This window comes from Platalea leucorodia (genome assembly GCF_965183815.1).
Source record: "Platalea leucorodia genome assembly, chromosome: 7".
Classification (NCBI taxonomy): domain Eukaryota; kingdom Metazoa; phylum Chordata; class Aves; order Pelecaniformes; family Threskiornithidae; genus Platalea; species Platalea leucorodia.
The window spans coordinates 19,521,299-19,586,915 of NC_138829.1; the positions used below are offsets into that span (position 1 = coordinate 19,521,299).

General features: G+C 42.4%; 1 protein-coding gene across 1 annotated transcript; it reads right to left on the bottom strand.

Annotated features, from left to right (window-relative positions):
* Nucleotides 1-25,735: 25,735 nt before the first annotated feature.
* CALM1 (calmodulin 1) lies at nucleotides 25,736-37,612 on the bottom strand. Its single transcript, XM_082318814.1, has 6 exons — nucleotides 37,442-37,612; nucleotides 34,244-34,274; nucleotides 33,166-33,309; nucleotides 30,980-31,086; nucleotides 29,366-29,501; nucleotides 25,736-29,150 (listed from the first exon to the last, which is right to left on the bottom strand). Exons 1-6 carry the CDS (start codon nucleotides 37,442-37,444, stop codon nucleotides 29,122-29,124), a joined length of 450 nt encoding a protein of 149 aa, XP_082174940.1. The 5' UTR covers nucleotides 37,445-37,612; the 3' UTR covers nucleotides 25,736-29,121.
* Nucleotides 37,613-65,617: the final 28,005 nt, after the last annotated feature.

Here is a 65,617-nt window from a genome sequence, read left to right on the forward strand (position 1 = left end):
GCCTGGACTCGCCAGGAAACTGCAGAGTAAAGCAACGTACTGAATCCTTTGCAGCTTCTCACTTTTTGGATGGCATTTTTCCACATACTTATATGTTGTTTCCATCTTATTCTGGGCCTCAGGGCTGACAGAGACCCAGGCTGCTGAACAGGGCTGAGTCCAGCCCTGACCTGTGGGGCCAGGCTGGCATCACAGGTATGTATGACACCTAGAGCAATGGGTCCTGTCATGGATTACCTCAACAGACACAGCCGTGACGCAGAGAAGTGATGGTAATAACACTGTAACACATGAGTTAGAGCACCTTTTGCTTTATGTATGGGGCTCTTTCCCCAGATTTCACTGGGTTTCAGGTCAGCTCCCAAATGCAGCTCCTGCTTCCAGGCTGCCCCAGCTCTCCCAGTGGCTTTCTGCCCTCTTACAGGTGACGGTGGCGAGCACACCACTCGGAGCCCTTCCTGTTCCCAAGCCCATTTCAATGCTGCCGTGGAGGCTGCCCAGATCTGCAATGAGTTCAATTAGGTGAGATTAGGACTCCGTCTCAAGCATCATCATCCACACTGAGAGTGCCCAATATGCCTGGACTTCAATGAGTCAGCGCTGGTTTTTAATTAATGATGAATTTTCAAGGTTATTAATTAACCCTGTTAATTTCACTGTTCCATTTCTTAAAGAGAAAACCTGAGCAAAAGTTTCTGGACTCTTTCCTGCACTGGCTTTCCCATTCGCAGCAAGAAGCAGCTGCACCGTCCTTGTGGGGTTGGTTCGTGGGTTTGTGCTCTGGCTCTAACCAAGGCAGGCACACTGGTATCCGTTGCTTCAGTATTTGCCTCTTTTCTTACCTTGACAGGTTTTATGAAAGGCATTGACGGAGCATTTGCCAGCTCCTTTCATGCACTCTGACAGAGCCACTGTTTGTCACAGTGTGAGCTTCTCTTCCCACCTCTTTTCCCCTCTGATGTTTTGCTATCTGCTTGCAAAGGCAGGGGTTTTATTCTAAGCGTGCATATTATTGTCTCACTCTTGGCAAACTCCAAAGGATGTCTGTGTATCTCATCATACAACCTGACACAATATCCTTCCCAGATGGTCCAGATACTGTTCTGTTTCATTAACATGTTTCCCACTACTGCCAGAGCCCAATAGAGTTGTAGGAACAGTGGCTGGAGAGTGCAAAAGGCAGTAATGAGATTTTTTTATGTGCGCCTTTATGGTAGTGAAGAGCTTTATGTATCATCTCTCCATGCATTGTTCCAGCTCAGGCTGCTGCTGGGGAACATGTTCTGTCTGACTCCTGCATCAGCCACACTGTGTCTTGATTTCCACTTAAATCAGTCTCCTACCATTTTAACCTTGGCAGCCTTTGAAATCAGGAGGCCGCTGGAACAATAGACAGAATTTATACTGCAGTTTTCATCTTCACAGCAATTTTCAAACCAGAATGAATCAATCTTTAATGTTCCCTTATGTGGGAAATGACAAAAGACTACAAGGCTGATTTTACGGACTGGGCTCAGAAAACCTGAGGGACTTGCTGAAAGCCACAAGAAAAAATATGGCCCGAACTGTAAAAAGAACAGATGAGTTTGCGGTGCCCTGTACTACTGAATTTTCACATCCACATCGTGTTCCCAGCCAATACCTTTACACTGCTAGGCAGTTTATTTTCTGTGTCTTATATTGTATCACTAACAGCAGAACCAGGACATTCACCGCCACCTCACTGTGTCAATGATATTCATTGATGTAACATATTCTTTCAGTGGAAAGGGAAATTAATTATTGGAAGTTATAGGGCATGTGATGACCCAATGCCTGGCAATGCTGAAGGCCTTGATGGAGTGCAGACTGTCCTCAAGGCTGTACACAGGGAAAGGTCTTTGTGTAGAAAATGATTCCTCAGGTGTCGGAAACACACTCCCTCCCTCCCCCATCATGACAAAATGCTACCAAGTGGTTTCCCTGTGCTGCTGAACCTGCTGCTCCCCGCTCTCCCGTCTCTCTCCTTCTGTTAATATAGCCAAACAATTTGCAGTTTCATCACTGAACCACGACATATCCTGATTTCAGTTTAATATTAGTAGGTAGCTTTCTCATTTTGCAGACCAGGGTACATCTGCACCTTAGAGATTACTCTGGAGTTTGGATTATCCTTTCCAAACCCTGTCCACAGAATGCTTCTTTGTGGGATAATCATCTGCTTTGCTCTTTAGGAATAAAGATAGATTGGGAATAAGTGATTTATATTGCATATTACTGAGCTGAATCTGCTGTGCTGTGATAGCGGGCCTGAAAGTTTGGTTAAGCTAGTAACGTGGTAATATAAGAAATCAGACTGATAAAAAATGCTTAACAGATGTGAAGGTCTGCTGGAAGTCCTGGAAGGTAAATATGGTTTAAAGTCTAGGAAATCGTGAAGAAGCCTACTGACTGCAATCCCAGCTCTGACACCAATATGCTCCTTGAGCTTGGATAAAACAGTTGTTATGCTTTGCTGTAATTAATAAGCTTCTGAAAAATTAGTTAGTTTTTCTGTGGTTCAAAGGTGGGTTATGAGATGAAATTATTAACCAGGTAGAGTGTTCTTACAATGTAAAATGAAGGGCAGGTGATTAAAAAAAAAAAAAGTTAGCTTTCAGGTCATTGAGAATCCCTACAAAACCAAAAACGTTCCCCCCAAAGGAACCAGAGCAGGCAGAGGTTTGTAACAGAGCTTCTGTCTTTAGCTTGCACTTGGAGGCAAAAAGGACCCATATAGAAGAATGCAACAGCTTCTCCCCGACCCCCTGAGTATTCGCTGAATATTCCCAAAAGATGCGGGGTCAGGGAGAGCTGACAACGTCCAGAAACTGCAGGTGCATCTTATGTTCTGGCACAAGTGGAAACAGTCCGCAAAGCGCTCTGTCAACATGTTTTCTCCTCAACAGATGTGACCCCATATTTTAATTTGGGCAAAGGATGTAATTCTAGAAAAAGACAGGGAATTTAATAAATGCTCCAGGACAAAGCCACATAATTTGCTAGAAACTAATGAATCACATACAGTCATGCTTCCCTTTCATTCTTTTTATAAGTGCCCACACCCATGGTCCACCTCACTTCAGTTTATTAAAGATCAGAGACCCTGTTTTAACTTCAAAGGCAGGGATATTAAAAAGACCCAAAGCTGTCAGCAAATCCTAAAAGAATGGTACTGCTTTTCTCCATTTAAATTTTCACTTGCTTTTATTATTTTTCCTATTTCCCATCAAAGCCGTGGGAGGCAGTGATGCCTTTGGACTATTGCCCTATATCTTTTCATTCTGCCTTTTTCTTTCCTTTCTGGCCCATTCTGGAACAGGAGAACAATGTGGGTGGCAGAAGGGCAGCTTCCACCATTTCATTAAAACAGCATTTTTTTTTTTAATTGAAATGTCTTGCGGAGGCTCTCATTATACCTATTAATATACGACTTCACACCATTTTTAACAGCATTCGGCTATTATTATTTTAGATTCAAATCCATGCACTTTTGATTTAATACATTAAACCTATCTAAGTCCCCATGTATATATTGTTGCTAGCCAGTTGGTAGCTGAGTAATATATATCTACATCAATGATGCTTTAATGATGCATTGTTCTAATATATCATGAAAAAGATAGTGCTCGCATGATAGATTAGTGCCATACATCACTGTAGCAAGGTGTTTTTTATGATGTATTGCCCAAACAATCTCATTGGAAAGGAAGAAGAGACACATAAGAAATGGTAGGTTTTAATTTACTAAATTTTTAAAAACACTTCTGGTATTCTTAACACAATAACAGCTGACCTAGTCTGAAGTGGGAGAGACAAGATATTAAAAGAGAGGTCTGAAGCAGATATCTGAAGTGCAATCCAGTGGGTCAGAAGGCATCACACAGACTCTTAAGATACGTTCTGTATCTATTTACACCAGCAGACAGAAGGAAAAGTAAACAGAATGAAGGGGGAACCTAATTTTTTGTTTTCAAAATGGACATACGTCTGATTAGAGGGGTGGGGCTTCTTTGGCTCCAGGCAGGATGGCTTTGTGGTACAAATTCCAGCTGATTCCAGCTGCATTGAGCCATGAAACACTCCTTCGCTGGAGCTGGGGGTGGGAGGAGGTATCATTTTTGATGGGATATTTCTCTGACTTTTTTTTTTCCAGTCAAGCAATGTTGATCCACCAGAAAAGAAAAAAGTTCAACAGGAATATGGCTGTGTCGATGAGGCAAAATTTCAGGCTAAATGTTAGCTAATTAAGAAAGACTGACATTTGGGGGTAAGGCTTTTGCCAAAATCCGGCTGGCTTGATCCAACTCTACTGCTGTTTGGCTTGGCGTGACCAGCCATGCCCCAATACACATGCTTGTTTTGTAGGGAGAAAGAGGTATGGCGCTTCCAGTTATTCATCCTCTTTAACTCACAGTTGTGAGTTATGGCTCTGATAACTACTCACATATAGCAAGAGTGCATATTGGAGCAGTAAGAAAATAAAGGGGAAAAAGGAGACAAGAGTGAGTGAGCTGAGCATCGAGCTGGCAAGGACAACAGCGGAGTGAGCCATCCCTAATCATATGCCAAGTAGGACTTCTGAGAATGGTCATGACCAAAGCATTTCTTTCATCCCATGGCTGCATATACCCTAGTACTCCAAATGAAGATGTTGCAAGACAAGAAATCACATAAGCCACCTGAAAACTAAAGCTGGTGTGCAAAAAGTGTTTGTTTCTTCAACAAAAATACTGGTCCACATGAAATATGAAGTGCATTGAGTTGTCTGATCACGCTTTTCCTATATGTGTCCTTCCACTGACATGAGCTGGAACAGTGAGTGAATAATAAGGAAAAAAATAGAATTATTGGTATCAAAGAACAAAATCCCTGTTCACTGTTAATATCCAGTTATGTAGTTAATGTGTATCTAATGTAGAAAAAAAGCACTAAGTAGATATTGTACTCCAGGCAGAAAATATTAGACCTTAATTAAATGAAGTAAACATCTCATTAAATGTCTATTTTTACAACACTAATGAACATTATTGCTGAAGGGGCAAAGGAAATAAGACAATGAATAAGGGAAAATGTATTCCTTAACAATTTTGAGTAGTAAATATTTCCTGTGATCTAACAAGGTATAATAAGAAACCCTACTATATTAAAATACCTTTAAGGATGTAAGAAAACTGATCTCTGATCAACTCAGCTAGAAATTAGACCACACATTTCCGCTTGGCTTTTTAAAAACTCCTACTCTTATTATAATGCACCATTGGAGAAGATAGCGTTATTTATTTTAGGATATTTCACACTAGGAGAGCAGAAGCTCTCAACTGCAAGGCAACCTTGAAAAAGGTATAGAGAAATTTAAGCAGTAAAGACCTTGGTTTTAGAAGTTTTCTTTAGCTTCTGCTTACTCTTTTCAGGCAAAGTAGCCTACCTTTTATCCTACCTCTTCCTGCAGGTTGCATGGTGAGATTTGTACTCGTCGTGTCCCCTTTACCTGCAAAATTCAGGGCACACAGCACTTCTTCCCCAAGCCTGCCTGGCACAGTGCTGGGCCCTGAGAGGTGCTGTGTTTTCCCCATCCATCGTGGGATGAGGCTTATCCCCTCTCACACCTGGTGCCTCAGACCCCGCTGGGAGAAGGGCTGTGCTCACCACCACCCCCCAATCTCTCTCCTGTCTCTTCCTCCTTTCCTGGTTTCCCTTTCCCACGCTCCCTGCTGTTTTCGTGACATGCCACCAGACTAGGAGCTGCCAGGTGCAAAGTGTAGGTCTGGACCAGGACAGGGCTCTATCGCGGCTGCTGGGACCTTCTCTGCTACCCCATCAGCCTTCACCTTTACCCTGCTCATCTGTAGGGAACATGGCTTCTGCTGTCTGCATATTTTCCCCACGTCATACCCAGCACTCTTCTCTCTCCATGATTTTGGAGTTTCCAAGGCATCAGTGAGCTGTCTGCAAGCCTGAAGAGTCCCAGGAGCTGTGTTAATCCCAGTGCCCTGCTGCAGGCAGTCAGTTCTCCTCTCCCCAACGTGCTGCAGCACCACCAGCTTCAGCACTGGGTTTTGATCATCTGTAATACTTCTGTACAGGAGGAGGCACAGCTTTGTACGTACATCTCACATTACTCATCCATCAGAGCTCGCCTGTGTAGTTGCTGGTTATTTACAGGAGACCCTGTCTTTCTGTCATGCCCAATGTTGTTTTTCTCTGAAGCGCTGGATATAAGGCGTTGCTGGAGGCAAGATGCCTGGAGTGGGTGATCAAACCCTCTTCGCTTCTGCCCTGGAAATCAAGACCAGTCATGGCTTACGGTCCTGCGAGCCAGATGGTTAGCAGGGCTGCTGAATTCATTTCTTGGTCTTTCTGTGCATAAATCCAACAAAATGCTTTTACCTTCCTACAGCTGGCACATGTGCCTAACGATTTGATCTTTTGCATTTTAAATATTTATTCAGTATTTAATTTAAACCCCTGAGACTAATCCTGGTGTTTTAACTTCGCCCTCAACTAGTTTCACTGAATCATCTCTATCACAATTCAGTGATCTTCAACAAATTGGCTTTGTATACTAGTAGGGCACAATCCTTTTTCTATTTGTATTTTGGGGGTATTTTGGAAAGAGCTACTGGTGATTTTTTTAAGTAAGTATTACAAGGCATTAAACTGTTGTTTCTGTCTTTTAAATTATAGATGGTCTCCATAGAGACACTGAAGTTCTACATTGCTCTCTTGAATTGCCTGAAGAAGTGGCACTTAGAATTACATTCAGAACAATGCTAATTAGCAAATGCTGAATTTTAAACAAGCTTCACAGCAAGGTTTTTGTCTGATAGGAGCAGCAACCAGCAATTGACTGACCAAACTGACAAAGCTGAATTACAGACAACATGCTATTTAATTATTCATTAGACATTTTACAGGGTTAACTACAATAGGCACCATTCCCTTTCTGAGGAATCACCGAGCCAAGCATAAGTGCCTTAGAAATCCAGCACAATAAACAGTCGGACAGAATCAGCAAAATGAAATCTGCTTCCCAAATTGCAGATTTATTGAGGAGGGGAGAGGCAGAAACAAACCTTTGCAGCCATTTGATGAGAATGCCCCAGTGCATGTACGGAATAGAAATAACTTGTCAGGAGCCCAATCCTGCAGACAAAGCTACCGTAAGAGGGTTTTGGTGAAGGGAACCATTGCTGAACCAGGAGGAGGACAAAACATGCGTCCCCAGTCTAGAATCAGGCCTGGACAGTGCTAGGCGAAGGAAGATGGAGCAGAGCTCCCCACAGGCCCCCGGATCTCCCATTTCTGCCCAGAAACACGTGTGTGTCTGACTCGCGCGCGCGTGTGTGTAGGGGCACAGGTGCCCCAGCTCCCCGCACGGCTCCCCTGCACACCCACCCCGCTGGCTGGGAGGTAAAACCAGGCGGATATTTTGACCACAGCAGAGGTCAGAAACTGCCAGTAGCTGAACACAGAAGCCAGATGTTGGTGCTAGCATTAACCCAGCAGGGTCCATGTAGGAGAAAAAGAAAGCTTTGAAGAAGGCTTTTATATTAGCTAAGACCTTGTCACTTGCAGAATAAGACATGGTCAAAGGAAATGATTGCAAGAAGAGGGAAGATTCGTGGATCCATGCAGAAGCCACGAAGTGTGGAGAAAGATCTTGGACAAATGCTGACCTAAGCTCAGATACACTTAGGAAATGGAGACTGGGAAATACATGTTAATTCCACTATTTGCTTTCGATCTATGTATTTCTTGTGCTAGTGAAAGCAAAGACCGACTCTGTTCCAGCAAAGCCAGTGAATGAGGACGAAGTTCTGCCTCTCCCAAGCCAAAGGAACCTGAAGAGGAAACGCTGCTTGCTTGTGGAGACCCAAACACAGGAGCTGCACACAAGGCCCTGCAAGCAGCACCGCCAGGACTGCTTCAGGTGGTACTCGGGTGACTGCAGTTATCTGCGGTTAGATGCATCACAGACCAGGTGAATAATTTTGGGCCACACTTTTTGCCAAGATTTATACTTGGAACAGGACACGGGGACTGGTGGCATGCTATGTCTTTCTCTAGAAGGCAGGGATAGTAGTGATTGCTGGCATTGCAGGCAGGGAGCTCAGTCAGCACAGTTGTAAGTGTATGTTGGTGTAACTGATGTTTGTGGAGAGCACTGATCCTTAGAGGGAAAAGTATTTTTAAAGAGTACCAAAGCAATAGTTCAGTTTCAGTAGTGATGTAGTGCAATCTCTTACCATCCTCATCAGTCTTTGTTGTGAATTTGTTACTTGAGTGGAAGACAATGGGAGATCCTGGGATGGTCTCTGAAAGCCTTGATTTGTGGGGCTAAACCTTCTTCCCTTAATGCGTTCAGTGTTTCTGTAACTCTCTCAAATGCTTCCCATGCATTAGACACAGCACCACTGTTGTTAATGATGGGTTCAGAAATGGAGAAATGAGCAAATCAGTAAACCAGACTTCACCTCACGCACACGTGGCTGTCAGGCCTCTGGGATGGATGCGGTACCCGCGCATGCTGTTCAGCACTGCAACAGGCGTTTACCAGCCACTTGCTCTGTGTGGGCAGAAACACGAGTGCAAAACGGGACGACTTCAAAACAGTGCATGCTCCCTTGGCTGGGATGATGCATTATGTATCAGGTATTTGTATAAGGGGATTATGTTTTTCAAGATGAGACAAATGAGTAAGTAGAATGAAATCTCCTATCTAATCAAATGGAATCAAATGTGACTAGTGATGCCATTCACAGCTATGGTGATACTTCACCATCCTTATTATAGTATAGCTACCTACATACAGGCTAAAACTCAACTTAGTACAATAAAATCTGTCTGTCTAAAGTGGTTCACAATCTGTAGTCAGTTCTTTTCCTACTACTGCTTTTTCATATCAGCAGTCACTGTACTTGCCACAAGCATTTGAATGATCTGTCGTAGGAGAGACTTGCCCTGCAAGCAGTCTCCGTACATTGCAGTTCTGGTAAATAATACCTGGACTGAACCTGGCTACAAGAATGATCTCATCCTGTGTATTGTTTTCTATGCAGTGTCCACTATTATTATGACTGCATGTCCCAAAACACAGAGGAGGGCTCTCATAAGGATACAATTATTTCCCTTTTCCTTTCAGTCTGCATATTTCATTCTTGCTAGTTTTGCTGGCAGCATAAAAAAGCTGGGTGCTGAAGCCTGCAGACTTCTTGTTCTCTCCTGGCACTGTACCCCACATACATCCCGGAGAGCAACTGGTCTCCTTTCATGTGTCCACTGAACACGGCACTGTAGGAGGGAAAGCCTGAAATAGGACCTTCTAATTTAACAAATGGGAAGTTCAAATATGCTGGGTAGCCACTGTTGCTGGTTAAGACAGCTACTCTCAGCAACATCCAGGCACATCAGCTGAGCTCAGCACAATTATATAGGTTTGAGTGAGCATGCAGTTTCTCCTAGTCACCAAAAGGTTCATAAACGATCACACAAAGAAGAGATTTAAAAAAGAACCTGGTGTTTATCCATAACTTTTTCTCTTGCCATTTGTATGGTGCCAACTATATAAATACCCACTTCTCCATTATGTGATTGCTTTCCAATCTAGGGTAAGATCCTGCCTCGGGGATGGCATCCACAAGTGGATTTGCCCTGCTTGCATGAAAAGATAGTCACACACTTTGTAATCACCTCAAGTCCCCAGACTCCCAATGCTATTTCACGGTCTGAGATGTTCATGGAGAAAAAGAAAAAGGCCACGTGAAAGAAGGCATTGCCATGCTGATCTGGGACCACTTGCTGAGCCTGTGCTGTGTTCACTTTAAAGCAGCCTTATCCGGGGCTGTGCAACCTTAGGGCAGGCGTCAGCAAAGCAGCCCTGGTCCACACAAAGCAGGGGATGGGCAGGGGGTTTGGAGGAGAGGGTCCCAGGAGGCTGAGAAGGCAAGTACAGGTGGGATATGCCACAGCCGGGCTCAAGGGTTCTCGCGGTTTCTGAGGATTTTAAGGGTGTAAAACCCCACGGGGTCTCAGCTCCCTCCTCCAGTATTTCCCAGACTAGGAAAGGAGGGATCTGGGGTTGGACCACTTGGCTGAATGAAATGAACAGAAGTGAGAAGGAAATGTTTATTGAATGGTTGTATTCACTTTAATGTGTTTTCCTGTTACCTAGGAACAAATTAGCAATTACTTCAGATCTGATATCCAAAGAATGCACCTCTGGAACTGACCTGACTGCAGGGGTTCTGGCTGCACCTCAGGCTGCATGTGGGTTCGAGCAGTTTGGTCTGTGTCCAAAAGTAATCCGAATCCAAACAATGCTTGGTGTTTTATAGGAGTGGCTCTAATTGCTGAATTAAACAGAATAAGAAAAAAAAAAAGAAAGTGAGCAAAGGAATTTTTAACTGCAATATAGCCCGTTTGAAATTTCCGTATTTATTGTTGTAGTGACTCATCACTTGGACCCATCATTTCAATCTACGTTGGCCCAAGAACTATGAAATAACAGTACTTTCTACCAAAAGCTGTATTACAATACATTAGCAAGAGAGCTCACTCTCAGAGATGAAGATGTCTCCTTAGACTAATGTTCAGCTTCTGTATTTTCTGGCTTTTGGTTGATTTATCCATGCAGCCATAATATCACAATGCTGCAGGCTTTTATGTTTCATTTCCTAGCTTTCGAAAGGAAACAAGAAAAATAAAAAGGTAATTTAATGCACTCCACAATTACTATTTAAGCATTACATCATCAGAAAGCCTATCACTAACTAGTAAGTGGTCCCAATGACAAGACAGCATTACCTAGCAACTGCAGAGAAGTCATTAACCCTCTTATGAGTACCATATCCACCACTGAAGCTGGAAATATGTTGCAGGAAACAAATGCATATGCCCAAGTGCCTGAAAAAAACCCAGCTTCTTCCATCTTGTGATTATGGTGTGAACATTTTGCTCTGTAATTCTGAAAAGATGCCCAATTCAGTTCTGTGAAAGAACATATGAGGACCAAACGGCTGTGAAGGCAGCTTCTGAGAAAGAAGGGAAGCGTGATGAATCATACTAGTGCTATGTGTGCAGACACAGGGTGAGACAGGTTTTTTTCTCTAGCCTGAAGAAGAATGACTGGTTAAAATATTACCAAGAGTCTCAGGAGGTTCACAGTTATTATTTGTACAGCTCATGGATCTTTGCAGCCCTCCAGAACAGCATCCACTGTTTTAGGGAACATGCTATGTTCACCCCATATTCTGCATAACAGAAAGAGGTAGAGTTAGCTATGAGCTTTAAATGTGAGTAAGGTTTATGTGAAGAAAACAACATTAAATCTGAACTCTGACATGATTTACATGGGAATGGGCAGGTCCTGAGGGATGAAGCACCTGTGGGGCACCTCCCAGGCCCTCTCCTGACAAGCCTCTGAGTTTGTGCATCTCCCAGGAAACTTCTGGGATTGCTCTTGCTGCAGGGCTGAAATCTGCAATCCACACTGAGAAAGAGAGCAAGGACCTCCACTGCAGCTACAGCTCATACAGCCGCACGCCAGGAAACTGGCAGCAGACGCGAGCACTGCAGGCAGGCAGAATCTGGAAGAGGCACCGAGAACCAAGGCTGTGTGCTAAGACCAGACCGGCTGCCAGCAGGGCAGCGTCTCCATGGACTGTTATCTTCTTAAAGACCTGTCTTCAGTTTCAAGAGCATGACATCTTTTACTGTTGTGGTCTTGCACACAATGATGTTCATGTCCCGAAGGAGATATTGCCAGATACAGACAGAGCTCAAACCCTGATGTTTTCTGTGTGAATAAAGAATGGAGAAAAAAGGTGTGCATCCTTCTGTTTTCCCCCTAAACTAGATAGGTTTCCAGGCCCTCGGAAAGACCTCCATGGTGATGTCAGCAGGCTCTGTCTATCTTCAAACACTGCCTTTTATTTTGTTTGAATCCAGATGTATGATAATAAACACAACAGCCCAATTTGTAGGTCCTTTTTTAAATTGCATGGCTTGCATGAAAACAAGCAAGCCAGGAGCTTAAGGAAAAGTGAGGAGAGAAAGAAAAACACAGAAAAGAGCAGCAAGAAGAGCACAGTATTTTCTTTTCAAGTCTAACAAAGATGGTCTGGACAAACATCACTCTAATTGGAGCAATTCTTCAGGATTTTATTCCAAATAAATAAACTGTCCAACTCTGTTATATATGTTGTTGTGTATTTGTTCCAGTGATCTTTAACTGGGTACTGGGACTGCACCGCTTTGTGTGTTTCCATTCCAGATGACCAAAACAAGCTTTGTAAAATCCCCCCAGAAAAATATGATGTGCCACTAAATCACTACTCCGATATGACTATAAAAAGACTGACTTTGATTACTCTGTTACTTTGTCATAAGCAATAATAAAGCAGAGCAATAACTAGCCTGCATGAAAGAGCCAGCATTTTCAGCAAAAGCGCAGAGAAGCAGATAGGACCTAATTTGTGTTCTGCAAAGGCTCAAGCCAGCCTGGAGCTGACGCTCTGCCTCTTGCTGACTTCACGAGAAATCTCTCAGCATCTCATAGGATCGCTAAGCATCTGGTAATATCGACCCCATCAGCGCAGTTCCAAGTACTCAGTGTCCACATCATCTGTTAACATAAATTATAGGCAAGAGGATATGGTCTTTGTAAGAGCTGGTCCAAACACTGGTGAACACCTTCACTATTTTACCAAGTTAAAAAGGCTGCACTCACTCAAGCCATCAATGAAAGTATCATCATCAGTGCCATGACGATCAAACCATATAAAATGATTTTGCAATATTTTCATATTATAAAATATGTACAGACATTAAAGCCGCTGATCTTGTTGCCTACAAATACTGCTGATGCCTAGGAATTTACTAAACTATCCACTGAGCTTTGTGAACTATCTTTAGGACCTGAGCCAAATCCCAGACCCTGATCCGTCTTTGATGTTATGACCACTTTTATAGCACCCATTTCCAATTGTTTTGCTAATTTTAATTAACCAATTTCTTAATAGCAACAAGACACTGTATGCATTTCACTGTGAGGAGATTATTACACAGCGAATTTGTTAAATTCATTTGGTCTATGACCTGGCATCCTTTAACACGATCTAAGCAAGCACTGGATTTGCAGAATAGCACTGTATTGCCTGCAGCATCCAGATACCTAAGCCCTTGCACCTCACACAGAGAAACTCATTAGAAAACCGGCCTGAAGGAGCAGAAATAAAATTAAAACAAAACATGGAAACTGTTGTTGCAAAGTAAAAAGTGGCCCAAAAGAGGGCAATTCCATTAGTATATTCGCTAACATAAGGCAAAATTGCAACTCTAATGGAGACTTTCAGCAGAAATCATAAATGAGCAATGAAGATACTGGTCTTCTCAAGTGCCACATGGTTCAGTAGAGAACTCACAACCATTTAATGAACAATTTGTTAAAGAAAAGAGAAATAGCAAATTTTTCCCTCAATTAAAGTCAATGGGATTGCATGTATAAGTCAACTGTAACTCAAAGTGACATTCTTGTAATACTAAATATTCATTGAAATTCTGCATTAATACATGTATTGTTCTAATGGATCATTTTATTATCTGTGAGTGCACAATTCCCTTTTTTTCAGCATAGCACTGTATATTACCTAATCGCATTGAGAAAACACACACAACTTCAAAATGGTACACTGTAGAAAATTTTTAAAACTCAAGCTGCACAACCAATGCCATCTCAGCAGCTTTACTCAGAGGGGCAAGCTGGTGGGAGAGTGATGCCTCCTCTGTTCATCAGGGGAAGCCTTGACTACCTAAGAAAGAGGCCAGATTTTTCTCAAAAATATTCGCCATTCTGCCATTCCTCTTCTCTTTTCAACTGAGCTATTGCTGACTTTGAAAACGTGGCCCCCTGGATAGTCTGCAAGGTATGAGTTAAACTACATATATTATTTTATTTAGTTTTATATTAAACCTAACCATGAGAAATACAAAATGCAGTGTCAGACAATGAGGCGATTAGAAACTTCCCTTTTGCATATCCTGGCATTTGTCGACTTGAACACTTTGCATTTAATTTCTTTGTTTGTTTTCTTTTTAAAGGAAAAAAAACTTTTGGGTGAAGGCAAAAAGGTGATAGTCAAACTTCCCCTCAATATTAATCTTGGAGAGCAACCAAACCAAATACATTTGCTTCAAAGTTGCTGTTTCTATTTTTATTTTATTTTCTAAGTTAGGAACATATGAGAAAAAGAGATTGTAATGGAAGTTGGGTTTCATTCTTGACCGTAGCAGGTACTGGCAAGATCTCACTATGATTTATGTGCACACACCTTATATTTTGTTGCTTTATCTTTTTAAATGAGTTTTGAATAATTCAGAGAATGGCTGGGCGGATAACAGAGTTTGTGCACCCCTGAGACTGCAATCTTCTAATTACCCAGTAACAGATACAGTCACACCAGGTTTCCTTACCCCACCTACCTGTGGCCCAGGGCTCATCCTGAGCATGAGCCCTTCACTATCCAGCTCCCAATTAGTTCTCAGCTTGTCCTTCAAGATATCCAACAAGGCTGACAGTGAAGATAATGTTCATAAGAGGCCACTTGCCCTGGGGGAAGTCAACTGTCACTATCAAACTTGTTCCAGCAAAAAATTAAATATTTGGCGTATGGTAATAATGTACCTGTCACTATTGCCTCAGACCAGGCTTCAGCCTCACCAGAAAGAGGCTCATAAATCCTTATTGAGCTCTTCTTATTATTTCCCAATAAGTCCTCCTCTTTGAGCATTAGCTCTTGGGCTCATTGACCTGAGTCCACACTTAAGAAACTTTGTTAGTTATGTAAAAAAGGATAAAATGAAGACAGGCAGAAGCTGAGTTAATCATTTGGACATATGGAAATAATGTGGTAACGTTGTTTATATGCAGGCAGGCAGTTCACTAATAGCATCGCTGCAAAACACTCAGAGGTTTTTAACCGGAAAAAAAAACAAGGGAGCCGCACAAGATACCCAGAATTCAATGGATTTGATTGAAAGCTCCTCTTCTGCTTAGTTTGCTGAGGGCATAATGAGCAGGATCTATAATTGCTAAACAATATTAAAAGACTACAGCAAAATGCAAACCAAAAAATGAGGGAACTTTTCAGTAAGGAACAGGGAGATTGTCTGGATGGTGGGAAAACACAGGTTTTGCCATAAAACTCTTCCTGAAATATACTATAACAAAGAGTCCTGGCTATTTAGCCGCACTGCAAGTATCATTATGAAGACAGGAGATAGTCTTGGGGTTGTTTTTTGGGAGATTTAGGCAATCACATCGTCTGTTCCCTTTAGTAAGGCTTGAGCAAAAATTAGCCAATTCTTTTTCTCCCCTGGCTACTTACAGAATGGCGGCTCCAGAGCTATGCTCTTCTGATGCCAGGAAAACTTTAATTTCCAATGTAGGTTTACCCTGGGCCCCTTCCTACCCATTTGTCCTTCTAGAATTGTCCCTTGACTTAAATGACCCTTCTTTTCTGGTATTTGTTTTCCTGATAATTTTTATAGAGACCAATCATGAAAGTATTAAAGATGTTCATATTGATCCAGAAAGGAAAAAAAAAAGGAACAGCATGTCTGGCATGCTATAAACAACTGGGGGGGTGGGGAGGTTTAAAGGTGTGAAATTTCTCTCTGCATCTGAATTTCAAACATACTGTGTTTGGGGGTGAGAGGGGAATTGGGGGTGTTTCGTTTGATTAACAAGATAGAGGCCACTGACAAAGTTTAAATCCAAATTTGTCAAAAGTTTTGGGGGGTTTAGCTGCCAATGTTTAATGCAGATCACTGCGTACAGCCTGCATCCATTTGTAAGATGTTTTATTCCCTGTGTTTATATCCCGGGAGCTGCCGAGCTGAAACCGGTTTCCCCCAGTCCCTCCCGCCTGCCGACATGCAAACGTCCCATCACATTTCCCTGGGCCGGGCTGTCGGGGCGGCGTGTGCCAGCGAGCCACAAGCGCCGGGCTCAGGTCGGCTCCCGGCTGGCCACGCAGGATCCGGCCTGGCGGCTGCTCTGCTCCCGTGGGCACAGGGAGGTTTCGGCTGGGCGGGAAGGAACCAGCTCCATGGCTGACTTCCTTGTGAAGGGCGACAAAAAGCAGTGAGCGGGGAGCTCACACCAGCCTGTTGGCTCCAATAATGATACCAACAATAACAACAAATCCCTTTTTCCAGCCTGGCCGTGTGGAGCAGCCAGAGCAGACTCTGAGGATGGAATCCCCAGCAGCTGAAGCATTGTGCGGGCCTCTCCCGGCTGGTTTAAGCTGGGTTCATCAACCGCCAGCACTGGCAGGAGCAGCAGAGCGCTCGGCACGGGCTGCAAAGCCGGCCTGGGAAGTGGCGGGTGCCCGGCGGGTACCCAAGCCCGAGTCCCAGCTGGGTCGGCATGCGTGCCTGCCACAGCAGCGAGCCCCGGCCCCTCGCAAAGGGTGACAACGAGGATGCCTAGCAGCCAACAGCCCTTGCCGGTCGAGCAGACCCAGGTCACCGCTGCGACACACTAAGCCTTGGCCTTCGCTTGCAGAGTGGTCTGCAGAGGCATGTATTTAAACTTCGGAGCTGTGTGTGCTCAGCCCGCTGCAAATGAGGACATCTATTTAGCAGCTGGAGTACCACCAGGCTGGGAGACTGAGTATTGTCCCCTGCCACAGCAACACCTGTGAAGGGGAAATCAGCAACCACCAGTGCTTACATAGGGTAAAGTTATAAGCAGCACTCCTCTGCAGACTGCCAAGCGGGCGTTTGCTGGCAATAACTTCTGTTAACTTCTTGCAGGTTGCATCTGAACTGATGAACCTGGGCTGGATGGCTCTGTGCCATATTCCTTTTTCTAGACCATTTACTAAACTGTTCAAAAGGAGGAAAGTGTTCGCATTTAATTTTGCCACTAAGTGTTAATTTGGGACCTGTTATACATTCTCTGTAGTCTCTATTTCACTAGTTTTAAAACTGGTGTGATGAAAAAAAATTAGGGCTAGAGGCTTAAGAAAGGACTTAGAAAATACCGTACTGTATTTAAAACCATTCACAACTGTTCCAGGTATGCTTTAAAGCTATTGTCTGACAGTTTTCAATCAAATAATCCATATTCAAGCTTAGTCCTGTGTAAGGCTTCCGTCCTAAACTGCGGTCTGCTAATATTTTAAAAGTTGAGGAGAACGGCATGTGGGCAATAACTGGATAGAGAAAACACCCTAAAAAAACAGTACCCAGCTTGGTAACATGGACTGCAGCACATGAGACAAGGTCAGCTCTAAAGACTAGGCAGAAAGCCAAGCCACCACTAGAGTCATTGCTGGAACTGGAAACACGAAAGGATTGTGTCCCACTCCTCCCAAGTCACAGTCCCCTAAACCCCTGCTCAGCTGCTACCTAAAGGCTATGGTGTTGAAAATAATTTCCTGAGTTCTTGGACATGCCTGTAAGCTCCTTGGCTTCAACATTTGCATCCAATATAGCCCCTGCCCCCTTAGGACCTGTGCAGTAGGATCCCAAGTCTGTTTCCTGAAAGCTGGGGTGCGCAGGCCTGGGCACCAGCCTGAGGTCCCCTGGCAACTTCATTATCCTGAACCCAGCAGTGCTGGCGCAAAGATTTGGGATGGAGCGTAAGAGATGAGAGATGTGCTTGCTCGTTCATATTGTTTTCCTCTGCACCAAGTGGTGGTCAGTCATTCTGTGCAAGGTAGGAAGCTGTGCAGGGATGGAGAGAAGCTGTCCCCTGTCTCCTGTATCACAAAGGACAGCTTGACCATCATGGATGGTCCTGCCGGTGCAGCCCTTGCTGCAGGCAGGCTTGGAGCAATGACTTCTCTCGCAATGGAGATGCCTTTCAGCATCCCAGAATGAAGTAGTTAAAGCCTGGAGACTGGCAGGGTATAAGGCATGGATCCCAGGGCTGACCACAGCGATGTCTGGTGACAGTGACCGCATGGTCCTCAGCTGCTTGCCTTCCTAACACGTGGGAACAGGCATGACGCTGGACAAAGCTTGTACAGTGGAACAGCTTTCCCAGCAGCAAGTCTAGTTGTCACCTTTCCATACCTTTTCTCCAACATCCACATTAAACAAGTCCCTGCCAAGCACTCCCTGAATCCTCTCCTGTGTATTGGTTCTTCCCCTCTAACCTGTGCAGGGAGTCTGGGAGCTTAATGCAGGCCATGGTGGCTTTGCTTCTGCAGCAAGGCTGCTATAATTTGTAGCGGGTTGCATTCCCAAGGCCATTTGCATGTTTCACCTTTTTTTCATCTATTTTAGATCTTCCCTCAAACACTTCTGCCCCCACTCGCCTCTCTTCTCTGCAGGGATTCTCCCAGAGCCAGCTTTGCAGAAATCTCTCATCATCCCTAGCAGAGCTCTTCTGTGCGAGTGCTTTGCCAAATACACTCATCTTTTATTCCTCCCTAAGTCCATCAGTCTGACTTTCCTGCCTTTGTTTATACCAGTAACACCTTTTTCCTTTTAAACGTTTTTTCTTTTTTATAGAGGGTATAATAAAAAATTAAATGAAACCACAAAACCTCATTTTGTAAAACTTGGTCTGACCTACATCTCCAGAATCAAAGGAATTCTGAGCTAATGATGGATCTGCCTTGTTCAGCTAATCCTGCCTAATTGCCAGAGTTCATGGGCACCGAGCTGGTAGTGCAGGAACAGGACACGATGATCGTAGAGTGATGCTTTCACTGGTTTTCGTTGAAAAGAGTGATGGAGTTCTCATATTTGGAAACATAAAATTGGGATAAAATTTGCTGTAAGGTGATAAATTTGCAAAATGGGTCAAATCCCAGACTGAAATATTTAACAGCAACCTATTCACTCAGAAGAAAGTGTACTCAATTCATTAGAAAATCTGCATGTAAAAAGACTTTGCCAATCCCACAGACCAAGACTGAAGAGATGAAATAAATTCCAAAACTAGCAGTCAACAGCGTGCAGCCAGCAATAGCCCTAAAAAAATGGTTCCGTTTTCTCACCAGTTCAGCCATGTGACCTTAATGCCTATTCCAGTTGTTATTCTATTAACTGCTCAAATTAATTTAATCTGGAATTTGGTCAAGACAATGCCTTACAAGCTGTAAATCACTAAAAATACCTACGTTGCCATACAAGTAGATTCTATAACCTCTGGGTAATAGCTTAGGAACTAAAGCTGCATGTGAGATTCAGTATTGCTTTAGTAATTAACAATCCACAAACAGATTAGTTTCATATTTCATCCTCGAAGTAATATCATCATTTGAGTGGCAGTGTGAAGTCACTTGCATGTGATGGGCATTAATCATGAATAAGAATCTGAATTCTTCCCTATCCTGTTAAAATGAGAAGCGCTAAACTATGTTCCATTATTTCATAGTAAGCAATGTACTGCAAAAGTCTGAAAAAAAGGACCTAGCTATATATATTTTATTAGATTTTACTTTTTCATTTATACGTATTCACTAATGGCAATAGCTTTGATATGAAGAAGCTTTTTGCCACATCAGAGAAGGAAGGTTATTTTTCCCCAGATAGTAACTACCTACTGTATGGAAGCAGGTCTAATGTGTCTAAGTAGAGAGTACTAAAATGGCATTATTATAACTATTGCTTCATAAAACTTCAAACTACCATAATAATTTAATACCAGTGCAATCAAACTTTATGTGACTTTTTCTGCAGGCATACTTCTGCGATCGAGAGCTTCCTACTTGTACTTTTTTGGGGGGGGTACTGGTGCAGTAGTTTAGCAAATAGTAACTGATCTCCTAATCTAAAGCTGCCTATTAACAGAATTAAGTTCAGTGAGGTGCTCTTTGTAGAATAGGTAAATTGTGACTCATGAAGCCTAAGAAGGGATGGAGATTAGGTTAGAAGGGAAGAGAGAGAGAGCGGAGAGTTGGTGGGAGAAGAGGGCTGGGAGGGATACCACTGTCTCGGGAGCCTGTCCCTGGTCCCACTTTCCTCACTGTCTCATACTTAGGCACATCCTGCACCACCCTATGGCTCCAAGTACTAAATTTGATGCATTGATCTCCGCTGGGAACAACCCATGTGCAAAGATGATCCCTTAAAAATCTGCCACATTATAGGCTCAAGATTGCTGGATGTCAGTTGTGGGTGAGGTGACTGCTTAAGCTTACATCTAATCTGATTCTGCTCAGAAGAAGTGGACAGCAAAGCTCTTCTTGAATGCAAGATGATATGTGTGTGTATATATATGGGAGAGAATGGTGCAGTTCTTCAAAAGTGGTAACTCTTCTGAGACGAAAGAATATCAGGAAAGCAGTGATGCAGTGCAGTGCAGTGCACCCTCACAGCTGCACTCCTGGCCAAGGTAGACTTCAAGCTGGGGGCAACCTGCTCTGTATCTTTTTTTCGCAACCACAGCTCTCTGTTGCTGCAAGCAACAGAAGCTGGTGAAGGGTCTGGAGCACAAGTCTGATGAGGAGCGGCTGAGGGAGCTGGGGTTGTTTAGCCTGGAGAAGAGGAGGCTGAGAGGAGACCTTATCGCTCTCTACAACTACCTGAAAGGAGGCTGTAGTGAGGTGGGGGTCGGTCTCTTCTCCCAAGTAACAAGTGATAGGACGAGAGGAAACTGCCTCAAGCTGCGCCAGGGGAGGTTTAGGTTGGATATTAGGAAAAATTTCTTCACCAAAAGGGTAGTCAGGCACTGGAACAGGCTGGCTGGGGAAGTGGTTGAGTCTCCCTGGAGGTATTTAAAAGACATGTAAATACGGTGGACTATGGTTTAGTCGTGGACTTGGCAGTGCTAGGTTAATGGTTGGACCTGATGATCTTGAAGGTCTTTTCCAACCTAAATGATTCTATGATTCTGTGATGCTATGATTCTAAGCCAAGTGAGGCTCAGATCCACATCTACAGCCTGGGCCCTGAGCAGAGCACAGGAAGACTTTCTTCTGCGCCCTGACTTGAGTGATCACCCTGTCTTAGGCAGCACAGAGGAGAAAGTTGCTCGGTGAGAAATCAGCAGGTTAGGACAAAAAGTTGGTGGATGCTTGTGGGAATGGAGATCTGGAAGAAGATTTGTCATCAGCAGCCCTGATCAGAGAGAGAAATAGGTGGTCTGATGTACTGGTTTGGGCTGGAGTTCATTTTCTTCATAGTAGCTCGTATGGTGCTGGGGTTTGGATTTGTGACCCAAACAGTGTTGATAACACAGGGATGGTTTAGTTACGGCTGAGCAGTGCTTACACAGAGTCAAGGCCTTTTCTGCTCCTCACCCCACCAGTGAGCAGGCTGGGGGGGCACAAGAAGCTGGGAGGGGACACAGCCAGGACAGCTGGCCCCAACTGACCAAAGGGATATCCCAGCCCATATTATGTTGTGCTCAGCAATAAAATCTGGGGGAAGAAGAAGGAAGGAGGGATGTTCTGAGTTATGGCGTTTGTCTTCCCAAATAACCACCATGTGTGATGGAGCCCTGCTGTCCTGGGGATGGATGAACACCGGCCTGCTGGTGGGGAGTGGTGAATGAATTCTTTATTTTGCTTTGCTTGCGCACATGGCTTTTGCTTTCCTAATTAAACTGTCTTTATCTCAACCCACGAGTTTTTGCACTTTTACCCTTTCAATTCTCTCCCTGTCTCACGGGGGGGGAGTGAGCGAGCGGCTGGTGGGGCTCAGCTTCCCACTGGGGTTAACCCATGACAGCGGAGATGAAAAAGGGGCAAGGACCATGGGACAAGGAAACACAGGGGTGTCACCATGATGCCACACAATGGAGTTTCCTGTGCTGGGAGCGTAGTTCTGCTTTCACTCTCGCAGTTGTAAATTACAGGATTGAAACAGCAGTGAAAGCACAAAGTTACGTCTCAACATTAGGAAGCGCCAGAATTGAGTTTCTTTGACACTTTTATTCCCCTACTTCCCTTCCAACTCCCCTATTTTGTGGCCCTAGCATGATATCACCCTGTTTATTTCAGCTCCTTCTCTTTCCTGGCATAAGGGGAGCTGCTCCGGGCATGGATCAGCATGGTGCAATGAAAGAAATGCTGTGTAGTTGATCTCTTTTCTTGTGTTGCAGAAATTAGGCAATGTGTAGTGAGTGATACAGGGGCTGGAAGAAGAGAAAAGCTGACCGGTGTGATGAGGCAGGCTATTGCTGCCCTGGAAAACAAGCGCACGTGGTCCCTGCATGGAGTCCTTGCGTGGGGTGGGTTGACCACTCAGACTCAGCTCTCTACAGGCAGTCGCTTCCTCTAAGCACATCAGTCAACAACTGCCTGACCCAGAGGCTTAGACTGATTTTCAAACACAAAGGACAGTTACCAATGAGGTCTCTTTGTACCATACATAAGGTGTGATTACGATTCTGACAGATGAAAATGTCTCAGATTGAGCTCTCAGAAATACTGCTTTGGACTTCAGTGACTGCACCTCAGCTCCTTCTGTTTCATGAGGATAAACCATGTCCTTACTTCACTGTGTGTCCTAAAAAGAAAGCAGTATTTGCGAAGCACTTAGATACTTAAGTGCCACAGGAAAAATTGAAAAAACTAGTAATTCTGTCTTTGGAACAAGAGCTGGGTAGTAGGTAGTGACTAGGGTATGGAATAATGCATTCAAAAAGAAAGTTGCAATGAAATATTTAATACACTGATGCAAAGATGCTGTGGGCAGTATAGTATGAGATGTACAATGTTTTGCAATCACATTTGCAATAGGCCAAACTGGGGTTTCATAGATAAACTTAATTAGGTATTCTTTTAAATTGAGTGCTTAGTTTTGCAGCCCTAAGACCATTCTTTTGCCGTAATATTTTCCGTGTGTGCAAGTGCTTAATATAGAAAAGAAAAATAACCCGAGCTAGTGAAGAAATTACTTACCTTCCTCTACAAATTAATTTGATGGAAAATAAATCAGCAAGGCAATTGTCACACTTCAGCTATGCTTTTGCAACTGTGCTGTAGAGCAAGGTATCGTCTTTGGTAGTGAAAAGATGTTTTACTTATTGACTTGATTTACTGATTGTATCTACTTGTCTTTAATTCAGCTATGCAGGGTGGACAGCATCGTGCATACTGATTGATTGTCAGGGCATCTGGTGTATGTGTGTAGGAATTTTTACTGTATTAATATCTAAAGAAACAAATAAGTTATTAGAAAATATCTGCCAAATTTTGTGTTAAAATCCTTGAGAAACTAGTTTTGATGATGTTGCACACAGATTCCTAGGGAGCTAAATATTCTGGGTTAAAATATTTTACTTAACAAAAGAGCTTCAGTAAAAACCTGTCTGAAATTATGGTTATATTTTGTCTCCTACCAGAATGTCTGGAGGAAATTATTCTTTTTAGTGTATTTGTAAAGAAAGCTCAGAATAAGCAGAGCACGTTTGGCAAGTTCTGAACTGCAGCAGGCTTACAACTAACTTTTCCAGGTTGAATATTTTCAGGTATATGTAGAGTACAGCATGGGGGGGCTTTGGGAGGTGGGTTAGGAAAAGCGGACAAACTGAGTGACAGCGTGGCTGCTAGAAAAACTTAATGCGCAGGGAGCTCACAATCAAATATTTATAGCTTTATGGGCAACAAATACTCTGTGAGACAAGACTACAAAGCAGTCCCATGCTCAGGTATTCTTTTTGCTTTCACCCTATCCATTTCTTTCACCATATCCTTTTTCAGAATACTACGCTGTCAACATTGTTATTGCCAACCCCACTGCAAACTAGTAAAATGGGGAATGCTATTTAATGCCTGTTCAAATATTGTTTTCATTTTAAATGCTGCAACTGGCAGGGCAAGTAGCACTTTTGTTCAAGAATCTGTTTTTCAAATACATCATATTTAGAGATCTAGAAATAAATTAAAAAAAAATATTCAGAAAACATTTTGATTCATTTTTAGGGGTTTAGCCCAGTTTTCATATTGTACTTCAGCCTCTAATTATCTTAGGAGATGTTTTTGCCAGGAAAAGGCTGCACTATGAATAATTCTTTCAGTACTTCTGCAGATGCTGACTTCTGAGGCAACTGAAACGAAAGTGGCTCTTCAGAGGAGATCTGTACAAGATTTCCCAGTCAATGAAGCTTCTATGAAAGATCAGAACAAGAAGTCACCACATACGAGGCTGCAGTACTCACTGTCAGCTAGAGCCAGCTATGTCCAACACCTATACGGATGCTGGAAAGGGCAACTTGCAACTTCTTTATTAGGGTCTTTGGTGGCAATGCTGGGAGACCTGCTTCTCAACTTTTGTTTCTGTAACATCGCTATACGGTGCTGGTGTCACTCAGCATCTCAGACTCCACAGGGATCTGGGAGAAATTTAACCCCTTGCTGTAATACGCTCTTTTTTTTGTATCAGATGTTTTTGTTTTTTCTCCTGGAGTTTAGTAGCTTGATGGCTGAAAGGGCTGTGCTGCACTCTGAAGCATGCTCTTGCCTCTGCAGAGCAAAGCACTGCACAGGGAGGTAAGAGAAGGGTCCTTATCAGCGCTATGGGGGGAGAGCGCCACAGGCTGCTCTGCTCTGCTCCTGGTTACCGACGGAGAGCAACACAAGCGTGCATTTATTGCCAGGTATCAGCTGTGCTTACTCATCCATAGGACTATAAGAGATTCTCTTAGTGTCTACCTAATTGGCAGCTCTGCCATTTATTGGGATATTTGGCCACTTCAGTTCCAAACCGGATTTATTAACGTCAAACTTAAATTATCAACTATTCCAAATATCCTCTGAATGCTTCCCTGGAATACTCACTGATGGGGGTCTTAGAAAATATTGGGCCTTCATAGAAATCTTCTATAGCAAATAACATCAGGAATCTTAGGAACTCCAGATCCATACACAATTTATTATCTAATTCATGACTTCAAAATCTTGCATTTGGATTAAAAAAAAAAAACAAAAAACAAAACAAACCTTTAATATTTTGGAATTGTAATGCTGTTATGTAAAAATCCCCACACAACTTTGTGTTTGTCTTACTGATTTTAAAGGTCCACCTGTTTTATTTGCAAGTATACAATTTGCTTCCCTAAATGTCAGTCAGAAGAAACATGGCATCAGCCTTCATTGCCTGTCTTCACTTGACAGCTAGATGTCTGTGGTCAGAAGACATGCCATGGTCCTGCCACAGTCCTTTCTGTCAGATTTCACTTAGTCATTACATTTTAAAAACAAACCAAAAAAAAACCACCAAAAAAAAAAAAAAACCAACCCCCAAAACCCTAATTGGATTGCAGTAAGGCAAGTGTTCCAGTTAGTTCCATGGGAGGGGAATAGCAAGCTGTGTTAACTCTGTTACAATTTCTAAACCCCAGGACTGTGCTTTTAGTTTAGGATGGTGTCACCTGGGAAGAAGGCTCTGCATTCACATCACACGCGTACCGCGATACAGGGGCCGAGGCACGGCCTCGTCCCCCTCCCCGCTCAGCTGGGCAGGGCGCAGGGGCTGGCAGCTGCAGCACCGTATGCTGCCCGCAGATCAGACTCATACCCACACGTGCAGTTAATGCATCAGTAAGGTGTAGGGTAATTTGTCGATCAGTTTTTGATAGCATCTGTGTTTCTGAAGCTGCACAAATGTGACAAATGGTTGGGGATGAGTCTTCCACCACATCAGCAAACCCCCCCGCCTTCGCCCCACCCCACCCAACAAAACGAATGCCCCATACCTGGAGACATTTCAGTGCCTGAATTATTAATAAAATAAGCATGATAATGAATAATCTATGTTAAGCATTTTCTTACCCTTTATTTTTTCATTATGATCAGAAGAGGAATATGATTAACAGCAGTTTAAACTTTAGCAGTACAATTTCAGTATTAAATATAAAACTACACTGCAAGTTGATGTATTTTAAAAATGGTTATGTATACTCTAGCCTTAAATTTATGTATCAAATACAAGTAACTCAATTGTTTCTTGCCTTGACAATTAACATATCTAACAAATTTCAACAAGCCAGACATCCATCTTTTCCATTAAAAAAAATAAGCAAGCACACCAACTCTTATTCATAGCAAGGGGGTGTAAAGATTCAACACTTTCCTGAGTGTTGTGCAAAGAATAACAGGTTTGAGAAAGTCAGTTAAATAAGTGTAATGAGAAACCTAAAGCTAAGCTGGAGGACCTTTTGATTAACTTCATATTTCATATATTACTTGCATCAGTTGAGAGCAACATGAGTTACAGAACTTCCATGAAAACAAGCCACTTACAAGCAGGTGGTTAAGCTTGATCGGTTTATTAAAAGGATTATATGACACGGTTGCCTGCAATAGCAGGGGACTGGATCTGATGACCCAGGAAGTTCTTTCCAGTCCCATGTTTCTAAGCCATGCACCAAGTGTATCCAGCCCACACTTTCACATTTGGAAAAAGCCAAAGCCACACACGCACACTCGCAGAGGGGAGGGGAAAAAAAAAAATAATAAAAAAAGAAGTCCTTGATGACACCATTTCATTTCTCTAGATACTCACTATGCAGAAGGGAACAGAGCTAAAGTCCTGTACAGAGGATACATTTACTCGAGGTTGATGTGGTACTGAAGTCAGTTAATAATTAGATACCTCCAGGCAGATTCAGTTACAGGGCATACCAACACTGCACACTGCCAGACAATTTCTAATCAAGCCAAGAACCTCTTGCAGGAATGAGGTCTCTTTGCTAGCAAGCACAGAGCACACTGAATAAGCTAAAAGCAGCTGTTCTTAAATGAACTACCCTACCAACCGTGAGTGAATGACAGATAGATGGTAAGAAGCATTTACCTACTAGACAAGATCTCTCTGCACACTCAGGCAGAAGAAGGAATTAGTTCAGAGCAGCAACCATTGCTCCTACCTTGCCTGTCTCTTGAGTACGTTCTCTTTAAAAGCTGGTCTACAGAATCACTGCAGCCTTTCTCAAGCACTACCAAAGTAGCAGTTTGCAGCTGCCATGCAAGACTCCACTTTCAAATGGTAGTCAGACATTCCCATCATCCTGGCCAGTTTGCTAAGACAGCATACACAGCCATAGCAAAAAGCCTTTGCAACAACTAGAGACCTAAACAATTGCCTACATTCAGCCCATCTAACTTTTAGGCACTTGGTTAAGATGTCTGGGTCCCTAGTCACCCAGAACTCCCCCCACCCCTCCAGGAAAAAATAAAATTAAAAAAAATAATCACTGAAGGCAGATAGTCTCAGTTGCCTTCTGGAGGTGTCTCTTGACCCCCACCGAGCTGCATTTCAAGCAACCACGTTCTTAACACAGGCACCTCAGTTAGACAGGATGAATGGAGACCTACATCTCTTTCAAAAGAGTATCAACTCTCCAAAACCAAAGGCAATTAAGCAATTAAGGTTTGCAACTCCAGTTACGTTTGGAAACAAACTTACAGTCAAGTAATTAAGCTTTAGTCCCTCCCTCCCAAACATAAAAGCCTTCAACATGGAGGCTCTGCTATTTGAAAAAAAAAAAAAAGAAAAAAAAAAAGAAAAGCATTCTTCTTTCAAACAAAGAAGAGTGGACATGGCTGCTTTGCCACTCATTCATGGGGAAGCCGAAGGATCAGAGAACACTTACTCAGAGACCTGGAATGACTAAGCACTGCTAGTGCATGCAAAGCAGAAGTAACAAGATGGTTTTTAAATTAACCCTAGTCCTCTTCTCCACCCCACAAAATTCATGCAAGTGTTTAAGATAGTCAAGACATAATAGCCCCACTTTCCAAAAAGGCTTAGGTTTTTTTACATATTGTAAAAGAAATGTCCTTTTGTTTTCTTTCTGTGGGTAGAGAAATGCATTTTTGGCATGTTTGAGATTCATAGATATCTATGAAGTCCATGCTGTTTAAATTCTCCAACTAGTTTCTATAACCTGTCAAAAAAACATAAGCAACCTATACATGTTTCCCCAGTATTGACATGCATGCTCAGAGCTCTCCACTTTAGTGAAATGAGGTGTTACTTCTGTGCTGATAGTTGACGAGTCAGCATTACACGACTTTGAGACCAACTAAATTAACATTGTCGTAATATGAAAGGCAAGCACAAGTTCATTTATTTATAGCAAAGGTCTTGGGTTACAGGAGGTCAGTTCTTGCCATCTTGAAAAGATAGGGGATAACTTATTGCATACATGTGCATTATAATTTAGCAGCAAGTCATTCATAGAAACACTTCCCTCCTACTGCTTTTTTGGTTTATTATCTCAATTATATATATATTTTAGCTTTACAAAGCATTTAACACCACCTTTAAGTTAATGGTCTTTTATTGGAAAAAAAGACTATCATTTACAACTTGGAATGGACATAAATTGTAGTATCTTGAACAGCGATGTCGATAGTTGTGCTGAAGTCCACAGGCTACTCCGCCAGCTCCAAGTCATGGTACAGAAGGTTTTAAAAATATGAGAGTCCAAAGATGCTCCCTTGGTGAAGGTTTCTTTTAAAAATTTTGTGAACGGTAACAGCCCGACACCCGTTTCACTATAGTGCAATGCAGACAATGTTAAACCAGTATTTTAACACAGACATGCCATCCATAGTTAAGATCATCGTATTTTTGGAGCACACTGCTACGTACAGGAGAACCATTCAACCTTTAGGGCATTTTCTCTAAGTTTTGCATCCTTCAACCATTTTGCTGCATACCATCCTGAGGTATAAACCAATTTTAAAGTAAACCAGCTATGACAATTTATACTACAAATTGAACTAGAATCCACTGCTGAACAAAAGAGTGGATCTTTTAGGTTGTTTTTTTTCCTTTTAATACAAATGTCTGACTGTGCTCAATTGTCAAGCTGCATGCATGAAAAACTGGCCAGCCCAAACAGTGTAATAGTCATTAGCAAATGGAACTTTTGAGTTCACTAAGTGCTTCCTTTTTTTTTATTTTCAAGGTAGTACAATTATTTATATTGTAAAACTGATGTTTAACTTTGTCTTTTGGGGACAGGACCACCAACCATTACATGCAGTTTGTGGACAGAAGGTATTTTGACATTCAGTTTTGCTATACAGAAACAGAATGAATAAATGAACATTTTTTTTTTGCAAGAGGTAAGTAAAAGATTCAATTTGATTCTTCTAGAGGAAAAAAGGTGTAAAGGAGGTCTCTTCACTTTGCAGTCATCATCTGTACGAATTCTGAAAAGACAGAAAGTCACTCTGATTTATCAACTGGTAAGTCTTTTAAACACACTTGGCATAAAAAAAGCCCCTTTCACTGCATCTAGGTTGTTGTTCACAGAAGCGGACAACCAAATAAACTGGTGTCTCAAGGACTAGAAATTAATGCCCTATGCAACAGGCTTTCACTCAATCTGAGTAATGGTTTTGAGTCAAGACAAGCATCTTTTTACCTTCATAGTTGACTTGCCCATCCCCGTCAATGTCTGCTTCTCTGATCATTTCGTCTACTTCTTCATCTGTTAGCTTTTCTCCTAAGTTTGTCATAACGTGACGTAGTTCTGCCGCGCTGATATAGCCATTGCCATCCTGTGAGGAAAGAGTTGCACAAGATCACGATCAACAATCCTGATGGTGCTTAACTCAAACTACATCTAGGTTTCCAGTAACTGCTTCTGAACTAGCGTTACAGCACTTGGCACAAATACACAGACCTGGTACACTGCATAACCCTAAAATATGTACTAGTTCCATTGCCTTACAAAGCATCCATGCCACCATATCCTATACAATTATTGTACTGTAAGAATAACAGCATGCCTGACAAGATACTTTTAATGCTCTTAAAGATCTTTCAAAAATAAACCCAGAAACAAAATGTTTTTTGTTTAGTCTCTGCTGCCTAAGCAAGGCCAAAAAAGAAAAGACCAATTTCCCCACCAGCAAGAATGAAGTCAGCTTTCTCTTCTGTGTCATACTACCTCTACCACCAGACTGCAGGTGACTAGGTTAGGCTTCTTGGATAAGATCATATAAAACTAAATTTCAAAGAAAGCATTTAAATTCTACTCATAAGGAGTTGTAAAAAGCTTTGTGGCAAATTAAAAAAAAAAAAGAATGACACTAAGTCGTGTTCCCATTAGTAATATCCAAACCTAGAGCTCATCCCTAGCCATATCAGAAATTGTCCTCTTCCATCTACAGGAAGAATACACTAGCTTAGACCAGGACTTCATATGGCCATCACCAGTAGGCAAGCTACCTCAGTGGCTTTAAACACAAATCTAGTCTGCAGAAATAACCCATAGAGTAGATGAAGTACTAACCAAGCAATCAAACACTTCCTCTAGCACATTTTCCAGTGAAATACTAGAGACTGCCACTTTTTTGCCATAAAAACAAGAAGTAATAAGGCCTTCTTCCACACATACACATGCATCAGCTTAGCAGCTGCACCATCCACAGCTCAACACAATTCTCTTAACATCTGTCATACCCAAGCAATCCAAAGGGGGGAACCCCTGTTCTAGAAATAATTGACTTTGATCAGGTATACCCAGGTATCCTTAAAGACAGAGGGAGTTGAGCTCTTAAGTTTTCCCAAAAGCAACCTCAAAATCCACATCTTGAAAACAGAACACGCAATACTTCATGTACCCCTAAATACTGATGACATTTTAGCTTCAAAAGCTTCCATAAAAAAGTATGAAACCTTGTGCATCCGTGCAAACATTTCCCCATTCCCCTAAAGTCAGAAGGTTCATAAAACCCCTACCCCTTCACCCCCCAACCCCACAAGCAGCAAGTTGTTGCTCATCTTTGCTCCTAAGGAAAGGCCAGAAAGTTTTCCTCATGGATGAGCCTAAAGCTTAGACCTGCTGTGTAAAGCAGGTAGAACCAGCCTGCAACAGTCCTGGTTCTGTTTCCAAAACAGTCCCTGCTCTGTTTCAAATTCCTCTGCTTCTACTAGAGGACTTTTTTTCCTTCTAGACAAGAAGGGAGAAAACACTGAGGAAAAAATGGATATCATTACTGCTTCTAAAGAATATTTGTACTTTTATCAATACCTTGTCAAAGACTCGGAATGCCTCACGGATTTCTTCCTCGCTGTCCGTGTCCTTCATTTTTCTGGCCATCATGGTTAAAAATTCAGGGAAGTCGATAGTGCCATTGCCTTAATGAAAAGAAACTTCCAAAAATTAAACTTCCATGCTTTTCTTTATTAAAAAAACCCTGGCATTTAATTTAGCCAGGGATAAGATTGACAGATTCTCTGTAAACTATTCTTATAGAAGAACTGGACCTTCTCCCTCAATTGCTACCACTGCCTTTTTGCTATTACAATGTGCAGTAGCTGCTGTCACTGCAGTGTTTCAGCACAACAAAATCAACTGTTGCCTTCTCTCCAGGTCAAGCCATACCATCTGCCACCCAAGTTGCAAGTAAAATGTTGGTCTGATGCTCCAAGGTTAACCAATACTAAGACTTATCTTTACTTCAAATCACTCCCCAAAATTAATCGTTTAGTTTCTTTAGAAACTCCTAATTGCTGTGGGAGATTCCAGAAGGGAATGTATTATAAAGCTGGCACTACAAATCCAGCATAGCTAACATTTGAGAAAAATTACACTTCACTAAGCTGCTCATAAATACTTGTTCCTTGTTAAAAATCAACTTCCTTATCAACATACGCTGTACACCACAAAAGTAATGCACCATTTTAACAGGCAACAAGGATCTCCAAATTCCAGTGACATGAGAAAAGCTGCAATCATTTGGTATGTTTGATAAGCTTCGCAGTACGTGTTCTTATAGGTATTTCAGTGCAAAACTGAAAATCCCTGGTAACATCCAGGCCTCACCCTGAAGATTTCTTCATTTAAAGTAAGGATTCAAACTTCAGGCTGCTCAAAGCTATGAGAAAAGTGGTATGGTGAAGAAACAAGTTCTTTAAACCAGCAGAAACTACATTTGTATAGTCATGATTCAGCCCTATATACCAAAAAATGCATTAAATAGTTCACTGTGCAACTAGGATCTACCCACTGCTTGAGGGAAACACAAAGTCATTGGGTAAGTATAGCAAAGAAGCTAAAAAAAAGCAGTTTAAGAAAACCTTTGCAGCTTAGTGTATGTTTGAGACATACACAACTATTTATCACCATGGCCAGCTTTATCTACCAGCTAAGTCTGAATATAGGTCTTGTACTCAGCTTTGAAAAATCTTCAATGAACATGCAGAATAATAGCAAAGCATTCTGCCATAAAACAAATTTAAACCAATGGGCAGGCATACTTATCTGAAGTTGTGTCTCCTTTCATTTTTAATTTACCAGTGCAGCACTGCGGACTGCAGAAGGCACTATACACAAACTCTACATAGCACTGCAAACCCTAAAGTTTTTCAATATCTGCATCCAAGAATTAGCAATTAAGGTCAACTTACACTTTTAGGAAAGTAGTTGTAATTAATGTAGTCTGATAACCAGATAATCTATACTCTTGCCAACATACTTTCACTCTTCTCTTACAGAGATATTAGAGAAAAATCACTATTACAACCAACATACAAGATCAAAGCCTTGACATCACTGAGCACGGGAAAGCATTTTTCCATTTTATAACTGCTAACATGTCTGGAGTCTCAGAAACAAAATGTGCAGTTATCCTTTCTGGCATCCCTTTAAAATAATTCTGGTAGACTTGATACAGGATGCTTTTTCTGCTTTTGCCTCCAATCCTTCCCCCTATCTATTAGTGACCTAATACACCATGTTAAACTACAGTGTCTCTCCCTGTTGTGTTTTCAATTCTTGGAAGTTTAGCACTATTCCACTCCTACCACATTTTTGGCCTTAGACGAAACCACACACATTAGTACAGCTATTAAGACCAACACGGGCTGACGAAACGTGTAGAAAAGCTGGGTGGAAACGCAGGTTAACAGCAGGTCAGGGCAAGTCAGATAGTAATAGGAAGTCTGTGACCCATACAACATTAAAGACAAACAGCGTAACTTTGTCTCTGCTCATCCCCCTTCTTAGGTTCTCACTAATACTGCTAGCATCTTTGACTGCTGTGCAGAGAGCAATAAAAAAACCTGACACCGCTTTGAACTTAGATTCTATCAAGTATTTTGAAACTGGTTCAAGAGATCAATGTCACAGCATCTTCTCTATGCAGCCCAAGCCCAGGTATGGTAGTCATACATAAAGATGATCACAGTGCTAATAACTACCTTTCCAACACTTACCATCAGCATCTACCTCGTTGATCATATCCTGCAATTCTGCTTCTGTTGGATTTTGACCCAATGACCTCATGACAGTTCCCAGTTCTTTTGTTGTGATAGTACCATCACCATCTTTGTCAAATAGGGAAAAGGCTTCCTTGAATTCTAGAGGCAGAAACAGTCCCAGTGTTTAGTAACATCACCAGCACGAGAAAACTGCATAATAAAAATGCACTCCACTGACAATGCCTGGTATAATTTTAAGAAACATTTTATCTAACTGTCCATGTATTGAGAGAATTAATGCTCTCAAATGAAAAAATTACTTACAGTACCAACACATCATTTGCATAGCATAGTCAAAATTATTTCATGTGGCTATTATCTGCATTACAACTCCATAATGCATTTCAACATCATCTTGCTCGAGGCACAGTTGCACCATAAACAGCAGCTGCTTGAGATAACTGAAGGGACCCACTGGGTTCCCTTCACCATTAACAGGCTTACAGGAACAGTAAGTTTTGTCATTTACAACTTATTTTTAAGGTAGCAGACAATAAGAATTGATGTCAGCTACAAGTGGGTGACTGGTCTCCAGAAGGTCAAATAATGCTCCTTCTCCTAACCAGTTTCAATTACAGACACACTGTTACAAGTTATTTAAAAGACGTTGGCTTATATTAATATGTAATAAATCCATTTTAGGTTTATTTGTTGCCGTTTCATTTTGATTTTATCTCCACTTTGTTAAAAAGAAAAGAGTGCCTAAGTCTGCCTTGACTCCCAAGAAGTTCACTTGAGTCTAGCAATTATTTCTGTTTGCAAGAAATCTAGAAGGACTTGGCTCAAGTCTGAAAGTCTAAAAAAAATCATTATCTGTAGTCCAAGGAACAAGTGGTCTAAATTAAGAGGCAATAAACCAGCAATCTTCTGGAATGTGGGTTTTTTTTTTTTTAAAAAAGTGCTTTTAAAAAAGTGCTAGTACAGATTTGAAATTGTCAAAAAGATTTTTTTTCCATTATGTTTGAGATAATATATTTTCTTTTAGTCAAAAAGACTTAGCAAAAAAATAGTCATTTCTCATCAAGACACTTACCAGCAATCTGTTCTTCAGTCAGCTGATCAGCCTACACGAAGAATAGAATATTTTAGAATATTGTTTACCTCTAGCTATGTCAAGCCACAAGACACTTCCTTTAGATTTCAGTAGTGATTTATCATTACTTTTACAAAGCCACTTTCAACCCATGGAATCCTGCCTCTGCAAGGAGATTCCACTCACCTACACCACGCAGCCATTTCCAAAAGCATATAAGCTAACTTGCTTTGAAACTGCACATGAAGAACCAGACATGCCATCCTTCGGCTTGGAGAATCCGATTTGGTCAAGTGAAGGACACAGGGCGGGCTCCTTGCAATTGGTCAGAGAGGCATGAAATCCTTCGTGACATGTGTTTGGGGTTTCACATCACATCAAATGTCACTTCCAGCAGTACAGTGTCCCTAATACTGCGTGGGGGTATTTGCACACTGCCATTAGCGTGGGGCTAATGACAAGCGTGCCACCTAGTGATCTAACACTACTGAAGTCCGCCCTCCCCCACTACACTGCATCAAGTGTTAGCCTACTGTAAGCTTAACAGAAAAGACTGTGCTGCAATATTAGGAGGAATTATCACTCGGTATTACAGAGATTTTTGCCATCTCTGACAAAGAAAATGCCAGTTTTCGAGCATCACATTATTCTTCTATTCAGCCAAGCAGTTTAAGATGCCCCACATTGATATACGGGTTGTTTTATACATCATTTTAAGTGGCAAGATTTAAAATGCCTGCTTATGACCTTCTGTACATCTCAGAGGCCACTGCTGCATCCAAAGGTACACAGCTCAGTGGGCAATTAAACGGGCTTTCCCAGAGCTCAACTGTGCTAGCCACATCCTTCCAGAAGCCTCTCCCTTCTGCATGGATACAGCATCACAAAAAGCTCCGCTGTTTGGACTCAAAGGAGCTAACCAGTTCTTTACAGAAAAATATGCATTTTCCTAGTTATTAAAAAGAAAAAAAACACCTGGACTTTACACACCTAGTCCCAGACACCAGAGAATACAAGGTACTAACTCCTTTTAAACTCATTTTATTGGACAGCTTTTACTAACATAACAGAGAATTTTGTAGGTCAGAGAAAGCAGGCATCTTGTAACCCTTTCGTCCTAAAATACCATTATTCAAGTACAAAAAACCCCCCACTTAACTGCAGTAAAGAGCAACAAATACAATGGAGAATTAACAGGCTATACAATCTGTTAAGCTCTTGCACAGGGCAATAGGGTAGGGTTGAAAGCCCACTGTGTATATTAAGTGACATACCCAGATTTCACCTGTATATAGATGTTGGGGTTGGGGTTTTTTTTTTTTTGATGTTTTAATGTCTGTATGTTAATTCCCCATGCGCACAATGGGGTGGGGGGTGAAGGGTAGAAATGCTAACAGCTGAAGACAGAGCTCAAATTCAATAAATCTTCTTTAATAACTGCAGAAAATTCGTGTTCAAAATCCAGTTTGACTTTCTGCACTCTTTGTGATTTTCCAGAAAACGCGAGGTTTTACTTAAAGATTATCTAAGGAATTTACATAACAGACTCAATGCCCTGCAGAACAGGAAACAGAGCCACACCTCGGCAAAAGCCTCCAACCCACGGCACCGGCTCATTGCCCCATTAGCCGGGGCTCACTGGATATTTCTAAAGATCGGATTTCCAATTAAAAAAAAAAAAAAACAAACAAAAAACAAAAACCAAACAACAACCTCGCACACACCGCGATGCCAGAAGGGCACAACCCGACGCTAAACCGCCATGGGCTTCGCCTTGCCGAGCAACGGGCGCAGCGGCTGCCCGCTCGCCCCAGCTACAGGACAAAGGTACCCAGGGCTGGAGCCGTCACCCCACCCAGCCAAGTCATCAGATCCTGGCCTGGTGATGTCAGCCTTCCCCGACGGGAAGGGGAGATGGAGAGACAGAGCCGAGGAACACCCAGATTGCCAAAACGCGATTAGAGGTCAGCCTGCAACTGTTTCGTCGCTCTCGTAGGAAGCGAAAAACCGCCGGGAAAATCCCAGCCCTTCCTCTCGCCCTCTTCCGCGAGGAGCCCGGGCCGGCACCCCGGCACTCCGGCGGCCGATGCCGCCGCTCCCGGCGCCCACCGGTGATGCCCTTCGGGAGGCGAGGCGGAGGCTCGCACCGCCCGGCCGCGGGAGCGGGCGGCTCGCAGCCCGCCGAGCCCAGCGGGGGCCCTTCCCGGCCGGCAGCCACCCGCTGCTGCACTGCGTCCCCGTCTCCCCGCCCGCCCCAGCCGCCGGCCACACCGCGTCCTCATCCCTCAGCCGGGCGGGCGCCTCGGCTCCGCAGCCAGCCTTCCCCATCCCCGTCCCTCCCCTCGGCGGCGGGGGCCGCGGCTCTTCCCCCGCAGCCCCCGGGGAGAGGGGCGGCTGCGCTCCCCCCGCCGAGCCCCCCATGCGGGCGCTGGGCCGCTTCCAGCCGAGCAACGCGCACTGCGCCCCGGTCCCCCCCCAGCCGGGGGGTGCGCGGGGGCCGGGGAGGAAGAGGAGGAGACATGATGTAATGCAGGGAGCGATGGGCTTCGCCGCGGCTGCTGCGTTTTTTTGGGGGATGGGGGGGGGGGGCGAGGGCGCAGTAGCTGCAGCGCCGTGCCCTCCCCCGGGCCGCCGCCCCCCCGCTCCCTGCGCAGTGCAGCTGGTGCCGGAGCCGAGCGGGATCCTCGCCCGCAGACCCGCGCCCCGCCCGGCACGGCCCCCGCCCCGCAGCGCGCCCTGCCCGGCGGAGGGGCCGCGGCCCCGGGGCGTCGCGCCCGGCCCTTTCCGGAGGGGAGCGAGCGCCGCATGCGGGGGAAGGCGAGGCGGGGCCGCGGCGGGCGGCGCGGAGCCGGGGCGCCCACACGGCAGGCCCCGCGGAAAGGGGAAGGAAGCGGCGGAAGAGGAAGGGCCGCAGCTCCGCCGCGATCCCGCGCAGCGCGGCGGGGGGACGTCCGCAGCCACCAGCCCCGCTCGCCCCGCGGGGACCCGGGCGGGAAAAGGCTGCGGCCTCCCGCCGCCCGCTGCCGCGGGGCTCCCCCCTGCCGCGGGGCTCCCCCCCGGGGAGAGCCCGGCTCCGCCGACCCGACCCGACCGTCCCCGGCTCCGGCTCCGCAGCGAGCCTGCGGCCGGCCCCCTGCGCGCCAGCCCCCGCAGCGGCCCGGACACCCCGCGCCGCGGTCGGCCGGTCGAGCTACCTACCATGGCGCGGCGGCGGCGGGCCCGGCGGCGGCTGCACGAACTGCGCGACCACGAGCGGCGGCGGCTGGTGCCTCCTCCCCGGCGCGGCTCGGAGAAGTGCTGGGGGTGTGAGCCTGCGCCGCCCCGCTATATATGTAGGGCTGTATCCCTCCGCCGGAGCGGGGCCTTTTTCTCTCCTCCCCGGCGCGGTATGTGTGAGGGTGACTGCGGCGAGCAGCCCTGCCCCCTCCGCGGCCGGCCCCGCCCCTCCCCCGGCGGGCCCGCTCCCCCCCGCCCCCCCCAGCCCCGCGGCCGCTCGCCCCCAGAGGCGCGGCCGGCGGCCGCTCGCCCGCTGCGGGAGTCGGGGCGGCGGCGGGCTCCGGCCCAGCGGTGCCCCCCGCCCTGGCCCCGCCGCGCTCCTCTCCCCTTCCCCCGTCTCCTCGCCCCTGAGGTAAGAGCCACGCAGGGACGGGCGGGTGAGCAGCCCCCCCCCCGGCCCGAGGGAGAGGCCCCGCTCCCGCGGCGACACGGCCGCCGCCCGCCGCCAAGCCGAGGGGCGAGGGCAGCCTGGCCCCGGCAGTGGCCATTTTCCGCCGGGCGCCGGTGCCGGCGGAGCCGGCGGGGGGCGGCCGGGCCGGCGGGGAGGGAGCTGCCCGCCGCGGGGCTGCGGCACCGCGGGGACCCCGCCGGGTCCCCGCCGGCCCCGCGCCGAGGCCTCTCCCCATCTCCCCGTCGCTCCCTAGGCTGGGACCCCGGGGTGAGGGGAACCTCGGCCGAGTCGGTGCTTTTTTTTCCCTGGACAGCATCCCCGCTGGCGGTGCGGTGGCCTGCGCTTCCCCGGCGAGCGCGGAGCGGCACCCGGGAGAGGAGGACGGCGCGGGGGGGTCGCGTTAATAAAGCACATGCTTCGGGGAAACCTGAACGACCGGGGGTACGACAGAGACTGTAAAGCTGGCATGCTGAAGCGAGCGCAAATGACTTTTTTTTAATCGTGGAGCTTTTGTCAAGCACCAAAATCCAGATGACGGTAGAATGCAATCCAGAATCAGGTGGTCTACAACTGACCGGTCACTTCAGCCCCTTCCCAGCAGCACGGCTGCAGCCTACAAGGGAGAGGCAGCAAAAGCATGTCCTGATGCAAAATGTTTTCTTCATTTCTCCTCTGTCTCCTCTGGGTTTGAGGATTTTGTCCACCAACTGATAATAACCCAGATAAATATTGTAGCATTCACACTGTACCTCCTTTAATAGGTATGGAAGCACAAACAAGCATGGACCCACATTGGAATCCAGGATTTTGGTTCCGTTCATGACAGGTACCCTTAGGTTTTGAGCTTCCTTGTAGCTCAAGATATTTTTAGTTAAGGTTTTAGTTTGGGCCTCTCTGGATTGGGAGGCTAGCAGTATTTCCAGTGTGGTCTTAATTGTGATGATCTGCTTGCAGTATAGCACTAAATCTTTTGAAATACATTTTTCTCTTTTTCTGTCTTTTAAAAATTGTGCATACTTTCAGTGTTTGAAATAAAGACAAAATCAGTTGGGTTCTGTTTGTGTAACCATTTCAGTAGCTCTACCACTCTACCACCAAGTTACAATTTATTTGCTTGCCTTTCTGGAACACAGTGATAGGTTGGCAAACACAACAGTTACCTGTTTACAGTCTAGAAGGATTTCTCATAGCAAACAAAATAGCATATTTAATGTGTCATAGTTTGGTCCCCAAACCATCCTAACATTTGTGTAGGAACTAGCATATGAAATGGTGTCAGAAAACCAATTTGCAGCTGGCTGCTCTGCAAATGATAGGTTTATAGACAGCTTCCATTTTAGCTGAAGAATGCCCAGCCTCCTATTTTTAATATATTTTTTTTAACTACTAAGCAGTGACGTTGGTTTTTTGTTTTTTTTTTTTTTTTTGCTATGGAAGAACACGCAAATTGATCTTTTGTTTTCAAACAAGACCAACAATTTTAAGCTCTTATTTTCCCATGGCACATGGCACCATGTTTGATTGATGTGGGCTACATGAGCTTTTGCTTGGATAAGTGAATCTTAGAACTCCCTGAGTCTCACAGGGATGTGTGGAGAACAATGTTCAGGTACAAATCATTCACCTCCTTGTGCTGGTCTTACACAGGTGAAGATCTCATTATTGAAACACTGAATTCTATATAAATACTGGGCTAAGAAATTTGTACAGTTGCCTCGCAAAGATACATAGCTAATGCAGTCTCATGGTCTTTGGCCAAAATGTTTCTAACGTGGAACGGCTGAAGGTATTATCAGGAGAATAATCTTACCAACATTTAAATGTGACAGTTTGGAATGTGGGTGCCTTATTTCAGTCTTTTTAAAGTTAATTTTAAGTGCATGTAATATGTTCTTCCATTGATCCAAACCTTCACTTATTAAAAAGTGAAGGGATTAGATTTATCTGTTGAGGAGAGACTATGAGACAATTAATTAAAATTTATGTAGATTCTCTTACAAACTATCAGCATTACAGCGTTTGGACATATGTGAAGAAACTTGGAAATGTAAAGTAAAAAGCCACACAGTCACATTCAATGAATGTTGCCAAAGATTAACAGGGCCTTTGAGTAGAAGGATTGCTGTGCCTTTATTCCTATTTCTCTTTTTTTTTTAACTTTTTGTGTCTACTTTTGCTAACTCTTGATGGTTCATGCTAATAATTCATTTACATTAAAAATGGAATTTTAAAATAAAGTTACTTTTAAAGGAGTTTGGAATACAGTTATCTTGCTTTATTTAAGAAGAATTTCAGGATGATCAATTAAGGTGCCACAGTTAGGTTCTGCAGTAGTTTCTGTTAAATTGCATCATTCTGTATTTGAAAATATTTCACAGCTAATGCTCCAAAATAACATTCTGACTAAGGGGAATTTTTTTTCCTAATTTGACATATGGCAGTGATAAATGTAAACAAAGCACAATACTCATGTTTTGCTGCTTATTTAATGTAGAAAAAAACTCATCTAAACTGGCATCTGCCTGCTCCTTGTAAATTTGCTTTCACTCAGTTGTACAGCTAGATTTTGATCAGTATTCTTTGTTCTCTTAAAATTTACATTCAGTTGTGGGCAGGCAAGAAATGGCCCTGTCATTCCAATGACATACAATGTCAAATGATTTGCCAGGATCTTCTACAGTCTCATTCAAAATCTCCTGGATCTCAGTGGGAGCTGGACTGGGCCATGGAATTACTCAGTATTTGTGCCTAAAACCATAGAACTTGGCCATCCCATTGCTACAGAGTTTTTTTATGAACAGAGGGCTATGCGATAGCTGTTAAGATGAATTTCTGACGGGATAGATTTACTGTTCTAAATTATTTTATTCTCTATCACTAAGCATGCTTTTGTTGACTTGTGTTTAAGCTGTAATGTTAACAAAAGATTATTTTATAAATTTATGAGTTGCAGCGAAATACTTGCAGCCATTCTACCCAGTATTAAATTTCTAAATTTTGCCTTAATATGATAGTAAGGTTACAGTGTTGGTCTCTGTTTCTGCAGAGACTTCACACGTCCATTCTTTGGGAGAAGCCTAAGATATAAGGAGGAACTGTGTTAAGAACTCAGAAAAATAATAAACCTTACTATTTACATGCAAGGTGTGCTTTTCAACCTTGGCTTTGTTAACATAACCACTGAAGAACATGGCCTCACACATATCAATTGTTTTCTCATATTATATATACATAAGGTAAAAAAAAAAATCTAAATTAAAACATTTCACCGACATCTGCCCTGGGAGAATAGATGTGAGAACAGATGGACAGAAGTTTGTCATATTATTTAATGCACAGCTGGGAGGCTGATATTATGGTGATAAGCATAGATAACCAGTATATAATAAGTTAGAAGTATAAGAAGCCAAAATCAAGTATATATGTGTGTGCAACATCTGTGCAACTGGAACAAGTTCATAATTAGTTTTCACGGCTATAATATTGCCAGTTATATGTGTGAGCTACCCAAACTGGGTCTGAATTCGTTGTACTGCTTTTCAAGTCAACTGGAATTCTGTTGGTATATCAGAAAATAGTTTTTTACCTTCTCTATAAAATTCTGTTCATATAGGAAATGTTTTTTGGGGAGACTGTTTTCCACAAAATTAATGTTTCTAAATGCCATTGGCAGCTGTGAAAATCTAAGCCAGTATCCTTACAAAAATACTCTATGAGCTTCACTAAGATTGCAAATAAGTGGGTGGAACTCCATTGAAATAAAAAGCTAGAACAGAACTGAATTTGACCACATTTATACAAGATGTGAAAATAAAAATTGCTTTAATCTTCACATTTAAATTTCCAGACCCAGTAGCTCTTTTAAATGGGAACATACCTGTTCCTGTAGATTACTGTTTCTTTTTTAAAAGAGAGAGAGGGGAAAAAACCAACCCAAACTCCCCAATCTTATACGTGCTCATGATTTCTTTATATTTGCCTCATTCCCACTGGTGTGTATCCAAATCACATACAATTATGGATTTTCACTGAGCATTAAGTGTTAGAAGGCCATCTATGTAATTGAATAATAGTAGTTGCTACCTACGTTGAGTGTCCATTGTCTTGTAAAGTTTTAGATGGTGATATAAAACTGATTTAGCCATTGGTTGGAACAAAATTGTTTATGCACTGCAATTAAATTAGTGAATCCTCTTCTACGTAGCTATGTAAATTGGCATCCTTGAGGCCCAATAATTTGAAAAGTTTCGTGTTTTAAACTTAGGGCAGTTTGAGTTAGGAACCTTAAAGATCCTATCTTAAAAAGACTTGCACAGGTGGGAATTACAGACCTGCTCCCATACATAAACTCAGTCATTCATCTTGCAGATTAAACATTATAAAATAATTCTTTTAAATCAAAGTGCTTTTCCCTACTTTTTTTACACTTGAAATGTAAAATAAATGAAAAAAGAAAAAAAATTTTCACAGAGTCTTAAAAACCCAACCTTTCTTCATAGTCCTATGAAGAGTTCTCTAGAAACACTGGAGTATGTGAAAACAGGATTTTCCTTCTCAGTTTTTGTAATTGCCAGTTTCATAGGAAGGTAAACATTGGATGATTCATGATATAAACAGAAATTACTTCTTCCATTTTTCTGTTGTTTATGTTTTGTTATCATTAGTGTTTTTACGGATAAAAGCCACATAGTATCCACTGTCTTTCAAGAATCAAATGCAGAAGAGGACAGAATCTTTATGTATGTGTTTGCTAAGTATTTCATATTTTTACATAATGTTGTCAAGCATACCTAGGTCATGCATCTTCACTGTTGGATACATGCATATGAACTATATTCCCGACGATTAATACGTCTGTCAAAGAAAAGTAATTTATTTTTACCACAAATATATTTTAAAATATTCTGTATAGAAAGATACGCACGCTAACAGTCATTCTAATGATAGGAAGAGTTCTAATTTCAGTAGATGGATTCCTCAAAATTTTAAATGATACAATGTAACAAACAATGAAACAATTCTTAGTCAGATTCACCTTATTAGGAATAGCTTGAGTTTGCATTTCATTTCTTAAGAATATGCTGGAAAAGTGAGTGGGCCAAAAACTGGTTTACTTTATAGGTTCGTAGTTTCTGTCTTAGAACTAATAGATAAAAGCTGAACAGCTGTTGCTGTTAGCTACAGATTTTGAACAAATATATAGCTTATAATGGTATAATAAACAATGGTAAACAAATATGCTTCAGAAATCTAAGTCCTGAAGACAGGTTGGAAATCAGTTCGTTCAACTCCAGTACCATTGTTTCTCATTTCGGTTTGTCCTATTTAACATAGAAAAAAAAATTCTTCAAAGATTCTTAGGATTGCTTTTTTACATAACAGAAATTATTAAATGAGCCATTTGCATTGTTTTTTACACCTCTCTTTTGTCCATGAATAATTAATTTTCATCTGAATATTCCTGTGGGGCAAACTGGGACATTAATTTTGCAATAAAAGTCCTAGCTAAATTTGACAAATATGAGAATATATATGACATAGGCAAACAGGTATGTAAAATCCACAGATACATCCTTTAATGGCCAAGTCTCCCTTACTTAACCCCAAACTGTAATTTTGTAGTAGGTCCATGTTAAAAAAATTTTCTTTGGGTCAGGTAGGGCTGTCGTAAGTCTTCATGCGACAGCTAGAGGTAAAAAATTCAGCAGCTCCACATACGCAGTTCAAGGGTGATCATAATTTTAAATCAGAATCATAGTTTCTGGTACAGATTTTCAGCAACTGTAAACATGCCCTGAAGTCAATAAATCCATGTTAATTTGCATCAGTTAGGGATTTATTCTTCCTTTCTTTCTCTCACACACCCAAACCAAGGAGTTTCTATCAGTTTGTCAGATTCCTTGGGATAAGAAGCTACAAGATCAAAACCACCTGAGTTTAATGGGTGTCAAATACTGCTGTCCAAGAGACATCCAGTATTCAAATCTGCCACACTATGGAGCTGGCCTGAGGTGAGAAGTATTATACATACATCCCAAATTACAGATGCTGGAAGCCGGAATCATTGCCAGGCAATATTCTTCTTCATTTGTCTTAAGTACATGAAGAAGGCTATGGAATCATTACACTTCTTCAGACAGCTATTTTATGTTGTTTGTGCCTGCATCAATAAGAAACCCACCTGATAATGAAACAACTTCTCAAACTGCCTGATCACCATTTTTCGGGGGAAAAAAAACCCTAAGTTTTTCAACAACCTTGAAAATGCATTTCTAGTATCAGTTCCAAGAAACCGTAAAAATTAATTCCAATCTCCGCAGCCTATTGCCGGAGAGCCAACAGACTGCCTCTCCCCTGGGAACCTGGCATGGCAGTACCTAGGAAATCCTCTACTGAGGGCTTGTCTTTTTTAAAAGTCTTTTAGTGAAAAGAATTTTTAAAACAACAGGAACATCTGCTGCCTCCAGAATGTAGGTTCTGATATCCCCCTTAAGGTTTCTCTTCAATCCAGTTCTTTGTCTAGAACTTCAGGTTCTTATCTTTGGGGGCATTAGGATGTGTGAAGTCCAGCCTCTAAAAATGTCTGACCCTCAGAGCATGCATGTGCCTCCTAAAGCATCTCACATCATTGTTGCAATTCCAGAAATGGTACTGAGAAAACCTGTCTGTCTTGTAAACCTGGAAAACGGAGCTGTCCCATGGAGCCTGCTATTCTTCCCAACATTTTTGTGAGCGTACAGTTCACATCAGCTACCTAATTAAATCTCTGCTCTGCCTGCCTTATTCTGAGGCTGTCAGCTTCTGTGAAATAAGAATCTGCCTAAAATCTGGTCTGTCCCAGGCATCTAGCACTTTGTGCACACCTTTCCTGGCAAGCAGTATTGACCTTCCCCACAGTATGGCTATTTGTTATTATTTTTGTGGTATCAGAAGTATGCTAGATGCTAATGAAGTACTTATATTTAGTAAGTGCACTGTTATGTGCTGGCTGTGAAGCTGTCAGCAGCGTTGTTAAAGAGCACAAGCCTAACACAAAGGTGCGCTGCACCGAGACTGGGATTTTTATGCTATGTAGAAGGGAAGTACATTTAATGAGTTTATTTTGGTTAGCCTTCAGTTTAGTTTTGGGTCTGCCAATACTGACATCATTTTTCCAAGCAGGGAGCACCATCTAAGACTTCTCTGCATCACTATCCTTGGGGTGGGCCTGTGTGTGGGCTGATGCAGTGCTCAGCACTCCAGATCGTTTCACTTTGGCATCCATTCTGCTTCTGCTGTCTCTATCTCCATATTCTATTTTAGGTGCTTACAGAGCACCAATCTCCTTAACTAAAATATAACTGAAACAAGATATTCAGCATCAAATAAGCAAAAAGCAAAAGACTCAAAATAGACTATTTTGTTATTATTATTATTATTATGGGGTTAAATCACTTAAACATAGATATCTTCCTACTCCTCCTCCCACTTCTTTCTTTAGTTTATCTCATCTTGTTCTCTCCTCAGGGACATACTGCTGGCCCACAAGCTTCTGCAAAAAACATGAACTCTGTTCCATGATGGGTCCATGGGTGCCAAGTAGTCATCTAGCTTAATTCTTGCAAAAAATGTTATCGTTACAATTTCAGCTCTCCCCAGATCCTCACATCAATCCCTCAGGCTCCAGCGGGGCCAGGGACCGTCCTTCAGAGAGCGAACCTCTTTAGGTACCCTTGCCAGGCCCTCGTGCAGGTCGTTCCAGCTGGATGTTCGATAAGGTAGGGGACCTCGCACCACTGTCCGAGGCCAGCAACCGCAGCGTTGCATTGCCATGAAGACACAGCTACATCTGAACCTGCACTTCAAAGCAAAGTGTATTTATTACTTAGTCTGCTGGTATGGGGAAGGGGGTGGATTTTTAACCAGGCACCCCAAAGGAAGGATATAGAGAAATTATTGTCGATATGCTTTGGTTTGCTACAGGAGACCTAAGTAATTCGGTAAGACACCAGGCTTCCCTCATCACCTGCCCCTTGCTGGAGGACCTCCATTTCTCCCTGGCGTGTGCGCTCGGCAGTCAGCACTACGGGCACTGCTCGTCGCTCCCAAAGGTGCTATGGCTGACACTCACAGTTAACTGAAAGCCACTGCAGGGCTTTCAGCTGCGTCTCTAGCGAATGCCATTTGCCGGCTTGGCACAGGCAGCTCTGCAGCTCCTCTGGAGTCACTTTAAAACTTGCCTGAGCTGACGCCTTGGCTCGGCTCGGCTCTGGTGGCTCTCCAGGCTCCGGGTCTCCGCGCAGGGACTGCCGATGGCGATTAACATTATAGCCAACAGCAGGGGCCCGGGCGGCACAGCACAAACCGCTGTGCTTTCCCAGAGCCTCCTGCAGCCGCCCGAGTGAAGCGCTGGTTCCCCCTTCCCGCAGCGGGCCGGGGCGGCGGCCGTTGGCTGCCCGGGGGAGGCGGCCGCCGTGCAGCGGGCCCGCCGGCAGCGCCCCGCCGGGTCCCACAGCCCCAGCGGGGGAAAGGCAGCGGCTGAGACGTCGGGAGCAACGCCGGGGCAGCCGAGCCTGCCTCCCTCGGCGGGCAGGCGACCGGCGACGGCGAGCTGCTCGCCTGCGCCTTCGCTGGCGACAGGGCCTATATCCTCTCGCGGAAGGTTACGACGCCCTGGCACGGCGGCTCCCGACGGAAGCGGCGCTGAGGCATTTGAGGCAGCACTTTGTCAAGGAACGCCTGATTGGCTAAAGGGACTCTGCAATGGTTAGCTGGTAAGAGTCAAGCCCTCTGATTGGTTGCGTTGTACCTGCAATGCGTCAAGTGAAGATGCTGGAGTGCGTGTGCTGGCGGGCTGCTGTGGGGCCGGCGGCGGCCGGCGGCGGGCATGGCGGCGGCGGCCGCCCGGAGCCCGGCCCGGCCCTTCCGTGCCCGCAGCGGCTTGCGCGGTCCGTAGCGCTCTCGGCCCTTCCTGGCAGAATCAGCAGCCCCAGCGGTAGATTTCCCGCCTCTTCATGCTGCTGCAGCTTGCAGCAATAGCAATTGCTTGGCTCATGAGCCAGAATTGGCAGGAAGCAGCTTTTCCTCCTTCAGTTATCTCTTTAGAGCTGGGTTTCTGTATCAAAAAAGCAGCAGAAACGTAAAGCCACTTTTCTCATTCCTTCTGCATAACACAGGGTGCCAGAGGTACAAAATGTGTCAGTACAGATTTGCTTATTCTGCCCTTCCGCTGTCGGTGTGAGAAGCATTTCTTGGACTGCTGCTCGAAGTGACAGTTTGAGTGGCAGTTGGAGGAGGATATGCACGATAAACCGATGAGTGATCTCTTAAATATCTTGCTGAAACGCTGCAAAATCTTTCAACACAAAGAGATGCTTGTGCAAAATTAGACCCGAACCGCAAAGCTGCGCGGAGGCACGCGAGGTTGGCCTGCCGCCATCGGGGACTTCTGGACATTGTTGGGTGTCTCGGGCCCCTTGGGCCGGGCCAAAACCCGCTGCGGCCCTCTCGCATGAGGAGCTGCAGACGTGCCGTAACCACTCGTGTGGGGTTTTTAGATGTCTCTAATTGAAATAAGCATAGATAAACCAGAAGCAAACAAATAAAGCCTTCTCTGCACCCGTAAGAGGCTTACAGGACCGCTTTAAAAACAATGGGAGTTTCAAACCAGCAAAAACTTCCTGGCACATCTGCAAAGCTAGGTACAATAACCGTCTAAATGTAGGTTACAGACACTCATAATACCTAAATTCTTCAGTATTTCTGTTATTGGAGTGTTTTCATTGCTCTTTTTCAAAATCCCATTCTTGAAGAGTGAGTCAGCAAGAAGCCTGTGAATGTGTCAGGGAGCAGTATTTTAAATAAGGTTTCACTGCTAAGCAATTATTAAAGAGCATGTTTACATATGAAAAAATTGCAAATTTGCATATGAACATAACGGCCCAATTTCTTGACTCTAGTGAAAGTTTGCTTCCTAACTACAGTTTTCAGGATAACATTCCTGATGTGCTCTTGGAAGGATTTTGAGATAAATTCTATGGTAATTTGTTTCCTTTATTCCCTTTGCTCACTAGGAAGTAGAACATTTTTTATTTTAAAATGATCATGATTTCCGTTTCACAGCCTTACTGAGTACAAACTGCTTTCCTGCTGGCATGAACACTTTTTACTGTCTTTTTTCCCAAGAATTCTTTCAAAATATTAAAAACAATCTAGCCACTTTTCCTTGTAGTCCTAGCCAAGTGGAACAAGTGCAATGAAACCTTTATGGGAAAATTATATGCCTGTGTAATTATAATTATAGCGTTTATGAGTGAGGGTTTGCTAAAGTGAAACATAAAAGCGAGGTTGCAAGCTCGTTCCATTTCTTCCTTGGTCATTTAAAGTATGATAGCATTTTCGAAAATTTCACGTTTGAAAATCTTAGGTCTAAAACAGCTTGAGGTCTTAACAAAGGGAAAGAAAATGGGTATAAAGCCCTGGTAAAGGCATCACACAGTATTCTCCAGAACAGCCTTAAACATTGTATATTAGTCATAAAGCCAATTTGTTGTATTAATTTACTATAATGATTGTACAAATAATAGAACTACATTAATTTCAGAGAACCTGAAAAAAGCTTTTAGAAGTGACATCATCATTTAATGGGAAATAAATATACCAATTTCAGGGTTAACAAGTAAATAATCGTTGCCCCAAATAGTCTCCTGTAAAGCACACTGTTTAAAAGATAAACTCAAGAGCTTTAGTATGCTCAGGACAAAAATTACATTCTAAGAATTAGCTTACTTTGAGCACACGTTGCTAGAATGAATCAATGGGAATAAATACCAATTACATGTTTATTAGAAAGAGTTACATTGATCAAGTTCAGGTAATTCCAAATCAATCAAGTCTGAGTGATAATGCTACATTTTATTTTTTTATGGGTGCTCTATGTAGGCCATGTCCAAAGCCATCAGGGAGTATGGGAAAGGTAATACGGAGTACTAAGCAGAGTTCGTTACGGTTCTAAATATATCACATTCAAAACATTTTGACTAAAAACATGCACCATCCATTTAAAGCAACCATTTTAAAAGCAATGTATTTACAGCAATGTCATTACACTAACGTCTGTTAAATATATGCAGGTCTGCCATCTTATGGAGCCTGAATGGTACTACCAAATAACAGAATATGGAACTGCATGTTCATATTAGGAGAATAGTTTGAATTTTTCCTTTTCAGGTAATGTGTTCTTTCTTCTAAGATTTGCACCATTTTGACTCATTGTTTCTATTTGATATGTATATTTATTGCATTTATGTATGCATGCAAGTGTACACATGTAAACACACAGTCAGATAAAAGCATTACAGTTGCAAGTGCAAGCATGGAAAAGCTGGGAAGCATTAAAGTTGAAGTCGGTTGTTTACATTATATGACAGCCTTGAACAACATCATTGTGCTATTTTTTTCTTCGTGATCGCTGTCTGATTCAGCGTTCAGGTTAGAGGGTGCCGTTTAGTGAATAGCTGTTCAGAATTTTGCTTTAGCCTCTTTGTTTGGAGTGTGACTATGCTGTATTTGCTGCAAGCTAGTCAAGCCCTATTCTAAAGGCAAAATTATTAATTTATATATGGGCTTTTCTGTAGCTGTTATTATTAGACTATTATTGTGAACAATTTTGAATGAAGTTTGTACAGGCCAAAGCAGACAATCATCATGGAAATTTTCAGCCCAAGTGATTAAAGTTTGGCAAAGCCATTAAAGTTGCTAAAATGATGCTCTTTTGTTTGTTTGTTTGTTTTTATTTTCTATTTTAATAAAAGCTTATGTCAGATAAACTTGATAAGTGACTTTTGGGTCAGCCAAGAACAAATGCACAAGAACACAAGAGTGTTATAATTAGTACATCAAGTAGTATTATACATTATTTTCTCTTTAACTGGTGCAAATTTATTTTTAGTTGAAAAGGATTCCTCAGGAAGACCTCATTACTTTGCTTTTGAAAAGTTTGAGGTGAGTTAGGAAAGTGGTTGATCTAAGTGGTTGTGATATCATCAGATATTGTAGTGGAGCAAATTTGCCAGCATTCAGTGAAATTTTGAAGAGTTTTACCAGTTGCTGGAAAATCTGGTAGTGCCTGGAATCTAAACACTTAGGAGGATGTCTGATTTCACTGAGTGGTACCTGTACTAGAAAATACTCTACATTATATTTTCTCCATTTAGTAGTGTCATTTGCAAATATTCACATCTACCCTGATACACTTGCTGGGAAGAGACACTGAGCACAAACTGCCATTTAGATTACTGTCAACTGAATTTGATGATGTGAAATACTACTTAGCGCCACAATAAAAGTCTTAGCATAATTGGTTTTGTGTAACAACAAATGGAGTCTTCACCGTTTCAGTTATTTCCCACTTATAAGAAGGGTTTTCTCCCTGATTTGACCTTGCTTGATTGTAATATCATATTTTCATATGTGTTAGAGTCCAGTGCTCTCTGACCAGGTTCTTTTAGATACTCCACGTGAGGGTTTAATGTTTAATATCAAATTTAATTATTTGATATATTCAGTGTTTCATGGGATTTTGATTTAGAGGAGTGATACAGCACTGTACGGAAATCACAACACAAGGATAAAATAGCAATTGCAATATACAGGTGAATCACAATAAAAACATAATTCTCAAGCCCATTCTCAAGCCCATTCTCAAGCCCATTCTCAGCTCAAGCCCATTGCTCTCTCCAAATTGCATGTTGTTGGTTGCTCAGTTTCTATACTCTGTTTTTGGCTGAGCCATGTATACACTTCTCCCCTGCCATGTTGGTCTGGCTAGCTCAGGAAGACATTATTCTCTACTAGTTATCTCAGGGAAGGCTGTTTATACAGCATGATGACCCACTGGTACAGCCATATATATGAAACAAAGGTTACCCTCCAGTCCCCTTCATGTTGAGATAAGTTCAGCTTTAGGATAATTGGCAATCATTCTTTACAGTCTCCCTTGAGATAATTATTTTTTGCTCATCTCCTCTGAGCCTTGATCCATTGTAGGGGGGTGTAGGTTGGTCGCATTCCACCCCTTGGCTCAGCCCAGCATTCAGCAATTACTGGTGTTGCACAGTGAGCTTAATACATTCGTCAGATGAATTACCAGCCCTCCTGCCTGTGCGTGTTGAGGGTGAGAGCATATGGGAACTCGATTATTTACAGGTTTAGTATGTGATTTAACTTGAGTTAATATCATGTACTGTTTGATTTCTCAGGTAAGAGGTCAATATCCAGGTTACTACAAATAACAATACAATGATTATTAACAATACAAGCATAGGATGTAACATTAGTTTCAGTACATTGGTAGCTTCTGGTGACAAATCTTTAAAGATATCATACCAATGATGTTCAGTAAGGCTGGTTTCCACGTTCGCTAATTGAATCAGTTCCAGTATACCATTTTTACTTGTCTTTCATCTAAACATTTTTCAATTTCAGACAGATGTTGGGTAACCTTGGCATTTTGTTTGAGAAAGTCGTCTTGTGGATCAAAGGTCACTCCACATGTTACTGATATCTTAAATGGTGTGAAATAAGACATCTTTTGTTCAGTCAACAAGAAGTTAACCTGTAAATCTGATTGGTTATTTGGTCAAAAATATATGTCATATGACAGCAGCAAGTGTTGCCAGGTCCAAAATTGACCTCATCTTTGAAGTGGATAGTATTGAAGGTGGATACACGCACGCACCCCAAACCATTGCCATGCACTCATATCTCATTACTGTAGACATGCTACCAGATGCAGAGTGTTTCATCCTGCATAATTCTGGAGCTCTAGGCATGGTAGGGCAGGTCCATCTCAGCTTGAGAGCCAGTAGGTGTAGTGTTTACTATTTTCATAAATGTCATGTGTATTACAATGCAAACTATCTCCCGCTACTATAGGTATCCACATCTTTTTATTAAAGACTTCAGGAATGACAGCAAATTGGCATAAGGGTGTGATTTTTGTATGAGTGGCACTTATCCCTCCTAGCAACTGGAATATTAACTCCTCTGTAGCTGCGTTATCATAAGGGTCCTCAATAGTTTTAAGCCATCCTCCTTTGAATTTGTCTTTCACGAAGTCAGGGAACATAGGTTCTAAGGTTTGTCTTTGACTGCTTTCAGTGGCTACCCAAATCTGATCAACCTGATATATACTAGTTAATTGAAATAGAGTACAAGATAAAGCAGAGCTGGCTTCTTGTGGTGTGGTTTTGGTGGTTAGTAATGGGGACCCCAGCGATACAGTAGTTTGTCACTAAAGGTGCCAAGTACCTTGCCAGTTTCGTATGGAGGTTTGTAAACCTGTTGGTAGCCAGCTTGCAGTCATCCTGGTTACACCAGCTTTCATTTCTTCCAGGACTGATAATTTATTTGCTAGAGTTTCGGAATCAAATTAATTTAATATTCCTGATCCTGTACCAATTCCACCCAGCAAAGTTTGCATGATACCTCTTTTAATTCTGTGTCCTGTTGGTGTATGATTTTGTAGCCACGAATCATAGAGAGGGGCACTATATTCAGCACAAGTTTTGTTTCATGCACTAGTGCCTACATTGGTTGAAGTTCAAATGTATGTTCATTGTCTTTAATTTTGGAGCGATAATCACGGGCTCTTATCCATCATGCAATTACATTAAGTAAAGGAGTACCTTTGTTAAGAGGTTGTTTTCATTGCTTTATAAGATACGCAATCAGGAACAAGTGGTATCTTAATTTTGTCCATTCACATCGACTTCCTATTGATTATTAGCAGTGTTTATGGAAAAATTGCTGTATATTATTACATTGTTCTTATTGTTTACAATTCAGGCGTAATTCTTAGGAGTCATTAAGGTATGATTAGTCTGTAGTACCTACTTCATTTTATTGTTAAAATCATTTGCAATTTCCCACACAGTATTACATATAGTTAAAGTCAGGTTAATTTTAGATCTTAGGATTACTGTAACATTATCACCTACTATCAATGCTTGACCTTGTGCTAATGCAGACAGTATTCTTCCTGTAACTAGTTTCAAAGTTAGGTTGCAACTGATGTTCAACACCTGAGCTGTTCCAAAGGCAGCGTGAAAAGGCAGAACCTGTTAGATACAGGTCTCAGGCATACGTTCTCATTGTCAGTATTCCCATGGTGATAAGGTAACCCCATATTTTCCTGCAAAAGAAGACATCTGGGTCTCGGACATAATCCAACCTCCAGTTATTGTTAACTTACTGCCTGTAGTGTCTACAGAATCCCATACTCCTTTTCCTTTGTGAAACTTTATTTTTAAAATGTGATCCATTATCAGATTGTATTTCTCTGGGCAAGGGAAAAGTAGAAAACGACCGTTTTAAACCAGCAATGATTGCAGGACCAGTCACAGCTTGAGTGGGATGCACATTCCCTACACCACTGTTTCTAATCCTGGGAGAATGTATTTCCAGCCTTCAGGTGTTCACTTTAAAGGGCCAATATAATCTACTTGACGAGTTTCTCAGAGTAATTTACCTTCCCTGTGATTGGCAAACCTTTGCCCTTTTGACAGGTACTGTACCATTGTTTGAAAAAAATGGCATGCATCTACAATATGTATTGCCAGAGCTTTTGTCACAGGCCATTCTCTGCTTGCAGCTCTTTCAAATAAATCATAATTCCCAGCGTGTGCTGGCCATTCCTGTAACCACTTACTGGCCTTTCTGCCTCAAGTTTTGCAATACATTTATTTTAGCCAAATGATCAGCCATCTGATTCCACTTTGCCTCAGGGTTTTTAGTTTTTGGTGGGCAGATACATGTCCTATGGATATGCACTTAGATTGGTCTGTAACACAAATCTTTTTCCAGTGTGTTTTTCCCCATATGTCTCTACCATTTACTTGCTGATTGTTTTTCACTCAGTTCCCTAGCCACTGTGAACCAAACTTCTTTTGTCTTGCCTTCCCATGGCAGTGCATCAGTTATTGGCAAGGAGGGCAGATGGGAGTATTCAATAGGCATCCCAGTTCGCTCTACACTCTCTGATCATTTGTTTACTTTGTTCATCCCATCACTTGTCACCTGGTGAAGTATATACAAAGCCCACTGCTGCAGAGCAGTTTCCTGGGCTGCCATTAAGGGTAACAGCTCACCAGTTAAAATTGGCTTAAAAATAGGAATGGGCGCACATAACTTGATTTCCCTTTCTTGAATTAATGGCTTGGTAGTTAGCAGCCCTTCATATGCAGCTAACAGCAGTTTCTCAAATGGAGTGTGGTTGGGAGCCTTGCCACAATTTAGAGCAAAAAGTAATAGGTAAGATTTTTACCATGCATATCTTATTGCCACAATCCCCATTGATATCCTTCATAACCTGTGCCTATATGAAGCGTACTTGGGTGTGCAGGGTTAATGGGTCCCATAGATTGGTTAGTAAAATTTCATTTAATTTTTCATGATGATTTTCTTCCCAATTCCATATGGCGTTTTTCTTCAGCAAATTGTAGAGATCCCCCTAAAATACTGAATCCAGGAATGCGTGACCTCCAGAGCCCAAAAGTTCCTAATAAAGCTTGTAACTCCTTTTTATCAGAAAATGCTTGAATGCTTCGTATCTCTGCTAATACAGATTCTGGAACAGTTTTCTGTCCTCCTATCCATCATGTACCTAAAAATGTAGCTTCTTGACTTAGTTCTTGCCGTTTCAAGTCAGGAACACTAATATTTAGTTCTTGTAAATGCTGGATGATAGGATTCATTCTTTGGTGAACCATTTTTTCATCATGTCTTCCAATTAGAGTATCATCTGTATATTGCAAAATTGTTACTTTAGGTGGGAGGATGATTGATTCTAGCTCTTTAACTAACATGGCATAGGCAATGGGGGGGGCATTTTTAAAACCTTGGGGTAGGCAATAAAACGCTTATTGTCTTCCACCTCAAGTAAATGCAAACTGTGGATTGTCTTGCTCTTGTATCAGGATCATAAAGACCATACCTTGCAGCTAACACTCCCACCTACAGAAGAGCACGTTCATATCTACTGTGCTGGGAACAGGGGCTGTTAAAGGGCCAGTTGCTTTATTTAAAGCCCTACAGTCAATAGTCATGTGCCATATCCTGTCTGGTTTCTTAAAAGGCCATACTGGGCTGTTATACAGTGGGTGTACCCCATTGCTCTGATTGTTTGACGAATTCTGTCACAGGTTTTATGGCAGGAGTTTATGGCTCTGAGCCTTCTTCCATTGTGGGGGTGTGTTGATCGGTCACAAGATGTGATTAACTTCCTAGGTGTAAATTTTAACTTGTTTGTTATCTTTCCTAGCATTGATTCCATGTCAGCAAACCAGACTGATACAGAGCAGGCGCTCCCAGGCTTAATCCATTGGATAGGGGCAAGCCTTTGGTGCAACTGGTAGCATCAAACTTCTGTCCCTGGCCAGATGTGCAGGAAGATACGTGCTTCCACACCTGCCCTCTTATGCCACTTCTCTACCTGTGTCCATGCATCACATATTGAAGCCCCAAATTTTAATTTGCCTCCCTCATCTCCACAAAAAGAAGCCAGCTCCGTTCCCTCCACCTCCACTCCATCCATGTCACATTTCCTATCTTGTCTTGCTCCTAGCGTCTTGGAAAAGGTGGCTCTGGCTAGGCTCCTGCAGCAGGGGCAGTGATGGTGGAGAGGCAAAAGCTGCTGGCCTGTACAGCAGCAAGTCACTGCCCATCAGCTGGTTGCTGTTAGCTGCTGATTATACAGAACTGTGAGTGTAGAGGAGCATACTCCTGGGTTACACGTGCTGTTTCAGGAGTAACTGCTCTATGCCAGAGCACACTGAGACACAGGGAGACTTTGCAGTGTGAATGATTAGTGGCTGCTTGGAACTACTTTTGCCATGGTGACTGCTCCACTGCTCAGATGAGTATGTATCTGCCACTTGTGTCATTCCTTGCAATTTAAAGAGTGTTAAAAAAGCAAAAATAATGTTGCTAATTAACAGGATTATTGATTTTGTCTGAATCTGAGAGCACTTCAGTGCTTAAACCCTCGCTGTTCCCCTGCTTAAATGGATCAGAAGCTGGTCCCAAATAGGAGTGAAAGCAGAATGTGGATCAAGTTTTTGTGCAAAGCTGCATTTTAAAAAAAAACCTCTGACTGCAGAGATTAAAACATAGTTGAGTTGGTATGTTGAGAAAAAATCTATAAACTGGTGTCATTTTTTATGCACCTCATCCTTAAAATGGTTGTTAATGATAAAGCAAAATGGCAAAAAAGGAACTGAAACTGGCATCCATCCTGCTTTCTTCAGCTCCCAAACAGCAGGGATGTCACAGGAAGCTCAGAGGTTGATACATAGAAAATACTATTCTTGATCAGACTCGAGATTCACTGCGTCAGTATCTTTCTACAGCTATGGCAAGATCAGGTCCTTGAACGAAGTACTCACTGCTGATAACAGAAGACAGTCTGTCTCCATAAAAGATTGTATTCTAAATTGTAACAGTAAGAGATTTTCTTAAATTTGAAGTGTGACATGTAATAAGGCTTCCAGAATTATTGTGAACAACCACAGCTCCGGGTAGTTTGTTATTCATGTACGTTTTTAGAATTTACTCGGTTCTTGACCTCAGTGGGTTTCTGTAGCAATATGTTTCACCATGTAATTACTCATTGATTTGGCAAACAGTAATCAAGTACATCATTACTTCTTCTGCAAAAATGATACAAGATTTTATGTAAAAAAAGGAGGCAACAAAGGAGGCAACATTTCAGCTCTCATGTTTTGTCTGAGAAATCAACACACAGTAAACTGCCTTCAGCTGACTGTATCTTTTAGCTTAAGAAATCATATTGGGATTCTGATGTTAATTTGCGGTGTCAACATGTCTTAAGCTGGATGCTTAGTGTTTTACTCAAACATAATGTTTTCTGGGTTTTCTAATAATTCAAAACAGCTTTTTCTAGTTATTTTCAGGTTTCCTAATTCTGTGTATTTTTTCTTACCTAAATGCATATATAAATGAGTATCATTTAGTCCAGAATTTGTTTTACTCCTGTTTAACAATAAAAGCCTGCACAGATGGCTGCAAAACAGAACCTTCAAACACAGCCAGATTTGTACATTTGTGCTGATTTCTTGCTTAAGGGAACTCAGTTCAAAATGCTGTACTGCCAAATCCATCCCTGCAGTAATTCTCTTGGCTTCAGTGGATGGCCACATGGGATTGCCTGTGATATCTGGCTAAGCTAAGAGATTCCGTGCAATTCCAAATGGATTTGTTTGACAATACGAATAAATGAAGTCTGAAAAGCATGCTACTGTGTTGGGCGTTGGACAGTTGAACCATTTTGTTCAAAGTAGCGGCCATGAGAGCCACTTTACATTCAGAAACCACAAGAAACAATTAAAATTTACTTTGATTTAGATAATGGGCAGTAGAAAATGTTGTACTCGCACTGGGTCACATGCAGGTGCAGACAACAGGGGGTCAAACAGTCCAGCTGGTTTTCTGAGGATTTAGAAATAATTTCAGAACTGAGGAAGTGCTGTGGAAGCTGCTGTAATTCTGTGTGGCATCAGAAATGTTGGAAGGAAGATATTTAGAATACAGCTGCCTACCGAGAGTCTGGGAACTACAGGTAAATAAATTGCTCCTACTCATCTGAATTTCTTTGTGCTCCATAAATCAGGATGTTATGCCCATTCTTCTTAAATAAAGGGGATCATATCAAATTCATCAATGTCTTTTCCTAATGGAAACAACCTTAAAGATGGGGAAAGCTGGCTGACTCTTCAGGCCAAAAAGAATTGGCATTCCTAGAGAATATAATATCACACAAGATTGCAACATAGGAATAGGCCAACAGCCTGTTTGGCTTTGTCGGTATTTCTTATATGGGGCAGACAAAACACACAAAAATGAAAGTCCTGAAGCTAACTGATTTAATGAAATTGTGCACCTTATCTGAATATTTGCAAAGAATTAAAGTAATTAGGTTTGAATTTTTGATGATTCATTAAAGGCAAAGTGATAGCTATTACATTAGAGTAAAAATACTTGTGTTCACTTGGAAGTTGGCTTGCTTTTCTATGGCAAACTATATTTTTTAAAAATAATCCAAAATGGTAAACACATTTATGATGCAATATAAATAATACAGAATAATCAGCTGCAAAGCTACTATCTAGTGCTAAAATGTACTTCCACACCGACAGGTGATGGTTTTATAGGAAACTACTGTGCTTGTAAGCTTTGTGTTAGCACTATAACAGACATCCAAGAAATAGCTGCCTTATAACTTCAGCTGGATCCTCTGTGTCATCCAGCTCCATTGGGCTGGAGCTGAGCCAAAGACGGAATGCTTCTCAACATCCTACTCCTAATTGTAATGTTTCCTGTTTTCTTTTGCAAGTAATACTTTATAGTGTAAATGCCTCACTGGCGGTGTCACCTATGACATTTTGGCCTTTTCATTCTGCTCCCATACTTTCCTCCAGAAACTGGCCCGGCTTCTTGCTGCTGACGTTTCAGTGCTATCTATCTATCTCCTCAGTTCCCCGTAGGAGAGTTTGTTGGGTCAGATATCCAAACTGGATCCGTGCGTGTGTATCGTATTCACCTGACCTAAAGGGCCTCCCATAATCCCGCGTGCGGGGGATCGTTTCAGCTGTCTCCGCATGAGGTCAGCGGCGGTTGGCCCGAAGCCCAGCGGGGTTTGAGCCGTTTCGGAGGGGAAGCGGCGAGGTGTGACTGCAGCACGCTGTCTGTCACTCCTGGTTCTGGGAACACGGGAAAAGAAGCCTCAGCCGTTTCTTCAGAGGCAACTTTGGTTCGGCAGAATTTATGATCTCCGGCTCTGCGTGAAGGTGCATGTCTTGTCTCCAGGCCAGGCACAGGCTTGCAAGAGACATTTGTACAGTGGTGGGCCTCAGCTAATAACCATGCTGGATGCAAGGTGGTTTTGCATTTGTGGCACGGATAATCTGCAACGTAGATTATCTAATCATAGATAATTGAGAATTGGCTCAATGGGTGTTACAAGCCTGCTCTCCGTTTTGATCTGGCATAGGCTGTTATTTTACTGCTGTGCAAGCAGCAGTATCAGCTTGAGGTATTCCCACTTCCCTTTTTTGTTCCCTCTTCTGTCTGTGGCATGCCACCCATTCAGTTGTGCTAGCACAACTTTTCTAGATCAGTAATTATTTTCTTTTAAAATCCAATCAGATCCTTGACTTCATGCTGACAACCTTTTAATGAGCCTTATTTAAGAAGCCCTACAAGCACTTGTGTTGGCACAGCTGAGGGGCAGAGGGGGTATTAGAAGGCTCTAAGCTACTATTGCCATTTTATCGTGAAATAGTAGCCACAGGGCAGCTATACTCCTCTAATTCCACTAATTTTCATAGCTGTACCATTATAAATTAGGAGTAATCTCAAATAAAACAATGCTTCCAATATCACCAAACATGTTTGCTCTGAGAAGGTGAAATATTAAAAAATGAAAAGTGTTGGTAGGTAGCTGGAGATTTGAGGGAAGACTTTTTCTTCCCTGCAAATAAAATAATTTAGGAATGGCATTAATAAATAGAATTATTTCATTTTAGCACATGAAAAGGGTATTCTCTTTGTTTTAGTACTGAACCACCACTTGGAAAACTGCAGGGTTGCAAATTACAAACCACACACAGAACTCTGTGAAAAACTAGCTGGCTTCACCGAGCCGCGCACCACTGTGCACTTGACGGCTTGTTGGGAATGAAAAACAATAGAGCCTCGGGTTTCCCAGTCATCTTTGTCAGCGCCTTCAATGAGGAAAAGGCTACAAATAAAGTTGCCGCAGGGGGCTCTCTGCCCCACAGGCATGGTGTCACAGGGCCAGAAACTGCGGAGAAATAAATCCTTGCTTGTCCTTGCTGCTGCCTCCTCCTGCTCCACCCCACTTGTGGGGAAGGAAAATGGTATGGGGTGGGGGGAGAGAGATGATCACCGGGCTTCAGAAGTCACTTCTAGGAGTGGCATATGACAGGTCTAACCATGGTTTTCCTTGAGAGGGTGAGAATCCTTGTGTGCAGAAAACTTCACTGAAAAGGAAAAGCAATCCAAACACAGGGAATAAATACAGAGCAGGCACCTTGCCAAAGAGAAAAAAAATCGCCTTGACAAGCAAAGGAACTGATGGCTGTCGAGCTGTTTCCTCGACAGGGAAGAAAGATGTCAGAATCTGCCACTGGAGAAATCTCCCACCCAATCTGGCTACCAAAACACAGCTGGCAACCCCAGGGAAAGAGATCCCTGAACAACAGAGAAAATACTGTATTTCTCTTGACTTGAGAAGAACAAATTCTGCTACCAGGAAACACTCTGTTTGGCTACAGCTATTAATTTACAAATGGCAATCAGCAGCTCTCATTTTCTAACTCTAGCCTTTCTTATTGCTTTCCTCCCTCACTTTCCTCTTCAGTCCCTCCTTGCACCCCTCCTCAACTTACCCATGTTCCTGACAAGTCACTGAACATACTGCGCTGGTTGTTTGAATGTGCTTATCTCTGGGTTTGTCTGCATGCAACTGCTAGTCCTACTGATTTACCTTTCTCAAATAGTTATTTACTGAATAGCAATAAAAAGTAATTACTTCTAGCAGGCAAAGAAAAACCTCGATCTTAGCATTTTAAAATAGGGTTCCCTCTAGACTAGGTCTTAAAGTCTTCAGGGTTCATATTTCAGTTGTGATACTCTAGTATAGGGCCTCCATTAATGATTATGGCTGTTCAAGCACTTCTATAATGTCAACATTTGAGGTTTTTTCCTTTCCAGTATATTGTTACTGATTTGTTTGGTAACAAATTTGGGATACCAACTACAAACCCAAGGTACAGTGTTTTATAAATGAACTTGGACGAACTTAGGAGAGCCTGCTTTATGCAGCTCTTCCTAAATGAAGGCTGCTCTGACAGTGTTTAGAGATTCCACAGTTCATACAAGGCTACTGTATGCTTCTGCCAAAGGCCTTAACATAGTTCGGGGTGGAGCGCAGCTTCCCCTTTCAGTGTGTAGGTGCCAGAAGTTTTTTATTTAAGCATATGGTGTGCTTTCTTCATTAAAACGGCAATATGCCTAGCTGAAAAGAAGTACTTCATTCTAAAACTCACTGGCACCCTTTTGGTAGTAAAGGTGGTACAATACCATTTCGTGTTATTTAGATTTTAGGACTTTGAACAGTCCTAAATATCAGGAATCAATGGTTATGATTCCTGGGAAATACAGCTTCAGTGTTTTATCGCCTCCAGTACAAGATTGTCTACCATGGTTGGCTAGACTTTAAAGATTAATGAAGTTGTTCTGGATATACTGATGAACACTAATAATAATTTCTTAGTCATTAATAAATTGCATAAATATGGTCAGGTATGTATTTCTGTGTTAGCTGCATTTCTGTTTACTTCTACATGGATTTTCTGGGTTTTTTTTATATATGATTTCTAGTTTGGAATAATAACCTAATGTAATTGCTAGGCTAAAGTATACAGAGAACAGCTCATCTCTAATGCAGATAATAATGAAAAGAGTAGACAGAAATTAATGGACTTTGTTTATCAAAGTAAAGTGTATGGAAAAATAAACTGTCACTGAAGCATTTTAGAGGTTTTCCATATTTAAATGATACTCTTCCACTTGTAAAAGAAATTTTTTACAAATAATACTACATTATACAAATTCAGTAGAGTTTTAAATTTTTCTGAATCTTTCACCCTTTTCTGTGTTGTAATTATTTTTCACATGATCTCACGTTGCTCTAGAGAAAGACTGTATTCATATTTCTACATGCTCCTCACAATTCCTTGTCTGGTGGCTTTTGATGAAGAGGAATAATACGCTGGGGGTACTGAGATTTTATTGAGTAATTTTCCCAATACTTCCCCTCAATAAAGCAAAGCTTTTCGCTTGTTTGAAGAGGAAAGGAGACAATACTAAATAGAACTTTTAATTATTTTTCCAGTCTAGTATTTTAAATCATGAGCAGCCTTGGTCCTGTAAAGTTCTGGGATCAAGCCTCATAGGTTTCCAGACGTGTTTAACCTTTAGTAGGATAAAGGTTAATGTTTCCTTCCTTTTGTATTTTACTCTGCCCCCTCACAAGATCTCAGATAACAACATGAACTATTTTTTTGCAAATCTGTAGTCAGAAGCAAGATAACCTATGAAAACAACATCCATCGGGTGCATGTGAGGAATTTGTGTTTGAATGGAGGTGTAGAGAAGCTCATATTCATTTCCATGGAAGGGGAACGGTGGCTTCATTTGTTAGAAATACAACCAGAACCTATACCTCACCAATAATCTATCAGATGGCTAAGCAGATGTTAAGATATGTTTAGATGAGTGGTAAATGCCATTGCCCTCCTTTTAGTCTAATGGAAGGACTCCCTGTATGCAAGAGTTCAGCAACAAAACGTGTTGAGAGGTATCTACAGTGGTCCTGTATAGATCTGTCTCTGAACTCGTGCTGCAGATCAGACATGCCTAATTTTTGCTTTGAGCTAGACACATTGGCTTACCTGGCCTGATATTTACTCTCTCAGAAACTCTCCGGCTTCTGGCTAATTGGTAGTGTGGTTTGTACTGGTAGATAAGGTTATTTTTTTTCCTCTGCAAACTCCTATTCTTCTAACAATAGACAGTGGAAAAGAATCCAATCCACAACCTGGCAGTGGCCGAAAGTTGGAAGTGCTTCTGTGGGAAATGGGAAAATCAACAATGCAAGATTGATGGACAACATAATATGGACTGTGTGCCTAAGCTTTGTTATCTAAGTATTGTTTTCCATGAGCAATTAATATTCTAGGGGGAATTCTATTGTTATGTTCTGTATCAACCTGGACCATTCTATTGTTATGTTCTGTATCAACCTGGACCATAGTTACAGCAGTAGTTTGCTAAGACCTTGAGCAATGTCAGAGAGTCTTGCAGGGAATGTGCCGCCTGTAAGCTATGTGCAGAGGAAAAACTACAGCAGATCACACTATACGTGGGATTACATCTTAGAGAAGAAAGATTGTTTCTATATTTTGCTTGTTAATATGACCTGTGAATGAGAAATGGGGCTTTTTGTTTGCACTCCTTTTCCACCTAAGTGAATAAGAAATGTTTTACGTTGTCTATACCACTTTGTATCCTAAATTTGTTAACAAATAAGACCAGCCCAATAAATTGAAGAGGAAAGTTCTATAGTGTTTTCATCTACAGTGGGAAAAGAAATACTAGAACCACTCCAGTTACCTCAAAAAGGTAACTGAGACTGTGTTATTAGAGAAGGGTCAGCAGAATGCTTGGTGTATTGACTTATGTATTGACAATGTATTGACACATTGACTTAGAAGAATTTGAGGAAGAGTATGCCACATGGTTTCAATCATAACGTACAACATTTTTTAAGCAAACAACGCTAGTTATAGAAATCAGTCTTCTGGCTTCTTCATTCATGGAGTCACTCATTACAAGCTCTGGAATGCTTTTTTTTGTTGGCTATGGGCTCTGGTTTCCACTGCTTGACCTTTCAAGAATGATTAGATAATTAGAGAGATCTTACCTCTCAAGGCCACTATGGCTACCTCCTACCTTGCTGTTTTGCAGAGATGTTCACAGTATTTGGGAAGCAGAGTATAATCACAGACAGACTGATAGATATGAGTGAAGAAGGAGAAGATAATGTTTCACACTCCATATATTTATCACATTCCCTCACCCATCTGAACCACACATAATGCTTCTTTTGCAAGCTATTGAGGTCTAGCCTGCACTGATGTGGTGGTTGTTGTTCCTTTGTCTTAGTAATGCCTTGGTTCCATCCCAGTGATATGTCCAAGCCTGTACTGCCAAAAGTGAAGTAATGAAAATAAGTAAGAAGTCGTCTGACCAAAAATGACTTACTTAAAGCCACATGGGTAGAACGTATTTCAGATAATGGCTGCAGTTGTGAAAATGAGCTTAGGATTCATGAAAGCCTAACAGCTTTGAAATAAATTGATGATCTGAGAGAAAGTGATAAAGAATCTGAGGGGAATTAAAAAGGAAAGTAACATTTATTAAGGGAGCAAAGAGTATTTGGGATGGACAGTGAGATAAATGATTGCTGTACAATGCTGAGTGAGTGGAAAAATAAAAGGAACAATACGTGACTGGCCATTTGTGAGCAAATGGTCATGTGTGGTGATGATCATCCTGACTTTGGGTACCAAAAAAGGAAAGGAAATATGTATATATGGGAGATAGAGTTAGGCTGTGAGCTATTTGACAAAGGGTTGTCATCTGGGTTTGTGCATGTCTAGATGTGGAATAGTGGTTGTCAGAGAATTCTAGAGGGAGGGGGAATTCATACTGGATCATAGCACGGGTCAGCTTGGAAGGGCCTTCAGAAGGTCTTCTAGTCCAGCCTCCTGCCTTTGTGGGAAAGAAGATTGTTGCAAACATTTTGATGAAGTTGTACAAATTCATGTTTGTGGTATAGACTGAGTAGCAGATTTTTGACATACTCAGTTTTCTTGGAAATTTGTAAATTTCAAACTGCTCCACTCCTCTATATGTATATCAAATAAGCTATGGAATATAAAATTGTATAGACATATATATATATATTTTCACTCATGCCCTGATGAAGGTACATGGACATTCAAATTATTCTGGCTTAGGCTATTTTATTGCAGTAAGAACTATGTAGAATTACCATCACCCTTACTTTTCCTCCTGATACATTTAATGCATGTACAGCTGTTTTTTTCCAGCCTTCTGAGCCAAAAGAACTGCTTTTATGCAATTTAATGGATGTAGGAAAACACTGAGGGACAGGTAAGGTGAAAAAGAAATGCATGGAAGAAGCACGGTCGTAACTTTGAGGAAGGACCATAAAAGTAAAATTATTGTCCATTCTTGTCTACATGAAAATTAAATTTCCTAATGCTATTACAGCTCTTACCAAGTGTACTTGCCCATGCATTCTCCTTTTCTCAAGGTTGTGCAGCATATTGCTGCTCTTCAGGTCAAAAGTAGCAGCACTTCAGTAGAATAATTGCAGTTTGTATAAAAGGACTTTCACTGCTAAGATAGAGGATTTCATTTTAATGAATATATAGTTGATTAGTCCCAGTTAATATATTATTGTGACAGTGATGCCATCCAGAATTTAGGTATGTTAGGTTGGTGTCTTTATAGGCGTAATAATCCTCAGTGTGCTGAAAGAACAGTGTAGTAGTTTAGGACAGCAGGATTCCAGTTCATTATGTTATAGATTTTTTTTTTTTTACTGTGTATATATCAACTAGTTTCAATGCCTGTTGTATCGGTTGTCTAGTGACAGCAATCAGCATTCTGTCAGAGAGGTGGCACTGCATACAACTCAAGCATTATACAAATTGTCTGGTAATAAAACTTTTCAATATCAATAATGGATACATATGTGATATTATTGACAAATTGAAATTTTCTAGAAAACTGGAGGAAAGTTTGCGATCTTGATGGCAGCTGATTTAATGGAATTTTGCAGCACAAATGGAGATTGGAGAAAGGAAAATCTCCTGGAAGCATCACAGCTCAGTTGTTGGTGAAACATGGGTATGAGGGAGATTTCTGACAAGGTTGAAGAGAGATTCAAAAATGCAGATGTACAGTGGAAAACATGAGCTACTAATACCAGTAAAGCCCAGATATTTGTGCAAGTGACAACCAAAGCGTTCTTT

Coding starts and splice junctions, on each gene's coding strand:
- CALM1 (XM_082318814.1), bottom strand. Junction 33,310..34,243: donor GACTGAAGAACAGATTGCTG/GTAAGTGTCTTG, acceptor TTCTGCCTCTAG/AATTCAAGGAAGCCTTTTCC. Junction 31,087..33,165: donor CAACGAGGTAGATGCTGATG/GTAAGTGTTGGA, acceptor CTTTTCATTAAG/GCAATGGCACTATCGACTTC.